At 36.0% G+C, this 72,089-nt stretch overlaps 1 protein-coding gene across 2 annotated transcripts; it reads right to left on the bottom strand.

Annotated features, from left to right (window-relative positions):
- Nucleotides 1–19,044: 19,044 nt before the first annotated feature.
- On the bottom strand, nucleotides 19,045–60,183 carry HNF4G (hepatocyte nuclear factor 4 gamma). Of its 2 annotated transcripts, none has more exons than XM_036264089.1 (10): nucleotides 60,061–60,183; nucleotides 37,749–37,920; nucleotides 34,112–34,206; nucleotides 30,749–30,855; nucleotides 29,361–29,516; nucleotides 26,161–26,248; nucleotides 24,474–24,626; nucleotides 24,110–24,346; nucleotides 23,049–23,171; nucleotides 19,045–19,376 (listed from the first exon to the last, which is right to left on the bottom strand). In XM_036264089.1, exons 2-10 carry the CDS (start codon nucleotides 37,892–37,894, stop codon nucleotides 19,255–19,257), a joined length of 1,227 nt encoding a protein of 408 aa, XP_036119982.1. In that variant the 5' UTR covers nucleotides 37,895–37,920; nucleotides 60,061–60,183; the 3' UTR covers nucleotides 19,045–19,254. The 2 variants fall into 2 exon arrangements, with proteins under 2 accessions (XP_036119982.1, XP_036119981.1); XM_036264088.1 differs by lacking the exon at nucleotides 60,061–60,183 and adding an exon at nucleotides 40,950–41,085 and having other exon boundaries at nucleotides 19,255–19,376.
- Between the last annotated feature and the right edge of the window lie 11,906 nt (nucleotides 60,184–72,089).

Below are 72,089 nucleotides of genomic sequence, written 5' to 3'. Positions count from 1 at the left end.
CCCCGCATGCACCTCTCCAACCACCACAACCACTACTCTGTCTTTGAACACCATTGATGACCTGAGATTGTTTCTATGTCTGAGTTCTTTTGCTCAGCATGACATTGTTGTGGTTAACTGTGATGTTGCATGTGGCTATTTCACCTTATTGTTGTAGAATATCCTAGTCCGTTTTACTGTGTACATACATCACAATCGGGCCATCTCTGCTTTGGAACTATCATAATAGTTCTGATGCTGCCATAACCATTCCTCAAGAGCTTGTTTCAAGAACACATCTAGGTATCAACCTAGAAATTAAATTGTTGGGTTATAAGGTATATGTTTATTTAACACAACTATACTGAAAAATTATTTCACAAAGCAAATTATTTACAAGTTCATTAAGTGTATACTACCTCCTCAAAAACATCCTCAAAATTGGATTTACATCCTCAAAAACACCAGGTATTTTCAGTCTGTTTTATTTTGCTACTTGTGTCAATGTGCACTGGTATTGAATGATGGTTTTAAATTCCACTTTCCTGATGACTTTTCAAGCTGAGCACCTTTGCACATGTTTCCTGACCATGTGGGTATCCCCTTTTGTTAGTACTTGTATAAGTCTTTTGCACATTTTATATTAGCTTGCTTCCTGTTTTTTAAAATTGATTTTTTGAAATGCCATATATATTCTGCTTTGAATCATTTTTCAGGTATATGAATGGCTCATATCTTATTCTATAGCTTGTTTTCTCACTATTTTAATGTTCTCGTGCTGCAAAAAATTTTTCATTTTAATTCAGCAAACGTTACTATTTTTTTTTCCTACTGGTTGGATTTTGTAGCTTTTTTAAAGCTTTGTTTAAACCAAGTCATTATCACTCTCATTTCTTTTTCCTAAAAAAAAAAAAAAAGAAAAAAAAAAATTGTTGCATCATCTTGAGCTTTCTGATTTTGATTTTTCATATGGGTGAATTAAGGCTCGTGATTCATTTCATTCACATGAATATCCAATTACACAACACAATTTATTGAAGACATCATCTTTTCCTCACCATCCTGAAGTGTTATCTTGTGGTACTATAATATATATATATTATGTGTGTTAGTCTGTTATCGAACTTCATTCTGTTCTATTGTTTTATTTTCTATCTTTCTGGCCATTTCTCCACTCTTAAATTTTGACCTTTTAAATGGGTTGCTATTATGGTGGTGGTATAATCCTCAAAAGAAAGAAGCTTAGTTCTACCAAGTTCAAACAAAGTAGACTTCAAGGCAACAGGCTTTGATGGAGGTAATTGAGATATTGGTCTAAAGGCAAAGAGCAGCGGAGAAGGTTATCTCATTTTGTGCTTTGAGTTTGTCTTGCTTGTTTGCATTTTTTGTATAAAATTTAGATTCATCTTCTCCATGGTCACAAAAAGATTGTGCAGGAACTTTGATTAGAATTGAATGAGTCTAAAAAATATTTGGGGGAAAAATGATTTCAATTATTTATAATACTGAATCTTCTAGTCAGTGAACTCAGTATATATTAGGTCTTTCATTTCTATCAACGTTTTATAGTTTCCTATATGTGAATACAAAGTAACTCGTGTGTGGGAAAGCACCTTGAAATCTTGAGTAATAACATAAGTGATATTATTTTTACAATCACTTGCTTCAGCAAATAAATTGTTAACTTCTGAAATGGATTGTAGATAGTAAGTTTCACCTTCCATGAACTTTGAGACAGTTTTAAGTTTTTAAATTTATATTACAATATGAAACTCCATTTACTCATTTGTGTGGTTTCAAGCTGACAGGCTTAACTTCTCACAACCCTTCCTTGAAGGCTGCAACATTACGAGCTCGTTGAAATCATTGTTCGGAGGCCAATAATAGGGCAGTATGTTACCATAGGAATGAAGAATCTCATGAAGTTGTGACAGTGAATTTTGATGTGTAAAAATAAAAAAAGGTTTTATCACACAGTGATGTGGAAAGTGTGATGAGTACGTGTTGTTTTTGCACTGTCTGCTTTCCGTCACCTTCCCCTTACATGACTCACGGGAGCAGACTTAGCAGAGTACTGGTACAAAGCTTAAAGATTAACTATGCGGCAGGATTGCTGTAAGTGGATCTAAATGGCCAATAGGGGTTATGGAAGAAAATGTTCAGAAAGTTGAATGTGATCAATCCAGGTCTCTATTTGGAGATCACTTCTATTCTTCCAACTCTTCCCCCTACTACACACTGGCCAAGACCCACCCTCAGTTCCCTGGCACTGTGTTTTTTGTGTCTAGGTATTGCCTCAATGTTTGAGTGCCATCCATGCATTTGTTAGGTAAACGATAATATATGGTTATAGAATTGTATTTATGAAATCATATAAATAAAATAATATAAATATATTGCTATGTATATAATCGTATATGGCTTAAGGATTGCTCTGATAGATATTCTGTGTCATAAATAAAACCTTAATTGAACTCTATAACCCCCAGGTTTCTGATTGCATGTTCCCAAGCCCAAAGTCCAATCTACAACCGAGTTACAACCTTCTACCAAGAAATATTGCTGGAAGATTCTATATAAACACATTAGTGCTCCTATTTTTATTCTAAAATAGCCTACTTATCCTAAAGTTGAATATGTTTATACATTAAATAAACTAAGAAAAGTATCTGATTAATAAAGGAAAAATGCTTTTCATTTATATGTGTAGATGTTTTCAACAAACTCAATTACAAGGTTGAATTGCCATGGTGATTATCTAGGTTTTCTAATTGGTTTATCTAGTTAGACACCCAGTTCCTTCTCTGGCTCTTCTCACGCATCTCAGGTCACTTCCCTTCCTGTTCTTGGTTCTTACTACACTTCTATTCTTACTCCTCAGATTGGGAAATCTCCTCTTAGGAATTAGATTCTAATAGTAAATTTTCAGCATAATGTAATATAAGAACAAAGGTTGACTATTCACCTGATCAGACTATTGCCATGAAAGGTTTCGCCTAAAACATAAATAAAGAGATGATTAAAAATGTATGTACCTTGGAGTCTTATGAAGGTCCCATTTGAGAGATTGGCAACTCACTGGCGCTACAGAAGACCTAGGTCACCAGGACCTCGTGTGGGTGGTCAGGATCCCAGAGTAAGACTCCGGACCTCACTCCTGATGAAAATACAGATGGATCTGGAAGTGGATGCTGGACTTCAATAAAGGAGAGAAAATCGTAGGTTTAAGAAACAGTCATGGAAAAACAAAAGAATAATGTTAAGCAAATTCTAAATTACCTGAAGAAAACTTCTAAACAATGACTTCAGGAATTGTATTTTAGAATACAGTTTTAAGAACAGATAGACTTTCTTTCTTTTGTTAAACTGTGAATAAATCTATTTTTATGAAAAAAAATATTCAAACAATCTTTTGATTTCTAATTTTCCTTTTTCTTCTTTTTACAATTTTAAATATAGTTGGTATATAACTGTATATTAGTTATATTAGTTTCCAGTGTACCATCCAGGATTTTGACATTTTTATACTTTACTATGTGATCACGCTACTAATTGTGGTAACTACCTGTTACTATGCAAACTGATCACAGTGTTATTGACTATATTCCCCTTCCTCTTTTTCATCCATCTTTCTACCTCCACCCCTCTGGCAACTATCACTTTGGTCTCTATTTCTGTAAGACTGTCCATGTTTTTAGTTTTGTTGGTTCATTTCCTTTGTTTTTTAGATTCCACATACAAGTGAAACCATATTTGCCTTTCTCTGCCTGACTTATTTCACTTAGCATAACACCCTCCAGATCTATCCAGGCTGTCACAAGTGGCAAGATTTCATTTTTTCTTTGCTGTGTAATATTCCATTATATATATATATAATCTTCTTTATTCAATCATCTATTGATGGAAACCTAAGTTGCTTTCATATCTGAGCTATTGTAAATAATGTTGAAATGAACATAGGGATGAATATACCTTTTTGAATTTGTGTTTTCATTTTCTTCAAAGAAGTACCCAGAATTGGAATTGCTTGGTCTTGTTATAGAACTATTTTTAGTTCTCTTGAGGAAACTTCAGACTATTTTCCACAGTGGCTACACCAATTTGCAATTCCAACCGTGCACAGATGTCACAGGAACAACATCCTTTCACTGGGAAAAATACTAGACAACTTGTGATTATGTTTTAAAATGATTCTACTTACTGCCATTTTAAACACACTGCATGTATTAAATAGATTTTTAGCATACTGCTTTTATATTTTCCAATAGAACAAGTTCGAGCCACACTTTCTAAGTTATAATCACATTTAATTTTTCTTTCACTAATATTATTACTTAAAATAAATAATAAAATGCACCCTGATTGTTGCACCATAATACATCATTTTAAGCGTTCTTTTTATTTTTATTTATTTATTTATTTATTTTGAATTTTATTTATTTATTTATTTTTTTGTTACAGATATTTTACCTTTTTACCCCATTGGCACCCCCCACCCCCCCCCACCCCCTCCACCCTGTCCCCGGTTTAGTTGTCCATGTCCATTGGTCATGCATACATGCATATAAGTTCTGTGGTTTATCTCTTCCCACCCCCCACCCCCCATCCCCTCTTCTGAGGGATATCAGTCTGTGCCCTACTTCCATGTGTCTGGGTCTACTGTATTCCTCAGACTGTTATGTTCATTATATTCCGTATATAAGTGAGATCATGTGGTATTTGTCTTTTTCTGCTTGGCTTGTTTCACTTAGGATAATACTTTCCAGGTCCCTCCATGTCGTCTCAAAGGATAAGAGATCTTTCTTTCTTACCGCTGCATAGTATTCCATTGTGTATATGTACCACAGCTTTTTGATCCATTCGTCTACTGGTGGACACTTGGGCTGTTTCCAGATCTTAGCTATTGTAAATAGTGCTGCTATGAACATGGGGGTACATATATTCTTCCTGATTGGTGTTTCAGTTAAGCGTTCTTTTTAAACAACAGCTTTATAATTATTTGAAGTTTTGTATATGTTTTGGGGGGACACTCTATATTTACATAGAAAAAATTCAGAGTAAGTGAATTTTTTTTCTTTTGTAGTTAGTAAGGATAACAGAAACTATTTCTATTTCTAGACAGCTATAAATATCCGCAGTCAAAATTTTATTGGCTTCATTTTTTAAAAATTGGCTTTATTGTTAAAAGTATTACAGATGTTTCCCCTTTTCCCAGCAGTGACCACTCCGTCCCTGCTCTCACCTTCTCCCCTACCTTGCCCACACTGTTGTCCGTGTCCTTTGGTGACACATAGATGCATGTAAGTTCTTTGGTTTATCTCTTGTAGCCCCATTCTCTTTCTCTTGTAATTTTTATGAATAATACACATCTTTGTCTTTACCACTCTGTGCTTCTCCTCTCCCTCCTCCTCCTCCTCTTTGCCTTTCTTTTTTTCTCATCCTTTTTCTTCTCTTCTTCTTCTTCTTTTTTGATTAATACTGTATAAAATTGACATAGCAGTATAGGGAGAATTAAATTTCTAACACTATTGGGTCTTCCAGTTTTCAACTTTGTGTATTTTTCACTCTACTTTTTCTCAGAAAATATTTTGTAGTACACATTATAGAGTTCTTGCATAACTTTTAATTTATGTTTATGTTTTAATGCTGTTGTCAATTGTATTTTTTTTATTTTCCAGCTATAACTTGATATTATATAAATGTAATTTTTTGTTTATATTTATTGTATACTTTAATTTTGTTAAATTCATTTATTAATTCTAGTAATTTTAGTGTTTCCTGTATATATAATTTAGATATATGTAAATAACAGCTGTTTTCTTTCTTTACAATCTTTATGTCATTTATTTCTTTATCTTACTTTAATGGATTTATCTTCCAATGCAATTTTGAATGAAGTGGTGAGTGGATATTTTTGACTAGCTACTTATTCAAGAGAAGAGTGACTAATATTTTATCATGGTTTTTCAGATTGAACAAGTTCCACTCTAGTTTTAATTTTCTGAGAGTTTTAATAATAAATTTTGTTAGTTTTCCTCTGCATCATTATCAGAGAATGCCTCTTTTATTTTGTTAACATGCTTAATTACATTTAATGAATGTTGAAACAACCTAGCATTCCTCAGATATAATTACTCTTCATCATATTATGCATATTGAATTTTACTTGACAATATTTTGTTAAGGATTTTTGTGTCTGTGTTCAAAAACACTATATATATATACCTGTCATATTTTTTACTTTAATTGTCTTCTCAAGATTGGGTCTCATAAGGAAGCTCGGAAGTATTTCTTCCTTAGCTATTTCCTCAAAGCTTTGTATAAAATCATTCAAATTTCTACTTTAAATGATTAATAGACTTGCCAGTAAAGCATCTTTAGCTGGTAGAAGGATTTACATTAAAAAATTCAGTCGATATGATAAATTAATGTTTAAACTTTACAGTTTTTTTTAATGACAATTACAGAAAATTATTTTTAAGAATTTATTTTGTATATTTTTATATATAGTTCTGTCAGTTTATACTCTACTTCTATGTCTGTTAATAATATACTTTGGTGTATGGAGAGTATACATGGAGGTCTATTCATCTTTCTCCTTTATGTTGGTAATTTGGGTTTCCCTTCTTTTTCTCTTAATGAATTTTCTTTTTTTAAATCCTCACCTGAGGATATTTTTCCATATACCTTCAGATAGAGTGGGAGAAAGGGAGAAAGAGAGATAAACATCTATGTGAGAGAGACACATCAATTGGTTGCCTCCTGCATGACCCCAACCAGGACCGAGGACGGAACCACAACCACGTTACATGCCCTTGATCAGAACTGAACCCACAGATCTTTGGTCTGTGGACCAATGCTCTAGTCACTGAGCAAAACTGACCAAGGCTCTCTTGATAGATTTTTTTTTTATTATTATTAATTTATTTTTGTTACAGTTGTTTCTCCTTTTCCCTCCATTGACACTCTCCTCCCAGTTCTGCCCACCCACCAGCATTGTTATCTACATTCATTGGTTATGCATACATACACATAAGTTCTGTGGTTTATTGTCCCCTCGCCCCCTTCTTCTGAGGTCTGTCAGTTTATACTCTACTTCTATGTCTCTGGGTCTATTTTGTTCATCAGCTTTTATTGTTCATTATATTCCACAGATAAGTGAAATCATGCAATATTTGTCTTTCTCTGATTGGCTTATTTCACTTAGCATAATACTCTCCAGGTCCCTCTATGTCATCTCCAAGGATAAAAGATCTTTCTTTCTTACAGCTGCATAGTAGTCCATAGTGTACACATACCACAGCTTTTTTGTCCACTCATTTATTGATGGACACCTTGGGCTGTTTCCAGATCTTAGCTATTGTAAATAGTGTTGCTATGAACATAGGGGTATATATATTCTTTCTGATTGGTGTTTCAGGCTTCTTAGGATATATTCCTAGAAGTGTGATCACTGGGTCAAATGGCAGCTTAATTTCTAATATTTTGAGGAAACACCACATTGTTTTTCATAGCGGCTGCACCAGTCTGCATTCCCACCAGCAGTGTATTAGAGTCCCCTTTTCTCCATACACTTGCCAGCACTTGTTTGATGATTTGTTGATGTCCATTCTGATATGTGTGAGGCGGTACCTCAGAGTTGTTTTAATTTGCATCTTTCTGGTGATTAGTAATGTTGGGCATTTTTTCATATGTCTCGTGGCCATTTATATGTCCTGTTTGAAGAGGTGTCTATTTATATCCTTTGGCCATTTTTTAATTGAATTCTTTGTCTTCCTTTTAAGGTGTCTATTTATATCCTTTGGCCATTTTTTAATTGGATTCTTTGTCTTCCTTTTATTGAGTTGTATGAGTACTCTATATATTTTGGAAATTAACTCTTTATGTGATGTATCATTGGCAATTATGCTCTCCCATATAGTTCCCTTTCCATTTTGATGCTTACTTCTTTTGCTGTGCAGAAGGTTTTTAGTTTGATGTAGTCCCATTTATTATTTTTTTCTTTGTTTCTTTTGCCTTAGGTGATGTATCAGTGAAAATTTTTCTGGGTGTGATGTCTGAAATTTTGTTGCCTACGTTTTCTTGTATGATTTTTATGGATTCATGAGTCACATTTAAGTCTTTTATCCATTTTTAGTTTATTCTTGTGTATGGTGTAAGTTGGTGGTCTAACTTCATTTTTTTGCGTGTAGCTGTCCAATTTTCCCAACACCGTTTACTAAAGAGGCTGTCTTTGCTCCATTGTATGCTCTTGCCACCTTTGTCAAATATTAATTGAGCATAATGACTTGGGTCAGTTTCTGGATTCTCTGTTCTGTTTCACTGACCTATATGCCCGTGCTTGTGCCAGTCCCAGGCTGTTTTGATCACAATGGCTTTGCAGTTATAACCTAATTTCCGGTATCGTGATCCCTCCTACTTTGTTCATTTTCAAGATTACTGTGGCTATTTGGGGCCATTTTGGGTTCTATATAAAATTTTGGAGTATTTGGTCTAGTGTCATGAAATATGTCATTGGTAATTTAATGAGGATGGCACTTAATCTATAGATTGCTTTGTGTAATATGGACATTTTAATGATGTTAATTCTTCCAATTCATGAACAAGGTATTCATAAATACCTTTTTTATTTCTTCCCCCTTTTTTTTAATGTCTTTTAGTTTTTTGAGAATAGATCCTTTACTTTTTTGGTTAAGTTTATTTCTAGATATCTTAGTTTTTTTGCTGCAATGGTAAATGGGAATTTTTTTTTTTTTTTTTTTTTTTTAGTTTCTTTTTCTGTGAGTTCATTATTGGTGCATAAGAATGCTGTTGATTTCTTGATGTTAATTTTGTATCCTGCTACATTGCCAAATTCATTTATTAGCTCTAATAGATTTTTAATGGAATCTTTAGGGTATTCTATGTACTATATTATGTCATCTGCAAATAATGACAGTTTCACGTCTTCCTTTTCTATTTGGATCCCTTTTATTTTTCCTTCTTGTCTAATTGCTGTGTTTAAGACTTCCGGTACTATGTTAAATAAGAATGGTGAAAGTGGGCATCCCTGTCTTGTTCCTGTTCTTAAGGGAAATGCTTTTAGTTTTTGCCCATTGAGTATGATGTTGGCTGTAGGTTTTTCATATATGGCCTTTATTATGTCAAGATATGATCCCTTTATCCCAACATTGCTGAGCATTTTTATCAGAAATTGGTGCTGGATTTTGTTGAATGCTTTTTCAACATCTATTCATATAATCACATAGTTTTTATCTTTCATTTTGTTTATGTGGCATATCACATTTATTAAGTTGTGAATATTGTACCAGCCTTGCATCCCTGGGATGAATTCCACTTGGTCATGCTGAATAATTTTTTTGATGCATTATTGAATCCAATTTGCTAATATTTTGTTAAGGATTTTGGCATCAGTGTTCATCAGGGATATTGGCCTGTAGTTTTCTTTCTTTGTAATGTCTTTGTCTGGTTTTGGAATTAGAATTATGTTGGCCTCATAAAATGAGTTGGGAAGTCTTCCTTCTTATTGGATTTTTTGGAATAGTTTCAGGAGAACGGGTGGTAGGTCTTCTCTGAATGTTCAGTAAAACCCCTGTGAAGCCATCTGGGCCTGGGCTTTTGTTTGCTGGGAGAGTTTGATTACATCTTCAATTTCCTTAGTTGTTATTGGTCTGTTCAAGTTTTCTGTTTCTTCCTGGTTCAGTTTTGGGAGACGATGTGATTCTAGAAATTTGTCCATTTCACCTAGATTGTCTAATTTGTTGGCATATAATTTTTCATAGTATTTTGTAATGATCCTTTGTATTTCTGTGTTGTTAGTTGTTACTTCTCCTCTTTTGTTTCTGATTATTTTTATGTGGGTCCTCTCTTTGTTTCTTGGTGAGTCTAGCTAAGGGTCCATCAATCTTGTTTATATTTTCAAAGAAGCTGCTCTTTGTTTCATTGATCTTTTGAATTGTATTTTAGTTTTTATATCATTTATTTCTGCTCTGACCTTTACTATTTCTTTCCTTCCACTTGCTCTGGGTTTTTTGTTTATTTGTTTTGTTTACTTTCTAGTTTTTTAAGTTGTAGGGTTAGAAAGTTAATTATAAATGTTTCTTGTTTCTTGAGGTAGGCCTGTAGTGCTATGAAATTCCCTCTTGGGACTACTACTGCTGTGTCCCATAGATTCTGTTTTGTTGTGTGTTCATTTTAATTGGATTCCAGAAAGTTTTAAATTTTTTCCTTGATCTCCTTGGTAACCCATTTGTTGTTTAATAACATGCTATTTAGCCTTCATATGTTTGAGTGTTTTTGCTGCAATTGATTTCTAGTTTTATGCCTTTGTGATCTGAGAAGATGCTTGATATGATTTCAATCTTCTTGAACTTGTAGAGTCTTAGTTTGTGTCCTAACATGTGGTCTATCTTTCAGAATAGACCACAAGTACCCATGTGCACTTGAGAAGAATGTGAATTCTTGTTTTGGGGTGTAATTTTCTGTAGATATCTATTAAATCCACTTGATCTAGTGTATCATTTAGAGTCTCTATTTCCTTGTTAATTTTTTGTCTAGAGGGTTTATCCAGTGACGTTAGTTGGGTGTTAAAGTCCCTAATATGATTGTATTGGTGTTGATTTCTCCTTTGAAGTCCTTCAGAGTGTTTTAATGTATTTTGGTCCTCCTACGTTGGGTGCATATATGTTAACCAAGGTTATATCCTCCTGTTGGATAGATCTTTTCAATATTATGTAGTGGCCTTCTTTATCTCTAGTTATGGCTTTCACTTTGAAGTATATTTTGTTGGATATGAGTATTGCTACCCCAGCTCTTTTTTCCTTTCTGTTTGCTTGGAAGATTTTTTCCATCTCTTCACTTTCAACCTACGTGAGTCTTTTGTTGTGAGGTGAGTCTCTTGTAAACAGAGAGACCCCTGTTCAGTTCCCACCAAGGGCACGTACCTCGTTTGCAGTTTGTCCCCAGCCCTAGTTGGGTCATGCGGATGGCAACCACTAGATGTGTCCCTTTCACGTCGATGTTTCTCTCTCTCTCTCTCCCTCCCACTCTATCTGAACATAATATGGAAAAATGTCCTCAGCTAAGGATAAAAAAAAAAAACTAATTAATTAAATAAATATGTTTATGTAAGCCACATTTTATGTAACTCTACTAGGATTACAATAGTTAATGAATTGGACATGATTTCTTGGCTCAGAGAGCTTAAATTCTAAACAGCGTGAAAGGGAGGGGAAAAAGAAAGGGTAGGCAAATGAACAAATAAAATACTAAAATAATTGTTTTTAAGATACATTTTACTTTATTTATTTATTTATTTATTTATTTATTTATTTATTTATTTATTTTTACCCTCACCCGAGGACATTTTTTCCATTTTTTTGTTCAGGTAGAGTGGAAGGGAGAGAGAGGAAGAGAGAGAGAGAGAGAGAAACATCGATGTGAAAGGGACACATCGAGTGGCTGCCACCCGCACGACCAACCAGGGCCGGGGACAAACTGCAACCGAGGTACATGCCCTTAGCGGGAACCGAACCCAGGTCTCTTGGGACCGCAGGCTGATGCTCTAACCGCTTAGCCACACTGGCCAGGGCACATTTTACATTTTTTAAAGGCACTTATTATGGTGATGAGAGAAAAAATAACTCAAGGAAAGCCTGGCATAAGAGCTGAGAGTGAACCTGTTAACAACATGTTAACAAGAAAAGTATTCTGAATAGAGAAAACAGCATGGTCAAAGTCCTAAGTTCTACAAACCAAAATGATGATGATGATGATGGTGATGCTGCTGCTGCTGCTGCTGCTAGTCTACCATAGTGAGTTAAGAGGGTCAAATGGTAAATGATTAGGTTGGAGAGACGATGTATATATTTTATAGGGCCTGGTGGGGCATGGCATGGAATTAAATATTACTCAAAGGGTAATGGAAAGCCATTAAAGAGCTTTGAAAGCAGGGGGTGGAGAATGATCATTTTTGTTAGGTATGACATGCAAATCTAAATTTCCAAAAGAATCCATTTTCTTATTCTACCTTAACATCTTAATTCAGTTTTACAGTTTACCAAAGCATCTTTTGGAGCCAAATAATTTAAAAAATGACAAACTCTTTCAAGAGAGATTTTAAACAAACCAAAGTATTTTCATTAGCATAAACTGTCACTTTATTTATTAAAATATAAATTTAAGTAAATATCTGCCTTTTTATACTTATTACTACTAAAATTTCATAATTTTTTAGCTGGTAAAAGGCAGAAGTTGAAGAATCATTTTGCAGTGTTTTCAATAGTTTCCTAGGAAAGGCTACGCCGTATGTCTGATTTCATCTGAATCCACCTAGGAGTCAGGAGACAGTCATGGCCCCAGAGTGAATTGCAGTAAATACTTGGCCAGATCTCAAAAGCCATGTGTGACAAGCACTTTGAGCTTGCTGTAATTACAGAGAATTCTTAACCTTTAGGAATTAACTTGGAGTGACCCTCATTTATAGCACTCTTGCAATTCCTCCTGGGTGATTATTTACGGGACATAGAGCAGCAAGAGCACAGACTATGTCACTCAGACTGTCTGGATCTTAAGTATTGCCACATAAAACCTGAACCCCCGAGCTCTGTCCTCGGGGTCATTCCAGCTACCTGTTCAGGTGCATCATTATTCCAGAATGAGAGTTAAGTATTTCTTTGCATATCTACCATTCCCTTTTCAGCCAAGTATTTCTTAAATAGTCATAAAAGTATGTTTTAAAATAGGTTTTATCTATCTCTTTAAAACTATTATTTATTAATTTAAAGAGCCTTTTGGTATATAATATACAAATATCTGCTTGTCATTTTATAGTTCAATGATTATAATGTTTCTAGTCATATTGATAAAATGTTGGTCAATAGGTCCTTGGGTAGTATATGTAGCTCACTAACTGCAATGCTTTACCAAAAATATAAAAATAGCATTGTTATTTTAGAGTACCATAGAAAGAAGCAATATGCAATATGTTTAAAAATTCCTGTATATATTCAAGTTATGGTCAATACCAGATTACATAGATCACTTTTTAAAGGAGAAATATAACCTGAGAATTTATTTAACTGCTTAAAAATATAGATTTATTCATTTAAGCTCTTAAAATTCACCTGACAGCATTAAGATGATTTATTATAACTAGCCTGAAAAAGCATCTCATTATTTTTCAAAATGATATTTTAAAGAGAAATTTCTTCAAAATATGTTCCAAGTAACTAAGGGACAGGATACATATGTGTTAAAATAGACTTAAGACAATGATTTAATATCTGCATTAGATCATGACTTTGAACTACACATCATAAAAATTATAATAAAAAATCACTGATTTTTTTTTATTGATTGATTGATTAGAGAGGAAGGAAGAGAGAAATAGAAGCATGGGTTTATTGTTCCACTTATCTATGCATTCATTGGTTGGCTCCTGCATGGGCCTGACCGGGATCAAACCTGAAACCTCGGCATATCAGGACAGCATCCCAACCAGCTGAGCCCCAGCCATGGCAGAAATTAATTGATTTTCATATCTGAGCTCTCAGGCCTCGTTGTTCCTACCTTTAATAATAGTTGTTACTTTTTTTTTTATAGTGTTCACTAAGTCCCAGATTCCATTATAAGTACATTTGATAAACTTTCTTAATTCACTCTTATAATAGCCTACTGATTTTAGTACTATAATTATTCTTTTGTTTGTTTGTTTGTTTAAAGACAGAGAAGTTGATGCTCAGGAAGAACTTGCAAATAATTGTACAGTTATTATAAATATGCTTGTATTAAAATTCCCCTTAACTTTATTTTTATTCTGGAATTACCAAGGTATTTTTATTGTAAAAATATTTTCTGTATATTGGTAAAGAGATGATGAGGCAATTCTATAGCATAATAGTTTAATTATGCTGCTAGAATACTGTCAACTTATATGTCTTGTGATACCATTAGAATTCATTTCAGATTTTTCTTTAGATAAGGCAGTCCAACTCAATACTGAGGGCACTGCATTTCTCAACCAACACCACTACATGTTTTAATCTGTGTTTCTGATCTTATTCATCACCAGATAACTGCTCATTAGATCTTTAAATTATATTTAAACTGAATTATTATACAGTACAAGGGCACCGATGACTTATAAATAATCAATAATATAACATACTTTTATTTCTGTATTTTACTGTCATTATCTCAGAGGGAATGGGCTTTACTATTCTTTCTAAATTATCAGTGTATTAAATCCACATTATTTCATAGCTTAAAAGATAACAAACAGGCAATATTGTAATTATATCTGCTAACCTGACTCTGACTTATTGTCAAATATGAGAATGACTGGAGGGAATCACATTCAAATTAAATGAACACAAAGGCCTAATATAAAAACCCTTTATGTGTTTATGTTGCTTATGCCATAAAATATATAATACGATTTGTGCTGCAAAGTATATTTTTAACAAAGTTTATGCTTCAAAATATGAAAAATAAGCCATCTTAAAAACATCTATGAGAAAAAGTTAATAATGTAGGTAGGGATTAAATAATAATATTTTCCTTACTAAAAATAATTGTCTTACTATTTTTATTTTTTAAATACAACAAACGGTCTTGTTAAAATAGTTATCATTATCTAAAAATAATCCATCAAATAAGTAAATATATTTTAATCTTCAGCACATTACCTTCCTTCTTGAGCTTCAATAACAAAAACATAATTCATCGTTATGTCTAATATCTTGCCTAATTGAGAAATCACTATTGATCACCTGTTAATTGCTAGAATTTGTTGAATCTTGGCAATTCAAAAATGTACCAATGTGGTACCTGCTCTCCTGGGGTTCCCTCTAATTGGCAATAAGCAATAATAAATAAGTAAATTCTGTACAAAGCACATACAACCAACAGTGAGACATATGAGGAAGTCCTTAGTGTTACCTGAGAAGGTTGTAAAAGTGCCCATGGACGGGTGAAGGTGGTACGTTAACTCAAGTAGGAGCTCGCTAGGAGCTCGCAGAAAACGCCCACCGAAAGAAATAGCCTGTGGAAAAGGGGAAGCTAGAAATTTGTCAACTGGTCTCTTCCATTACAAAATCCCTAACTACAATAACACTTTCTAACTAAAAATCAGATCTGGCCAGCTTTTTTATGTAGTCACTTATTTCCATAGGTCCGCAATTCAACTCCATCAACACATTCAATGCCTCCTTTTTCTCCTAACCCTTCAGTCTTCAATGCCTTGATTTATCTGAAAATAAACTCTCAGAAATGTTTTCTATCTTCAGCATTTCAAATATTTTCATTAGATCATTTTATACATTTGACTTCTGATGTCATTGTGGTCTATGCTTCATAAATCTGATTTTTACATATTTAATATTTCTTGATATTGTAATCTATATGGTTGATTAATTTGTTTATAATTGCCTATGATAGTATATAAATATAAATAAATTTTACGGGTTGTTTCAGGTTAGGCTCCCTAAGTAATCAGACTCTGAGATTATCGTGTGGGACATTCAGGCAAACTTTGGTGGAGAAAGAAGTTAAGCTGTGATGCAGACTCAACAGAGGCCTCAGCCAGTCCCACACTGAGCTCTGAAGGTGGGATGGCTCTTCTGCCTGTCCTGAGTTGGGGGAAGACGGCCAAGCCTCTATGCTACTGCATCAACCAATCCTTGGATGTAGGCTACATCCAGAAAGCGGCTTGCCGATGGGTGAGGTAGGTGGCTTTCAAATGAGGGCAATTCCCTGATATGTCTGCCAGCTGCGTTCTAGCAATGGGTAGAGTAAGTCCTGTGATCTGGAGCATTGACTACAATACAAGTCTTGTGCCTCCCCCTCAGATGCTTATCTTCCTAATAATTTAGGTAGCAATTTCTCCCTGACTCTGGTGAGCTGCTTTTCTGGGGGAAAATGAAAAGAAAGGTAAGTGGCACAGACTGGATGGCTCACCCATGAAACTGGACTTGAGGCCATAACAAATAATTATTTCATTCTCCTAGAATCTACCCTAGAGTTTCCTCGCATCAGCAGGACCTCTGCCGTCTCGGTGGCAGGCATGGTGGCAAGGGCCAGCTTTCATCCTGGGCTCGAGCCACCAAGCGGCAAACTCTTCAATTATTTAAATAGCAACTTCTAAGTAAGTAAAAATATTGATTTATTAAGGAATTGTGAGGATGTGGTGGGAGTTGAGTATACAGATAAGGACAAAAACTAAAAAAAAAAAAATGTTGAAAAATGAGATATAAACATATATTTTCAAACTATGGAGAAAAATACCATACAGAGCAGCTGCACTATTTGAGTGTTGTCGCTGACGGGCAGCCGTGGGGAGGAAGGGAATGGAGGGTGCAGGACCTCAGCTCTCCACTATATACTTCAAGCACAATTGTGCTTTTAAATAATGTACACATATGATCCTGATAAAAGAAATAAAAAAAAATTAGTAAAATTTTATAAAAATGACTGGTCCTCATAATTTAAGAAACTTTACAAGGAAGCTTTAAAGATGAACAGAGAATAACAGAAGTGAAAATATCCATATGCGAAGTACACCTATACTATGTTGAAGCCAGCCAGGGTCATATATTTTCCTTACTGTGACAAAATTATAAAGCGAGTAGAACTACATAAGTAACACACAAATGGGAGGATTGTCCCCTCAATCAGTGTCTAATTCTACGATTATTTGGAAATGTGCTAATTAATTTGGCTCTGTCCTCTAAACACCAGTATTATCAAACTCTATGTACATTTAACTAAATGTCTACACAAAAGATATTAGCATTATCTCTACAATTATAAAGTCATTTTTGAACAATAATGAAGCACGCCACTTCAGTTTTTCATCTCAACTTTTATTTAGAAAGCTCAGTGAAACATGGTATCACAGTTTAGAAATATTTTAATCTCACTATAATTTAACATTATTTAAAAAAATCTAGTCATTTTTGATTCTCAGCAATAAAATTTATAAAAATAATCTTACATTTATAAAATGAATCATTATTTCACAATAAATTATTCAGTTTTATTACATGAAAAAAGTTTTGTGCTATATAAAAGCAATAACTTTATCAATATTTTGAAAACAGTTCCTCTTATTCAGCATTGTTGGCAGTTAAGTATACAAAAATATATTACAAATTCCCTGACCACAGTTACTAAAACAAAATTGTTGGTAATAATTTGTAAAACATAACTGTTTAGTAAATATATGCAGATAAGTTAAGGAGCTTACTGATATGAATTTGTTTTACATTTTAAAGTGTTTATATCTTCTAAGAGAACAAGTCAAAAAAGTAAGCAGAAACCTACAAACAATATTTGTATTTATAAAAACTAAAGACATTCTTTTCATGACATAGAGGCACTAAAGTATATTTTCAAAAAATGTAAGTTAAATAACTTTCCTTCTTTCTTTCTCAAAGATTTCACAGTTACACAAAGGTACCAGCTCTTAAAAGAATTTACTGATTCTATTTAATCAATGATAGCTTTTAAGTAATTATTCTTTATTTCAAGAGTTCAATTTCACTTTAAGAGCCAATAAGTTAGTTACATTTACTGAACCTTTTTTTATTTGTAGGGTAAGGAGGGGTTATTAGATCATAAGCTTAGAAATTTTGAAAAGTCCTGAAAGTATCATGCAAATTAGTCTCCTACAGCATTGGATACTTCTTCATATCATTGACAAATACTCAAATAGCTCTTCCCTGCTTCAGCAAGAGAGAGACAGAGGGAGACAGTGGGAGAGGGGTCACAGGATCACTGGGTCACAAGACAACATATCATTGATTTTAAATAAGCTCCAGCTTTAGATACTATGAAATAATTTAGGGCTCCAATAAACTACTCCTCAGTCTAGAATCAGGCATTCAGTATGTCCCTCGGTTGCTGGATTTCTGACCACCTGATAAATTAGGGAATTTGTTTTTGTTTTCAGGATAACCTATCTGTTATCTATCTGTTGTATCTTCTATTTCTTTTGATTTGTTTAAAAGATTATTTTAGGGGTAGGATTCTTAGTCAAAGTACAAAAGTGGTTTCTTACCCTCCTGCAACAACTTGACACACACTGTTTTCACGTAAATATGTGTTCTAGGTGACATGACGGAGGGTGTTCAATCAGCAGTCAACTGCATGTATTTAAAAACCACAGCGAGAAGCTCACATGCTTCGTCCCACACAGAAGATACATGTTGAGTCTCGTGAAAGGCAACCAGACCTGGGCTTAGGTGTGGCTCTCGGACTCTTTAACTCGATGAACTTGGTTACATTACTTACATCCTCTAGGCTAAAGGTTTCTTTATTTATAATAGAAAGATAATAATAACTCTCTTACAGGGATGTTGTGCAGATTAAATGAGGTAACCCATGTGTGATAGACGAATGGCTATATTAGCCTCCCAGAGTTATAGTTTTGGTTGGACACGGCTGTCTTTCTACTATCCCAGCCTCCATGGGAATTAGACGTGGGCATGTGCCAAGTTCTAGGCAACGGATGGTGACTTCCTGATAGTTTTAGGATAGAGAAATAAACACCTCTGTTGGTTGATCCATTGATTTAGGAACTTTTTTAAAGTTTAGCCTGTAACATACCTGCTAAACTTAACACCTTTTATCTCAACATACATCTTCAAATACAGTTAGATTTGAAAGAATATACAGTCATCCGTGGAATGGCTACTTTTATTTTTCTAAACTTTAAATAGGCATATTTAACTGTGGGCCAAAAAGACACTTCTTAGCCACAGGGTACGTGTAAGGGATTGTTCTTCAAAGATCGACACCCTATTCTACAGCAACTGCTTTATATTTTTGCTAATTTGCAACTTTGACATTTATTACAAACTTGGTTCATTGTATATTAATCTGGGATTTCTGATCTAATATTCTCAGTCAAAAAAGAACACTGAGTTCTGCATAACATCACACTGAAGCAATTATTTACAGATTTAAATTAATATTAAGGCAACAGATGGAAGTAGTACATACGATTCAACTGCTCAAGGCACGGTGCAGGGGGAGCTGGAAAAACCATGTGGTACAAACATATCGAAATTCAGATATACAGTGGTTTCAACTGAACATTTCAGACAACAGCAACAACAAATAAAATGAATATAAAAACAAGAAAACAGGTTACCGTCTTACAACAGCACCATGAAGGAGCCTTGGCTAAGAGTTTGCCAAGCGCATTATCCTGAGATATTTCAAGACCAGTAATTTTTCACATTTATGCAGTGCTGTTCAGGAGTGAATGCATCCTCACAATTGCTTTTGTTTGGAGAGAGACTGGTGTGAAATGACTGAAGCTTGATTTGCAGCCATTTTGTATTGTTCTTGTCCAGAGCCTTGTGGTGGGGAAGGGAGTGGGGTTTCAGGAGTTGCTAAAAAAGAATCAGAGAGTTGTATGTGATGGCGACAGTCACCCTGACCCGTCATCCCATTACATCCTGCATGATACCAAAACACATTATTTTACTTTGGATTCACTTTTCACATATCATATATAAAGTAGTAGTTTATATAACACATTATCAGCTCACTGACATACCACTGGAGATGCACCCCTACTTTACCTTGCCAAATAGATTTATACTGGACTAGATCATTCTTGAAAACCTTAACAGTCCTTTTAAAGTGTTGTCTTTCTTTCTTAATAGCATTTGCAAGCATTTGATTCTCTCACATACCCAGCAGAAAAGAGTTAATGAAAAGAATGAACAGAATGGTAGTTATAAATCTTAGATCACAAGTTTTATATATTTTGCAACAAAATATGCACAAAAAAATAAAATACATTTGGTTTGGATTCCACTAACTCAAGCATATTAGATGAAATTTTTAAAATGAAGGTAAGGTACTTTTCAAAGGCTTTGAAATATTTGTTATAGTTAAAGGCATCTGAAAAACCCTGGCTTCATCATGTCAAAATGATTCTCTTATAACTGTGCTCGTCTGTCACTTCCCTGTCAATGCAAAGAGCAAACCTCTTCATTGGGAAAAAGTTACTGTTTGAATATTTCACTGTTTAGAATCGTGTTTTCTCCTACCGCAAATTTTTTACCATGTTATAAAATCCTGTAAGAGCTAGTCTATAATTTTTAAAAACTTCATTTATTCTGGTACTCCCATTTATTATTATTTCATATATTTACAGAGTAGAAAATATTTGGTGATCAGGCTTAAACATTGCAAACTTTATAGTTATTTTTATATCTCCAGTGGTTTTGTTTTTTTTTTAATTCTAGAAAATATTCTATAAAAAAATTAGGACAGTCCCTTTTTTCTTGATTTTCTTCACTATAATAACTTGTAGATTAGCAGTGACATAGGAACAACAGTTTGAGATCATTTAATTGACAAAATAACGAACACATTGCTTTAAAAAATTATTTCAGGATATCTAGGATCTGAAAATGCAGAGGCCTGCTCTAGAAGACCAAGAAAAGATGCACAAACTTAAATTTTTTTGTGTGTGCATGTGTTTTTTGCTTTGTTTTGGAGAAATAAAATAAGCTATTGTAAATGAGCGAAATTGCAAAGCTTTCCTTTACAAATGCCTCTTATAAATACTATGTTGAAAGAGAGAAAAAAATGAAAAAGCATGATGATGAAATTAGAAAAGCTCAGGGTCAGCAAACATGCTTTTAAAGTACCAGAAACCTGGCATTTAACAAGTAAAGGGTTTAACCGCCAGCAGAATTGTTCCTGCCAGCTGATGCCTGTAACATGGAATGTGTGGTCAATGTTTTTTGTCCCCTGAGTTTATGAATAACTGAGCTGGAAGAGACAACTCCACAGTAGTATGGTGTGATATTAGGCTCGCCCCTGCTCTTCACAACTATTGCATGAAAACGGTGACATCTGCTTTGCCAGAATGGTTCCCAAATAATGTATTTCAAGTAGACTGAGACCCACTAGTTCAACGTGCCACACTGTCTCTGAGATTTGAATTTTGTTCTGTCATTTCCACCCCTGTCATACACTCAGAAACTTTGTGTTTCAGACACACTGACACATAGGTCTACCCATGCCGGTGACCAAAGGGGAGACGTGACCACATGCATTTCTGTGGCCTCTGCTTTCCTGCACTAGCAGTCAGGTGGTCCTCACCATCATTACATTACATTGAACGTTTAGGTGAAACAACACTGCAGCTAGTTATCCATGGCTGTCAGGGCAGCAGGTGATACAGGTATGCACAATAGTTACATCACTGTCACTCAGTGAGGTAGCCCGCTTAGTGTTCAGAGGCGATAGGTCAAAGGTAAATCTGGGATTAATTAGTACCAATTCAGTGGTAATTAATTCTTGACATTTGGTCCAATAGAGATTATTATCTCCAGGATATCTTACAGAAATAGAATTTGTGCTAAATCTACAATCACATCAGATTAACTTTGCCACTCACAATCCCTAGTATTTATACAATCATTTTAGTTTCAAAGAGTTTTCCCAGGCAGCCCGCACTGTGGACAATTCTGATATGCATGCATCTCAGTCATCACAGTTAACGACAGCATGGTCACTCGAACATAACTGTGAGTACTGCACAAACAGAACTGCACTGCTAACGCTTCAGTCTCAAACAATTGCCTAAGTAACAGATGTCTTATGATCAGTGACCTTTCGCATCACATCTTTCATTCTGTCCGTATTTCATAAATATTGGAACATATTTTATTCAATTCACACACTGACAACAAAGTGTGTACTTGAGCTGCCTCCTTGTCTCCCAGTGCTAAATCCACATGACATTTTGCAAAAACAGACAACTGAAAGAGAATTGGATGGAAACAATTAAAGTGCAGCAAAGAAACAAAAAGTGATGATCCTGGAATCAAAACTCAAGTCGAGCATGGGTGGAGTTCCAGAAGATAGCTGAGCGGGGGAATGGGGACAATGACTGCTGTTTGACAACCTCAGTATGCTGCCGGGACCGTAGTGAAGGACACCTGTCAGTGTTCAGCACAAGTGAGGTGACTGGTTGCGTTGTAAAGGACAAAGGGGCCCCAGAGGAAATGAAACTGGCAAAAACCTTCACATTCAATGGATTCTCAGAGATATTTTGGGACATTGAAAATTCAAAGGATACAGCATAGGCAAGACAGTCAATAGCATTGTAATAACTATGTGTGGTACCAGGTGATTACTGGAAATATTAGGGGGAACACTTCATAAAGCATTATTGTCTAACCTCCATGCTGTACACCTGAAACTAATACAAAATGATATTAAATGCAAACTGTAATTAAAAAATAAAGAAAATGAGAAATAAAGCAAATGCAAAGGATAAAATGTTGGAAGCTGATCCAAACTTCCAAAGAGTAACATTCATCAAAGCAAAGCAAAGATCCTCACTTCCTCTTAACAGTGAAGAGGAGAAAGCAAAAACACTGTTCAAACTATGCTTCTTAATTTTTTGTTGTTGTTGTTTTACAAAGACATAAAGCATCTGACTTCTAGGTGTTTCTAATGTTTTAAGTTATGGTGCGCAAAATCAAGATGAGGATTATATTTTTCAATTTCCCTGTATTTTTTTCTAATTTATTTTATGTAGTTTTTCAAAATTCCCTATATTTCTAGAACATTTTAGTTAAGAGGCTTCTTAATGTCTTGACAAGTATTTCCTCTTTTTTAGTGAGGCATAATTGACATATACCATGATATGACAAACATTTTTAAAGGTCAGATGCAACCATAATTTTCCAGTGATTATTCAGTTTTCTCGGCATGGATCCAGCCTGCACAGTCATTTCTATGAGCCTGCAGACCAGCAAAGCTAGGGTCTGCCTGTACCTTCTTTTCTACTTTCAAATCTACGAAGTGGAAAGACTTAGGCACTCATATCTCCATCTCAGGGAGCAAACTCATGCCTACAGAGAGTAAGTGACTTGCTACATGTCACAGCCTCCCACAGGGGAGCCCTGGAGAGAAGATTACACCCAAATCTTGCAATTTCTGGGTATTAGCAGATTCTTTCCCCAGATTCACTCTTTTTCTCAGGTAATTAAGTTTCAGACATAATATGGTTGACAAGTTGCCCAGATACTTACAGATTTGGTCTGTATGAACCAGAGTTGACATGGGGCCCAAAAGTATGGTTTGTCCAGTTAATGGATCCTGAGACAAATGTGGGTGCATTGGATGATGGAGATGGCTGACATCACTGGAAGCACCTACGGAAGATAAAAAGATGGTTGCATTAGTGATATTTAATCAGAAATGGTGAATTTACCTTGGAACAAATGTTCTGATTGACAGCTTGGATATTGCTATTTTTGCAAAGTGCTTTTTGGGAGTTCAAAAATAAATTAATAGAACCACTGCCATATTAAGGACAATGTCAGCTTTCGCTGTGCAGTGGCTAGATGAATGCTGTATCGTATTATGTTGTATATTAATAATGGAGCTTGTGTGCTGCTTCCTGGAATCATTAGGGTGGCTGCCTGTTGTTAAGGCAATTCCAAGAATCACTTACCTCAAGTTTATAGTATTTGGGGTCACCCTAATAGCATAAACAACTTTTATTTCAGGAAGATATCATTAGGAACACATTAAGCACCAGAAAACTAAAAATAAAATAAAGTGATTTTATCAGGAAATTGAATCTAGATCAGAACACAGAATAAATGCTTTCCGAACTTATTTCTGACATTACTGCACTAATGACATCTCATTTTTCCTTCTCATTGTGTTGTGTCAATTAATTATTTCAAGAGCAAAGTGTTCATTTTTATGATATTTAATATATATTTTTTTTGGGGGGAGGGGGTTAGTTGCAATTCTGATATCCTTGAGCTTTTAAAGGAGTAAAGGCATAGAACAATAGAATTATACTTCAAGGAGTATTAAAAATAGGACATATATTTCTATTTACCACATTTGAAGGATCTGGAAACCGAGGGGCTGTGTGGGGCTAGATGGCTGAGGCTAGGAAGACTAGGGATTTGAACATGGTCAAGTATTTTGTCCCCATGCCATGGGTACTGCAGACTTTCTAAATGTAAAAAATTAAGTTCATTCTGTCACGGACAGAGAAAAAAATTGTCAAACCTACGCTAAAGTACATAGTGGGGTGCTGACAAATAAAACAGAGATTCTCAAATGGACTCACCACCCAGTAACATCTCCTGGAGCAGGTTGTCGATTTTTACCATCCCGAAGAGCTTGACGAACTGAATCTGCTCGATCATCTGCCAGGTGATGCTCTGCAGCGTGGGTAGCAGCAGGAGCAGCTCTCCGAAGCGGCCGCGGGAGTCGTACTGCCGGTCGTTGATGTAGTCCTCCAGGCTCAGCTGCACTTGGAACCGCATGTTCTTAATCTTCACCGGGTTGCTCAGCCCTTTTGCGTCTGATAAAGGAACGAAGAGGGCAGCCAAAGATCGGATCTTAGCAGCGTGCGACAGTACAGATTCCAATATTAAAAAGTAGTTTTATTTTCATTTTAATTATTTTTTTGTGGGTCTCTAGAAACTAACCTGGATCAAAGAATACAATTGCCTTCAAACAAGCGTATTCGTTGTCATCAATCTGGATTTCCTGAAACGGCCGGACCAGCTCATCTAGAACCCGGTTGGCCACTCGGCTGATCTCCACCTCACAGCTGTTGCGCTGAATAATGTAGTTGTTTCCTAGGGGGGGAAAATAATGGTCATCCTTCCCCTCATATTGTCAGATATTGTTTAAATTTTTACAAACCAAGGTTTTAAATGGCCTTCCCTTACAGAAATAATAATAGTACTTCCTTTCTCAGAAGTGTTAAGTTAGAAAAACTTAAGAACACTTAAAGGATCAATAACATTGATAATATGATCACATGCATTTTAACAGCCTCCGTGATAACGTTCAAGTACAGGCTAATAAACAAGCTAATAATTGACAAGGGAGAAGCAAAGTATAATGATTAGCTTTCCACTATGTCAGTTTTCTACTAGTATCTTACTCATTAATGAGCTTAATTAAAAACCTAAAGGATCTTTCTGGTTTACAGTGGATTAAAAACACCATCCTTTAGTGGTGTAGGTACATGCAGGTGTAACGATGATTGAGACACATTTTAACAAGCCTAAGAAGATATATTGTATCCACATCTATAATGAGAATGGTACTGTAGGGACTTCTAAATGCAACAGAATATTTAATAGAATTTGAGAGCATGGTCTCAGCTGTCATATTTTGTGGTTTAGAATCCTGGCTCCATCCCTCAGTAACCTTGTGACCTCAGGTAAACTTTCTCGGCCTCCATTTTATCACTTGAAAAATGGGCTGCAAATAATAATACCTACCCCATAGGATTACTGTGATGATTAATTGAGATGGTGTTGATATACATATAAAAAAGTACTCAGAGCAATGCATGTTATATAGTAAGTGCTCGATAAATGTTAGATATCATTACATTACGTTCAATTTATTCATGTTTTGGGACAAAATATCTATCACATAAATAGAATAAACAATTCAGTCATCATTTCACACAAGCCAGAGAGACGTGAAGTTAATAAACATTACAGGGATCTTAATTCTTTCTATAGGAAACCTAATTTTATAAATTAATTGGGGGGAGAAATTGGAGCCTTAATGAGGACAAAAGCTTTTCCTTTATATCCTATCTTTCCCACCCCCCTTCTCTTCCACCCAAGACCTTGCTTCTGCCTCTTCTGGCTCCACTACTGAATTAGAATTTTTCAGACACTGTCACCAAATTTTTTTTTAACTTTGGATTTTGTAGCCTATTATGGGTGATGACATCACAGGAAATACATGTGCTCATTAAAAATGTATCCAATGACACATATTATAATTATTAGGTAGAGACAGAGGAGAGTGACACAGGGCTGACACCCCCTAAGACAGTCACACAAATCATGAATTCTTCATCCTGATGGTTTAAATAGACCTCAAGATTCTGTTCATTGAGCAACATCTTTTTTTTTATTTTTAAACCATAATATACCCTGAACATCTCAACACAGTCTGAACTTCCCTGTAATCAAAGCAAATAAACAATAGGACCCCAGTAAAGATATAATCGATTAAATCCAATCTGTGAGGTGAGAGCACAATTTGTCCATGTCTAGGAATGCTGGATACATACAGAATGGATCCTGTGTAAGAATGAAGCATGCATAATTTCTTCTTAAATTAAAAAAAAAAAAAACTTACCCAAAAGCAAAATATCTTTATACACCATGGATCTCTTCGTAGCTCCAAGCAGTAAATGTTCCCCTGCATGGGCTCTCAGCAAGGCCACCTTCATGAAAAAGTCCAAGTCGAACAATTAATTATAAATTATGATGATTAAAAGATGGTATCATATGAGTCTGATTAACTCAGTGTTCTTTAAGCCTAAGACATTTTTTCTTTGTTTTAACAAACTATAATATTCATAGATAGTTACCATCATTAAACCTTCTATTTTTCTCTTTTAGAATGTCATAGAGTTTTACTTGTCAAAATCTCTAAAACTAACAAGTCAAAACAATGTCAGCAAACAAACAAAAAGACCCAACAGAGCAATTAAGTGTTCTGGAATGAAATAAACTCACACAAATCAGAGTTCAAATTCTGGCGTGGCCACTTCCTACCCTCTTGACCTTGAATAAACCGACCATTTATGTTTGGGACTCATTTGTTTTCATCTACCTCGTGGAGACAGTGATTAAAATTTCAAACTGTGAATGTGAGGACTAAATGAGAAAATATGTGTAAAACACAAGCTCTTACACACAGTAAACAAGAGCACAAGAGGACCTGTGACATGGTGAAATGAGAATGGGGAATCCGGCTTCTAACACACTCAAGACTGAACCCATAAGTTCTTGCGCTCAGCTCTGAACTGAGCTCCGAGTGTGCACCCCACTGCTTGCTGAAAATCACTGCTTCTCCAACATCTTTATCATCACCCAACATGCTTGTGTATGACAAAAACAGGACTCCAGTTTGATTCCTCTCTAAAGGCCCAACGAATCCTACACCACCCCAGCCCAAGTCTTTGCCTTTCTTCCCCCAGCCGCCACAATATACGCCAAGGGCCGAGCAGGTATTCCTCCTTTCTGCCTGGGTCCTCATCCTGCGTCCTTCTTGCAGAGCTTCCGAGGTGGTATTTGTAAAACGATAATCACTTAATATCAGTCCTCTGCTGACAACTCTTCACTGGTTTCTTACTGTCCTTAAAATGACATGCAAACTGCTGAACCAAGACCTCGCAACTTTCCTGGTTGGCTTTTCTCTGGGCCCATTATTCCTGCATGTCTCCGGGTCCTTGGACATGCTGTTCCTGTACCCAGAATGCTTTCTTTCTCCTTGACCTTGGTACAGCTAGCCTTTTATCATTCAGGTCTCAGGAAAAATCTTCTCTGATCCCCAATTTAAAATATCTGTTACCACTTCACCCCTAGTCATTGTCCAAGAATTCATCCTGCCTCATTTTATAGAATGTGTCCCCACCTAGAATCAACTTGCTCATAATCTGTATATCTTTTATTGTCTGTCCTTTCACAAATAGAATGGAACCTTTATGAGAAAAGTGACCCAACCTGAACTTTTACTGCCGGATGCTCTCAGTTGCTAAAACTGAGTAGTAGCCCTAATAAATATTTTTGGATGAATTTACTGAGTGAATTTAACTAACTTAGTGTTCAGTTTTAAAAACTGTTAAGTGGGGATTATAGAATTTATGACACAGAGCTCCTGAGAGCATTAAGTAAAATAATCTAATGTACAGTGTAACTGAAAGCTAACTCCCCATTGCTGTATCTATAATAGACATTCCGCGAGCCATGGCTGTTGATGTGATGTTGCTAATATTAAAGTCTGAGCTGGTAAATAAAATCTGTTTTTGACAGGTTACTGGAATTTAATTTCCCAGTTGTTGTTGTTGTTAATTCTCACCCAAGGATATTTTTCAATTGATTTTTAGATAGAGTGGAAAGGAGGTAGAGAGAGAAACATCGATGTGAGAGAGACATTGATTGGTTGCCTCCTGCATGACCCTGAAAGGGGCCAGAGATCAAACCTGCAACCCAGGTACGTGCCCTTGACTGGGATCTAACCCAAGACCCTTCAGTCTGTGTGCTGCCGCTCTAACCACTGAGCCAAACTGGGCAATTTCCCAATTTTTAAATCACTATCTTCATATTTAAGTCAGCAACTTTTAAAGAGGAGTGATAGTAAAAATATAAAACTGATAAATAACATAACCCTACTTATATGGCTCAGGGTGAGACAAGTAGGTTTTAGCAATTTAGCATTATTCACTCTGAAATAACCTTCTGAGCCAAGCTATCTTTATGATATGTCAATCACCATGACTCATAACAGGAAGGCAGTTACAGAATATTTTGAGAATGATTTCAGATTTTACAAGAATATTTTTTTTTGTCCCAAGTAAAATGCTTTCCTAGAAATATAACTCAACTTCCTTTGATCCCTTTTATTTTTCTGATTGTATAAATATTTTGTCCTTCTTTGGATTTTAGATAGTTGCACCTTTCCCTTTTATTGTTTCCTTGTTTTTCTGCATCCATGATAAAAAACCGCTGCTCAGAGAATGTAAGATATTCATTCTGGGTATAATACAGATCATGGTGTATTCAATGTGCAAGAACTGGAAATTTTCAAATTATTTGAATCTACAAGATATTATACACTACTTAGATGGAAGAGTTCAAAATGAATCTGAAACTAATAATCTAATCTTCCTATACTAATTAAGAAATTAAAGTTCTTAATTATTAATTAAAATGTCTTCATGTATGTATGACAAAGGACAGCAATATATGTATTAGGAAAAGATCATTATATCTGAATTTTCTTGGTTTTTCTGGAGATTTCAGAGCACAAGTCTACAGACGTTTTTGCCAGACTTATCATTTTTATACAGTAATTCTAGAATAAAATTGACAATATTCATGGCAAAATTTTATGTTAACTGCACAAAGTGCCCACAAAGACATCAACACACCTGTCTGGGGGTGGCCTGGCATTTCTGAGAAATCTTACAGGCTCCCCCAAGAAACACCCAGACAATCTCGTGCCATTTGCCTCCCAGACATTTGTCCTGCCAACCCATTGTTTTTTTTAACAGTGGCAGTTACTCACTTAAGCTTTTTAAACTCCTAGAAGTGTCTTGCTTAACTTTATTCAATCAATAAATACCCAAGACCTAAATAGAAGTTAAACAGCTAGGCCTCTTGATAAAGAAAAGGAGGTGAATGAACAAGGAAACCTATCTTTTTCTCATGAGATAATTTCACCTTTGTCAAATATGGTAAATCTAATAAATATAAGTAGAAGAACACAAAAACTGGGCAAAGTTCAGAAAACACATTTTTTAAAGCATTGAGAATTTCGGTAACTTCTACCTGATCATCCAGCGGTAACTCGCAGAAGGCAGGAATATATTTTGCCCATTCCACCAAGACCAAGAGCTGCTGTTTCATAGATTCACAGACATCACCAATGCTTGCAATTTTCTTAACATTGATGTCCGTGCTCACACCAGGGCTTGAGGCAGAAATCTAGCATGAACGAGGACATTATATTAATCTCTCATTTAAAATAATACAAAACCAATACTCTTCTTTTTTCGATGACTGCAATAAGTGAACACCATTGAAGTGGCACTATCATTATCACAGTGTCTTGAAATACACTAAATATTTTTTAATTGAGAAATGAAATATTTTCCAGTATAAAATTAAGAAACCAACCTTTGACTCAGCAACATTGAAAAGCTTAATCTACAATGACATTTTTTAAGACTATATATAGTTTTGAACTAGATAAAATATAAGTGGTGTTAAAATGTTCTGCTACTGAAGAAATCACTTTCTGAAAGTTCTTAGAAACTTCTGTGAAATTTTCGAACATGGGTACGTGCCTTTCGTAGTGTGTGTGGGCCTCACGCCTCCCCTTGAAGCCATTCTCTAAACGCTTTATAGGACCATCAAGCAATCTGCAAGTAATGATGATGATAATGGTGGAGTCGACCTCATCCTATTACCCTTGTGTTATCAAAAATGAAAGTAGCTTCACTGACTCATTCTGGGACTGGATTAATAGTTAGCTATTTCATCATTTGCTTTAGGATAGAAAAATATCACTAACATTTCTAATAGGAGCAATGCTAAAATAAATGGTCTGCCAAGGGTTTCTTTATTTGATTCTTAAGTCATTTATATTTATGTATATAATGACCTGCATTTTTAAACTTTAGAACTGATCCTCTCATTCTAGAAACTTAAACTCTCTCCTCTGTCTTTTTTTGTTTGATTTTTTTTTTTTTTTTTTTTTAATTTTGGCTCTTCCCTTAAATACCTGTTTCCAAAGCAGGTGCCAAGGTGAGTCCAAAAGTCATTTTGAGGAAGGAAGCTCTAATTATCAGTCTCAGTCAAACTCCCCAAATGTTGTGATAATTGATTTTATACATCCAGTCAATAAAATGAGATACTGCCCCAGAGCACTGTGCCACACATGAAGTATTTAAACTGAACCTTGTAAACAAATGCTTTCTTTATCTTCCACTGAAATGCAATTTCATCGTCCCATGTCATAAACAAGAACTTGCCCAGGAAAAGTCAGCATGAAGTCAACAGTCCAACTATTATTTTCAAAGTAAAACTCTCGAATGTGCATACGCGCGATTTCTCTTAGCCACGAGCACATCGGAAAGAACTTGGATTATTGTCGCATCCCGCCGAAACAGCCCCTGGGTTCGAGCGGAGCAGGGGGGCACCGGGGCGGGCGGTACCTGGCGAGACCGAAGCTCTGCCTGCGCCAGCGTGTTAATGGAGGGGATGTTGCTGCCGTCAAAGGTGCTTCTTCTGGTGCTGATTCGATCGCGCTCATTTTGCACAGCTGGGGGAGAAAAATCAGGGATTACTGGCCGGTTCTCTTCACGATGTGTCACAAAATAAAGTATGAAAAGGGATGTTTCGAAGGACCTGGGGTTGGGGAGGAGTGTGGCTGAATATACGGTTCATGATGCATCTCTTTTCAATGATAAACAGCCCGGCCAGTGTGGCTCGGTGGCTGAGCGTGGACCCATGAACCAAGAGGTCGCCAGTTCGATTCCCGATGAGGGCACATGCCCAGGTTGTGGGCCAAATCCCCAGTGCCGGGCATGCAGGGGGCAGCCAATCGACGTTCTCTCTCATTGATGTTTCTATCTCTCTCTCCTTCTCCTTCCTCTTTCTCTAAAATAAATAAATAAATTTAAAAAAAACAATACAACTCTTTAAAAAATAATATTAATAAATAAATAAATGATAAACAGCCAGGCTTGTCACCTGAGCTAAAAAAAAAAAAAAATAGTGTCTTTTTTGGACTATGATGGCCTGCATTTTAGAAGGGGGGGGGGGGGCAGCCAGCGCAGCCTTGCTGTATTGCAGTGAGATGGCTTCCAGTCTCTTAAGGTTACTGAAACCATAAGTAACTGGAGGAAGAGTATCATCTGTGGGGCTGGCCAGGTCAAAATTAAGAGTGGACACTGTCAGAGCTATGAGTCATAGAGTTTGAAACCTCTATTTTCTTATTCTTCTAAGCCATGAGCAAAAATGGAAAATAAATTTATTTTAGCTATGGTGATTGTGAGATTGCAATCTTATAACCTCTTAGGAAACAGTGTTCTTAGGAACGTTTACAAACATGAATCAAGCCAAAGGCCCACCCTGAGAAGTCTGAGGTCAGAAATTCGACATTCAGGAGAGGTGGAGAAACCCCCGCAGGGCAGGAAAGGCTTCTAAGAGAAGAGCAGAAAACGTAATGTGTATCCCCAAATTCATTGCCGAAAACTAAATTTTAAATATAAGGGAGAGTAGTAAGAAGGGGTTAACTTGTGTATTTGTCACATGAAGAATTACTAAGTCAGATGTCAAAATTGGATTTCAGAATTTAGGAGGTAAAATGATCTCTGTGAACCAAAAAGACTGAAAACAAGTTCTGTAGCCCCTAAATTATTGCTCTACCCTGTTCTTCTTGACATAAAACACTAAACTAGCAGAATTTTTTAATACAGTTATTCTTTTATTTAAAATAGTCACTAATTTTTATCCCGAAATCTATCTACCCAAAACATACTATTAACTATCAACTCATTAATTTGGAAGAGAAAATATTGAACATTTTGCCTTTAAGGGTGAGTAGTTTTTAAATACATCATTAATATTTTATTTTAAAATCATAATCACATTTACTGGTAGCTTACTGTCTCCCTCTTTTCTTTTCTTTTTTTTTAAACAGAAATTGTCATTGATTTTCAGCCTAAACTAATAAAATACATCTGCAGAGATAAAAATTAAAACATAAGCTATGCTTTTATGAATTGAACTTACATGATCAATCTCTAGAAAAATGCTAAAAGATATTGTGAACATTTGTAACCTTCCCACTGCTATCATTTTCAACATAAAACCATGTTTATATACATTTCCACCTTAAACTTGATATGTTACTATTACTGTAAATAAGGGAAATGTAACCACTTTAAACCCCAAAAGTTACTTCCTCATCTATTTAGAAAATACTAATGTATTACTCTATGAATAGTAGATGATAAAATGTCACTATTTTTGAAAATAAGTCATATAAAAAAGGTTAAAACTCTTTAAGGAAATAAAGGTTGGTGATCTGCAAGTAGAAATAGATGAAAATGATTAGCAAAGTATGTAATCAATCCCATAAACTACCTAATATGCCATTAGGCATAGTCATTTTTTAAATAGTTCATTGATTTTTAGAGAGAGAGGAAGAGGAGACATCAGGCTGCCTCCTGCACACTCCCTGCAGGGGATGGAGCCTGCAACCCGGGCATGTGCCCTGACTGGGAATCCAACCAAAAACATTTTGGTACAGGGGACATTGCCCAAACAACACAGCCACATTGGCTCTGTTAAAAATGAATCATTTTTAAACAGGGAAGTGCCTCTCCTTTAACTTTGTGAACTTTCATTTGCCTTCTTTTTTAAGACTAGCAACCTGCATAAAACTAATGGAACTTCTGTCTCTTTAAAATATTGAGTGACAAGGGGAAAAAAAAACTAGCTATACTCAAGATAGGTTTGATATATCTTACATTTCTGAACAATAGAGATTTGATTCAATTAATTTCTTTATAGTTCATGAAATAGTTCAGAAAAATATCTCTTTGCATAAAACGGCACAAGAATGTGGAAAAACTGATAAGCATAAATCTTGTAGTAACTATTCCCTGCCGAACATTTAAACATGTTCAACTCTTTTCTAAATATTCTACATTCATGTTTAGAATGTAGGATAATATAATCAGATTATTTAATATGTTCAAAATGAAACTGTTCACACTAAAGTATCTCATCTATGTCTCTGTCCCTTAATAGACTTTAAGCACCCCAAGTAGGAGGAATATTCTATTACATTAACTACTAAAACCTCAGTACCCAGAACTGTATTTAGAAAGTAGCAGTACTCAATAAATATTTGTTAAATAAATAAATGAATGCATGTAAAGTCAATGTTCAGTTAATTTTTATGAAATAAAGACAGTCAATCTTATTGACATTAAAAATGTGTTTAAAATACAGTTATAATGTCAACCTATTAATAGATTTTGTCATCTACCTTTGGAACAGGATGTTGGAATGTTATTTAGACAATTTTGTTGCCAGGTATAACAGAGTAGTAAAGAGGATGATGTCTGGAATCAGACAGTCGTCAGATAGTGGGCTACATGCCCGGCTGGTGTGGCTCAGTAGATTGAGCATCATCCCATGGACTGAGAGGTCCCAGTTCGATTCTCAGTCAGAGCACATGCCCAGGTTTTGGGCTCAATCCCCAGTAGGGGGCATACAGGAGGCAGCCAATCGATGATGTTTCGCTCTCACATCAATGTTTCTCTTTCTACCTTCCTCTCTCTCTCAAAAATCAATGAAAATATTTTTTTTAAAAAAAGAGTAGGTTACACTGTTTACTGGCTGGGTGTCAGTGTCCTTGGATAAATTCTTAAACTCAAGGAACCATAAATTCTTCACTAAGAAAATTCAGAACTCATGTGAAAAGGTTATGATGAAGTGAGAATGTGTGTATAACACCTTTCATCAATAATGTTAAAACTCATTAGTATGTTATATGTTATTACCTTCTTTTTTCATTCCTGCTCTAAAACACTTTCTTAATCGACAATATCTACATTGATTCCTTTTGTCCTTGTCAACAACACATTGTCGACTGAACCTGTAATATTAAAAAAAAAAAAGATACATTAGTTTTACAGAAAATTATTTATGAAAAGAGCAAAGAAATAGACAAGTAGACTTTAAATAAGTGTGGCCAAATTTGGCCCAATAGAAAGAATGTATAAGAACAATTAACTGATTTTCCCAGCCACTGTAAACATTTGTAACTTTTCTCCTGCTATCGTTTTCAACACAAAACCATCCGTGGTCAGCACATATATGGTAATATAAGCCTCACCTTTCATGAAGTCTTTACAATAAAACAAAACTGAATGACATCTCATTTTTGGCCAGTGTGTATGGCCATTCTATCATGAGTCATGAAAGCCAAACTTAGTTTAAAAATCTTTGGAAAACAATTTTATTTGCTTGTTGCTAAATTATTTTGGTGTAATAGAGACTATATCAGAACTTCATTCCTCATTCCTCTGAACTTCAATGTTTTTCTCATAAATATTATTTGATTTATTTTAAATGTGTCTCACATCCTATTACAGTGTATTCTAAATAGATGCAAATTACATGTCAAGAATAGCTTTGAGTCATCTCTGCACAATTAGGTGCCACCTCCTAGCCACCAAAATGGCTCTAATTAGGGAAAAACAAAACAGACAACACAAGTGTTGATGAGGATGCAGAAAAAGTGGAACCCTCACACATAGCTGGTCATACTATAAAATGCTGCAGCTGCTTAGGAAGAGAGTTTGGCAGTTTTTTAAGAATTTAAACATAGAGTTGCCATAGGATCTGGCAATTCCACCCCTAGAATCTACTCAAAAGAAAGAAACCACCTGTGCACACAAACACTTGTACACAAGTGTCCATAGCAGCATTATTCATAATAGCCAAAAGGTGAGGACGACCCAAATGCTAATCAGTTGATGAATAGACATGTAAAATTTGGTTCCCCCACACAATGGCTGTTATAAATAACAATGAACAGGAATGGAATACTGATACATGCTACAACTTGGATGAACCTTGAACACACTATTTGAAATGGAAGAAGTCAGCCCAGCCGTCGTGGCTCACTGGTTGAGTGTCGACCCATGCACTAAATGGAAGAAATCAGACACGAAAGGCCACATATTATATAATTTCACTTATATCAAATGTCCAAAAGAGGAACATCTATAGACACAGAAAGTAGATGAGTGGTTGCCTCACGTTGGTGGGAAGAAGTTTGGGAAAGGGTAGTGACTACTAAAGGATGTGAGGTTGCTTCATAGGATGATGAAAATGTTCTAACTGACTGCCATGATGGTTGCAACTCTGTGGACACACTAAAAAACCAAGGTGTACACTTAAAAAAAAAAAAAAAAAAGAGGACAGTCTGTGGAATTAGACCTGAGTTTGATTCCCAGGGCTACCATTCACTCTTGATGGGACTAAGAAATGCTATCGAATAACCTCCACCCCTAGTTAATTTACAGTTGTATGGTGGGGAGGACTTGCTGTGAAAGGCTGTTGTGTAAAAGTACTTTAGACTTGGGGCAAAATTAAACATATAGTAAGCAATAACATTTCTTCAAAATTCTGGCCTAAAATTACCCATCTTTATATCCCTGATAACTTGTGATTGATTATTAATGATGAGAATCAAATAATATCTTTTGTGATCTATATAAAAAGATATTTCTTCTAAAAAATATAAATGTCCACTTAAAATGGAATGAACATAATGCTTACTATAGCTGGATTGAGGTGGAAGAGAGAGACATACTTTCTGAGTGAGGATAAAGCATTGTTCATTTGAGAATAAATGACAGGGGAGAATCAGGAGAGAGAACTAGATTACCAATAATCACAACAGGAGAACACATTAAATTTCCATTAGGTTAATGCAAAAATTGAATAAACATTTATTAAGCACCTACTATGTATAAGATCCTGGTGGCAGGATTAAACAGAGGAATATTATCTATCTCCTCCATTCAAAGAAACTATAACCTAATAGGGTACGCATACAAGTTTACCAATAACCTTAGTAAATGACATAATTTGAGAAGTATTAAGACAGTAATCTAAGATGCTTTGAAAGGGAAAGTCCAACTTCAGAGTGATGGAATAGTTAGAGTGGAAATAAAATTAGTAAGTCTAAGAAAATAGAAAACTTTGAGCAAAATGTGAGTTTCAAAAACCCTTTATAATCCTAAACTTGCATCAAAATAACAGTTTTCAAAATGGAAAATTGTAGCCTTTGCTTAAGAGTAAAATAGGCAAAGGAGGACAAGGTGGTAGCAGTATTCATGATGGGAGGTTTGATTCGACTCTGCATGTTGATGGACTGGTTTTTAAATTTCCAAAAGTTGACTACTCCTTTCCCACTTTTCCGAGACAGGGAGGGTTGAAGTCTTGAAAGCCCTTTGTACTGAATGTCTCCAGTTCTTCAATGTTTTTGATGGATTTAGTTGTTTGGATTGTTATTTTTCACATCTATGTATTTCACCTTTAATAGAACACATGACTCAAAAACATTGTTTACTGGTTATTTTGTATTTATTTTTGTTGATAATTTTGGAAATCTACTTGGTCTACATTTTATCTATGTAGTTTTGATGTATAAAAAGCAAGACCCATCAAATTTTAGTTTTTGTTTACAAAAAAAAAAGTGTTAAAATGAATTATTTATATTTTTTGACCTACTAAGCTCTCCTGGAAAAATTACTAAAGAATACTAGTTAAATATTTGGAGAGTTATATATTAACTTCCACACTCCTAGAAATCAAATGGCATCACACTAAGAAAGAATTAACTTCTTCCTAGAAATAATCTGCATTCAAGAACTGTCATTCGGAACACTCACTGTGAAATATCTAACCCTCATTTGTGCTATGATGTTGACTAGATATAAAAGTCAAAAGTATAAAAGAAAATCCATCCTAATAGAAATGTAGAACACATACAATATAGTTAAATATGTTTTTAGATAAAACATTAAATTCAATGGCAAAATCGTGGCATAAGAAATACATTTACAATTTTAGGACTCAAAATTTAAGTTCATTCGTTAACTTCAAAAAGCTATACAAAAACATCAGCACTTCTATAGTTTTGTTTTAAAAGACTCAAGAGGTAATGATGCTAAAAAGAAAATCAATATTCCGAAAAGAACATAAATTGTGAAACTATTTAAATACACATTTAAGTATGTCTATTGGTATATGAACATGTGGTAAAACAATAAAGAGACACCAGGAAAAGACAGTAAATTTCAGACAGCAGCCACCTCCGGGACAGAGGGGAGAGAGAGAGCCATAAAGGATGTGTCTACTGGGCTCCAACTATATTGGTCTAAGTCGAATGATAAATATGGGGATTTTTTTATTTACGTTGTATAAATCTGAATGTTTCATGAAAGAGAACCCTCTCTGTGAATGCAATCTGCATATACACCCACACATCCTTAGTCTTAATGTAGGTTACAGACTGTGTTCTCAGAGTTACAGAAATAGCAAAGCTCGGAATGTTATTCCCTTCTTGCATGCCATTTGAAACACCTCTAAAGGTATCTTTCGTAAAAAGAGCGCGTCAGGTACCTGCATGAATACACATGACTCTTGCGTATGCTGCGTCTGAAGAAGCCCTTGCACCCGTCACAGCTGGACGCTCCATAGTGTTTCCCTGTGGCTCTGTCCCCACAGATGGCACACAGACAGTTGACACCGTTGTCTGTGGTATTCATACTTGTCGTCTCTGGGGCAGAACTATCTGTTGAAATAGAGGGGAGAGAGTACAGTTTGAGTTAGTATTGAGTCTTTCTAGTTGAATCGCTCTACTAAGTATTCAGGCTCTTAACAATCCATTCCTTGACGGTCCCACAACACTGCTTCCTTAACACTGGCTGCCTCTGCCCGTCTCCATTCCAATCTCCCCTCTCAGATTTTTGACAATTAAACTTTGGGACACTACAGGGCTCCGTCCCCCAACTACACTCTTTCTCAAGAGAAGCTTATCCAGTCCCATGACATTAAACATTATCTGTATGATTAAAATCCCCAAATGGTACCTCTAGCCCTAATGTCTTGCATTGGGATCAGTCCAAAATGCCCAAATATCCACTGAACAACTTCACTTTGCAGTTTAAAAGAAACTGTAAATTAATGTATAAAAGCAGAACTGCTTGATTTTTCCCCAAGAACGTGTTCTTCCTTCAGCCTTCGGAATCAGTCAATAGTTTGTCCAGTACCCAGGGCCAGTAACCTGAGAGTCTCCCCTGGATTCTCTCTTTCGTCACTCATATCAATCCCATAGTAAAGTTTATATTTAAAATACACAGAGAATCCACCCCTTTTGTCCCTTTCACTATGGCCCCTCTTACTCAATCGACCATACTCTTTCCTCTGGATCACTCCAACAGTCTCCTGGCTAACTTCTCTCCATTCACCCTCGTTCCCTACTCTATTATTCCAAAGCCCCACAGTGCTCTTGGTGGAAGAAACTACATCTTAGGAGCCTTCTGCAGCCGATCCTTAGATCCAGGTCACACCCACCGTGGCCTGTGAAGCGCCGTGGATAGAGCCCACCTCCCACCTCTCCATCCCATTATCCAGCACTAGTTTTTATCCTGTTCGCTGTCCACGAGCAAGTGGCCTCGTTTTCCCCTTAAGTCTGTTTCTATCTCAGAGCCGTTACACTTGCTATTCCTTCTGCCTGGAAGGTAAGTTCTCCATCAAAAAGGTCTTCTAGCTGGTTATCCAATTTCTGCTCCAATCTCTCATTTTCTGTGAAACATTCTCTGAACATACCTCCCAAAGAGTCACTTCCCACCTGCCCTTCAAGTACAACCTAGAACTTTGCTTAGTTTTTTTTTAATTGCTGCTTCATTGTCTAAACTTGTATTTTGTACTAGTCTGCCCATTTTTTTTATTCATTTATTTTTTTTTCTTTATTGATGTTAGAGACAGAGAGCAAGGGAGAGGGAGAGAGAGAGAGAAACATCGATGAGAGCGAACATTGACTGCCACCTCCTGCATGTCCCCCCACCCTGGGATTTGGCCCACTACTGGGCCTGTGTCCTGACTGGGGATCAAACTAGCGACCTCTTGGTGTAGATGTTGATGCCCAACCACTGAGCCACATCAGCCGGACTGGTCTACCCATTTATTATCCATCTGTTTGTAGAATATAAACCTCGTGATGTCAGAGAATGTATGTACTCAAAAAATACTGAATATATAAGGTAGTAATTTTAAATTTTAATTTATAAAATTATGTAACATAATAACAATTCATTGTTATATCTCTAATATAACCAAAGATAATATCAATGGTTGTTATGTCCTAAATATATTCTGTGACAACACATATATTCTACTTACTAATACTTCTGAGTAGACAGATACTATTATGTATAATTTCATCAAGTTAAAAAAATAATGTGAATATGCTTAAGGTTAACCATGTAATATTACAGAACTTAAATGTAGAATTTTTCTTTTGGTAACAAACAAAATAGATATTAGAAATATGGCAGTTAGAAGTATTTGGAATTGACTGCATTCTGGAAGATTATATGAAAATACAAAAAACCACCAACTTTGCTTTAAGTTTGATGTCATATATATTATTAATGACATTATTAGAAAAAAACAAGTTAGACAATGTTTAGGAAAGTCAGTTGTTTTAGTAAATATTTATGGTATGCCTGTCTCTACTATTTAGCAATCTATAGTCTTTTTAAAATTTTATCTTTATTGTTGCAAGTATTACAGATGTTATTCCCCTTCCCCCTACTCACCCCCTTCCTCCCCATTCTAGCTCATAAATAATACTCCATTAAATATCTCTAATCAAATCTAAAGATAAGGAATCAACATAGTGACATCCTAAGATTTTCACTATAGGTTCATTTTAACTCTTTGTGCTAAAATTTCAGAATTCATCTTCTGACAGTTTTTAAAAATTGTTCTACTGCTAATACAACATAGAACATTAAAATATCACAAGTGTACATTCTCAATACTGAACTAAACACACACACACACACACACACCACACATTCTTCAAACTATACATGATTACTAGATTTTAGAAGTTCTATCAATTATAACTTACCTTGGACAATATTTTTACTTAAAAAATAAATTTAAAGTCAATAGTAAACTGTGTTATAAAAAGACCTGAGTCTTAAACAACTCATGCCTTATTTAAAGTTAAAATGTTACAGTAGATGAATACCAAGAGCTTCTAAGGCTAAACATTAGCCTATAAAGTAGGGTTATAATACAAACCTGTATTTCCTTTCATATTTGTGTTCCATGCAAAACCTCGGTAGTAGTTTTCAATGCAATTTCTCATCAGCAGCGATTGAGAACTGGAATAATGAAGCAAGGGCAACCAGAAAAACTCCCCGGCGCCCCATAGAAACTCCGTCCCATATGTCATTTTAAATATTGCATAGAAAATATACTTTATAGCCAACCAATCAGCCAACGTTACTTATTACTGTGATTTACAGTAAACAAAGTAACTCTTTTTACCTAACTGGCCCAGGACAGAATTCTGAGGTTACTTCATTCCACATAACTAGGCTTTTTCTATCTCAAACGTAAAATGGGCATCGCATTATTAATTTAAATTTGGGGATGAACTGCAAAAGTTCAGATTTGTGGCTTTCAGAAGCAAGCCCCGAATTCTCCAGCATTAAAACCTAGAGCTACCACCTGGGAAGCTCTCTGCTTTACTTCTCCCACTGCACTTATTTTTAAAAGAGTATTTACAAGCGGATGAGAACTCACCATTTGAATTATACAGAATCTGCATAGTTTCAAACTCCAAAGTTGTATACGTTGGGTCCAAAACTTCACTGTAATTTGCCATGTCCATGTCCAGTACGGGTTCCGATACCCTCATCATTGACTGAGAGACACACATCCAGTGTCAGCACAAGCCCAGGGTGTGTGACGGCTGCGAGGCTCTCAGTGTGGGAGTGATAACCTGAGTTCACTGTAACTGTGACTTATGTGCTGCAGTGGGAGGAGCTGTACGACTGTGAACTCCTCAGCAGGCCACACTCTGCTTCTTTCTGCTTCTTTTATGGCATACGAAAGCAATTCCCTGCGATAATCTTGGAATGTTTCATGAAATCACCTTATCTGAAGTGCTTAGTGGACTAACATGATTTCCTAAATCAATTTCCAGTAGACAATAAATGATGTCATTAAGAGGATTAAAAATAGAAAAGAGAATCGCTCAGGTTTTAAATTGTAATTGTACCAAGATTTATCCTATTTACCACAGGTAAATACCACAGGTTCTATACCACAGGTTCTATAAGACGGGACTTGACTGTATATATATTTGATAAGTCATGACTGTAAGTTAACCCTTAACACTTAACACGAGCCCTTAACAACTTTAGGTTTTCTTACCCAAACAGTAAAACTAATTTTGTTTATGTTAGAATAAAACAAATTTGTAATTTTAAATTATAGGAATTTATGATACATTTCAGTAGCAGCCTGGGCATAATCCTAATAAGGCTTTTATTGTATTCTCTTTAACTGTCAGTGTGTAAGTCTGTGTCCCTTGGATGTTTATAAACGTCCCAAGGGCAGAAGCAGTGTAGTAGCTAGTATATTGTAAGCATTCAATAAATAGTTGTGACATGAATCTAGTTCCACTTCTTTGGACTTCTGATGCCTATTACTCTCTAGGCATTGACCCGAACTAAAGTTTCCCTAACAAGTGTGGATTTACACAATCTCATTACCAATCTTCTGTATCTAACTTCCGTATAGAACACAATATCTTTTTTCTCTTTTTAATCCTCACCAGAGGATATTTTTCCATTTTTCTTCAGATAGAGTGGGAGGGCGAGAGAGAGAGAGAGAGAGACAGAGAGAGAGAGAGAGAGAGAGAGAGACAAACATCAATGTAAGAGAGATACATCAATTGGTTGCCTCTGGCAAAGAAGGTACATGCCCTTGACTGGAATCAAACCCACAACTCTGGTCTGTGGGGTGACACTCTAACCACTGAGCTAACCAGCCAAGGCAGCACACAATATCTCTTCCTCCCTTCCTTCCTTCCTCTTCCTTCCTCCCTTCCTTCCTTCCTCCCTCCCTCCCTCCCTCCCCACCTCTTTCTTTCTTTCTTTCTTTCTTTCTTTCTTTCATTTTTTGGTACGTGCCCCTAGCGGAAACTGAACCTGGGACTCTCTGGTCCTCAGGCCGATGCTCCAACCGCTGAGCCAAACCGACCATTTTTTATGTGTACATAGATGATACTGTGACAAAGAGCATTTAGAAGATACTATTCAATGATTTTGTATCTCTCTCTCTGTCTCTCTCTCTCTCTCTCTAATATATATATATTATATATATTAGAGAGAGAGAGAGAGAGAAAGTGAAAGGAGAGAGATAGAAACACCGATGAGAGAGAACATCGATTGGCCGCCTCCTGCATGCCCCTCACTGGGGATCAGGCCCACAGCCTGGGCATGTGCCCTGACTGGGAATTAAATCAGCGGCCTCTTGGCGCATGGGTCGACGCCCAACCACTGAGCCACACAGGCCAGACTCAATGATTACATTTTACTTCTGAGAATATGTTTATTGATTTTACCTTCTAAGAAAAGATCCCACCCACAGTTACACTATCAAGTCAGAATTTCGTTTCCCACATTTGTTCAACATTACTACGAGCACTATTTCTTATTCAATTTCTTAAAACTATAAAACTTGTAAATAAAGTAGTAAAGACATTATTGTATTTTTTACCTGGGAAGGCTGGGCTGGCCTCTTAAACTCAAAACTATGTAAGGGTTGTGAAGACAACGGCAGAGTTACGTTAGCAGCCAGTCCCCAAACCAAACAGCAATCACTGGTAGAGCCCTTTTGCCTCCATGTTCTATAGACTCTTAATTGTGAGAATAGCATTTGGGGGATATGTTTTAGGGACTGATTTTCTTTAGTGAAGGCTAGCAGTAGATACTTCATTTTTGGAGAAGAAGAAAGCAAGCAAACATGTGGTTTTCATTTGCATGAAGTGGTGCTCATTTATGGTCCATGCATACTGCCTTGTCTGCTGTGTGGACCAAAGGATTGAATTGTACACAGTCTTTTCTCATCCACGTCACAGCTAACTAGTGCTGAGGGATGTCACCAGTGGGAGTGTTCCAACGGAAGGAAAAGAAAAAATATCTAAGGCAGAGAACCATTCATTTATTTTTTCCCTTTTTATTGACTTTATTGGGGTGACACTGGTTAACAAAATTATATAGATCTGGTTGTGTGTTCACCACCCCAAGTCAAGTCTCCTTTGGGAACCATTCATTTATAAAACTGCAAAACACTAAGGAAAATGTGGATACACCAGTCCCTCCTTATCTATGGGTCATATGTTCCAAGACCCCCAGTGGATGCCTGAAACTGTATAGTATCAAACCCTATATTATATTATGGTTTTTTATATACATCCATACCTATGATAAAGTTTAATTAATAGATCTGACCCAGTAAGAGATTAACAACAATAACTGATAATAAAATAGACAATTACAATAATATACTGTAGTCAAATTATGTGAATGGCACAGGGTGCATTAAGTAAACAAAGTGTCAAAAACAAGAACTGTGGCCCTGGCCAGTTTGGCTCAGCAGGTAGAGCATCGGCCTGTGGACCAAGAGGTCGCATGTTTGATTCTCAGTCAAGGTCAGTACCTAGGTTGCAGGTTCGGTGTTGTGTGGGAGGCAACCAATCTAGGTGTCTCTCCCACACTGATGTTTCTCTCTCTCTCTTCCTCCCTTCCATTCTATCTAGAAATCACTGGAAAAATACCCTTGGGTGAGATCTAAAAAATAAAAAAAGATAAGCACTGTGATATTATGACAGTCAATCTGATCATCAAGACAGTTACTACTCCACTGAGATGCTGGGCAAAGGAACAGAGTAAGAAGGCAGGATCAAAACAGCCTGATTTAAAACATGAGTGTTTTTACTTCTTGAATTTTCCTTTTCATGTTTTTGGATCGCGAGTAACTGAAACTGTGGAAAGCAAAACCTCGGATTGGTTGGGGGATGGCTGCTGTGAAGCTCAGGGGAACAGGGCTGTCACAGTGTGATCGCTCTACTCCATCCTGGGGCTGTGGGTCGCATCACTGTGGGATAATGGAACTCCATTCATGGTTCATCTCAGCACAAGTCCAAATGGAGCCACTAGCAATTAATCAGAGCTGCCTGTCAAGGTGAAACCTACTTGCCATCCATGCTATTGGAATTATTTTCCTCATTTTATAGAGTAAAAACTTGAGAATTTCCAGAAAATAGAATAGATCCAAATAACAGGCATATCTCTGCAAGTGGGCAGTGTGTGTTTCTACTGGTATTTGGGTATGGAAACACATACGAAATGAATGCAGTCAGCCTTAGTCTAGCAAAGGAAAGATTATCTTAGGCTTTCTTCTTTTCTCACATCATTTACAAAGCACAGAAGCCCTCCCTTCTTAAATTCTAGGATTTGTAAATTTACTTAGCTGATCAAGCAAATATAATAATTAAAAATAGAGAATCACAAAAATGGTCTAATTCATGTTTAACAGTGTATTTGGCTTAAATATGTATAATTACTACCTTTTGTTTGAGTAAGAATGCACTATTTGGAATTCTTTATTAATTTTTAAAAATAAATCTCACTCACTACCTTTGATATCTAGTCTGTTTTCTTTGTTGAAGAACAAAGTCAAAAATATTTGTAAAGCAACATGAATGTAGACACCTAGTAGAATTTTATGCTTTTTTCAAACTATTTTATATATTTTAATCAACTTGCTTTTATCCACTTCCAATGTGTTTCTCTTGTTTTTTATAGGGGGGAAATCTCTCTTCACACTCCTTTCACTGGAGTATGCCATATCTAATTAAATTATGAAATGAACAGGAGCAAACGGCATTAACAAGTTAGGTAGTAATTACGACTGTCCCTCAATAACCACGTGATGTTTCTGAGACGGTTGGGGGCACTACGGCCTTATTCACAACAGCCAAGTGGGAAACAATACAAATATCCACCAGTGAATGAATGGATCAGAACTGTTGTGTCAGCCTTAAAAAGGATACACAATATGAATGAATCTTAAAAACATAATGCTAAGTAAAATAAGCCAGTCACAGAAAGACCAAAAGTACATAAATCCACTAATATGAGTAGTCAATTCATAGATTCAAAAAGAACAGTGGCTGCCAGGAGCCGAGGATAGGGAGAAATGGCGGGTTACCAATCAAAGGGTAGAAATTTTCAGTTAAGCAAGATGAATAAACTATGGAGGTCTGCTTTATAACACTGTAACAATCAACAATAATGTGTTGTACACTTAAAAATGTGTTAAAAGAGCAGATCTCATGTTAAATGTTCTCACTAAAAGAAAATTAAATAAAAAGGATTTGTGAAGAAATAAACTGCATCATGGGGAAGTGTTCAGCCTTTTCAGTAATTGGAGAAATGTAAAATAAAACAATTAATGCTCTTAAGAAAAGAAAAAAAAAAATTGTGCCTGCTACTTAAGGAAGTTAGCCTTCCTTGAAAAGTAATTAGTGTGCTCCACCAAAGAAGTGGAGAGTCTGAGTTAAGCCAAGAAGTTGGCTATGTGGAGATTGTCAGTTTCTCTTGTATTGTTTGTTTGTTTGTTTGTTTTGGGGGGGGGTGTTAATCCTCATTGGAGGATATTTTTTCCATTGATTTTTAGAGTGAGTGAAAGGGAGGGGGAGAGAGAGAGAGAAACATCAGTGTGAGAGAGACAGATCAATTGTTTGCCTCCTAAACCTGCCCCAACAGTGGCTGGGGCTCGAACCTACAACCCAGGTATATTCCCTTGACTGAGAATCAAACCCAAGCCCTTTGGTGCACAGGCTGATACTCTACCACTGAGCACCACTGGCCAAGGCCTCTTGTATTGATTTTTAACATGAGATAACTTGTCTTTATAAATTAGTTTATATCCCTAATGCCCCAAACTTTCTTCTCTACTTCTAAAATTAATTGGGCTAAATTCAGAATAGTTTTATTTGCTTAAACAAGAGTAAGGAAGGACAATAAGGTTAATGAGAAAGAAAAAAAAAAGAGAGATGGAGAAAAAGAAGAAAATGTCACAGAGAAACTATTTTAGTCATGGTTACATTCTGAATTATGCATCATAATCAAAGCAAGTATCACACTCTTTAGTACTTTTTGGTGTTTTCCATTCAACAGTAATTGTGGAATTTTCATAATTTAGTAACTTTGATTTTTGGAAGCATGTCTTTGATGCAATTGAAGAAAATAAAATTATACACTTTAATTGTATAAACCATAGATACATGAAACAGTTATGTGTTTACATATTTTCACATTAAAGTTCAGTTGTTTTCAGGAAAAGATCAGATTGATCCCACCCAGGGAGCTTTTCATTATTGCTTCATCAAGACTTCTTATGTGTAAATTCATTAAGACCACATTAGATTAAAAGCTTAACTAGTTATAAGAGAAACTATATTAATTTTATGCCTAGATGATATAGAACTAACTACCCTTCCATAAATGGGACTTATGCTACTAAATCTTATATTTAACATAAAGTTATGAGTACTTTTAAGTTTATTTCTAAAGGTTTAATTGGGAAAAAAGCATCAAATGTTCATGCTAATTCTTAAGACAGTAATTTATAATAAGTAGCATACATATTCTAAAGTGAAATAAATATAAATTTAATCTGTGCCCCAAAATATAAATCTATATGATAAATGATGATATATCAAAATTTTTATTAACAGAGCGGTCTGTGTAGTAAGCTGAGCAGAATATTACTGTTCTTTGGCCTGAGCTCCTAGTTTCTGATCTACGATGGATCTTCTTAGTTCTATTCAAGTCACATACCTTGGAAACAAAGACAATATTCCTTGTAGATAAAAGTTTGATTTTAAATAGCACAACTAATATTCTTGAAATATGTTTCTCTCAGAAAAATGGTTCTCGAAACTGGCATGAGTAATACAATATTTAAATTTCTGTAGAGCAACATCACAAAAGACAAAACCAACAAGTGTTTTAAAAACAACAACTGAACTCACTATTGACTATGCAAGATAATAGCAGAAACATTTCTATCTTATCTGCAAGACTATTAAGCCTGTTAAACTGTTCTATATTTTATATTTGATTTAATCATTCCTTCACAACGTGATTTAAAATAGAAAACAGGCTAATAAAAATCAAGGTTATTTTCATAAAAATCATTTGGAAGGTCGATATCAATATTAAAACATTCTATTTTTAAGTTATAGTTAATACATATTTTTCTGTAAACTTATACCTTTGAGATTACTTCTTGTTAACAAAAATAAATTCTAATTCCAAAAGCACATGAGTAGTTTCTCTATTTCTCTTTTTCAAGTATGAAGGTTACACAAATGTGATCACTAAAAGTTAGATGAAAAAGAATGACAATCCGAATCCAAGTGTATGTTTCAGCGTTAGCAGGGAATCATTAACTGGAGAACTGTACTCAATAAAATAGTTTATTAATTCAAAGCAATGCCTCCTTTCATTTCTCAAAACAAACAAACAAACAAAAACTCAATTAAAATAAAATCATCATTTTCCTTACTGCCACTGTCTTAACCTAATCATCATTCCTCATTTGAAGTAGAAATCTCAGCTCTTATCCATTCTACTTTTGATGAGGGAAAATAAGCATATTAAAAATTTTAAACAAACAAAAATAGGTATTTCAATCTTCAAAGCAAGTTGCCATTACTGAGATGGAAAAAAAAAGATGTTTGAAATTGGCTCTAATACTTGGATTCTATTTTCAAAGAGCATCAGAGATCCTTTCTTAAAGCCCAGATCAGATGTCATTTTTAGATAAACAGAAGCAATTTTTCCTTGTCTTTCTTTTGCCTTCTTCTGGCTGATGATCATGCAGTGGCCAGCCGAAACACACAACTCATCGTGTCTTTTCAACCAGAGTCATTCTCAACATTTAAAGTGTCATTATTTTTGAAACATACTCCTATCCTAGAATTGCTGATCATTCTTAAATTAAATTGAACACGCATAGATTCGTTTGCATATGTTTATAATTCCCCTCAAATGCTTATAATTATTCCAAAGTTTATCGTCATTCATATTCTTTTAATTCATGATGATAGCCCAAGAAAACAATTTTAAAGTATTATTTTAGACCTTTCTTTAATCTGATCAATGCAAACAACTCACATCACTACTAAAAAATGCCATTTTACAGTAAAATCTAAGTAAATTGGACAGGGATGCACAGCATCTTGTCAAATAGTGGAATTGGCTGAAATATATGTTACTATTCTTTATAATATTTATTATTTGTCTCAACTCCATATTTGTTTATTTGCTCATAAAACATCAGATTGTTATTGAAACTAGTTATGCCAATACATGTAAAATGCAAAGCCAAAGAAGATTTGAAACTGTGTTGTAACTAAGTCAGTTGCTGTTTGGATAGACAAAAGGAGGATTGCACAGCTGAAACCCAAACGTAATCAAGAAAATACTCTGAATAAAGCTAAGAGGCAATACGAGAAATCTGCATATATTAAATGTACCTTCAGGGTCAGTTGCCTTGTGATTCTAAACAGACTCTCCTTTTCAGAAGATAAGGAGCTGATTAGCATTAAATTATTAACTGGAATATAGATATCCTGGTAGGGAAAAAAAAAAGTCTGGATATACGGAACACGTTGGGATTCCATGGTCACTATTTCTGCATTTACAAGGAGTATTATCTTTGCAGCCGCTGCAAGCTCAGCAGAAGTTAGTCTGAATATTTAAGATTGTGGTGGCATTCTGATACCAAAGTTGCTGCATTACGAAAAATGCAGGGAAGGAAGTTCTCAGTTTGGGCCAGTACCTATATCAACTGTGTTCTGAAGAGGTATAATGTTTAATTGAAAAGCAGTGTGGCTGTGCTGAGGGCACAGACTTGAACATTTGAACAAATGTATCATAACTGTTCAACTTTACTCTGGGAGCCAATAAATATATACATACTACATGCATACATACATGCATGCTTACATACACAGAGTTACTATTTCTTCATTTTAAAAATGTAGTAATAGATCATATAGACAGTGATACACTCAAGAACTACTCGACATCCCTCCTTAAAGCTTTTTTATATATACATAGGGAGAACAATATATTAATGTGATATTTGATTTAGATAAAACTGAATATTTGTACTCCATTAATAAAGGTAGGTATATGATGGCCTCAAATAAAATAATAAACATGTCACCTCCTTTTAGATAAATTTGTTTTTGAAAAAGCATATTGATTGATTTTTCAAAAATACCATAATAAAGTGTTACTATAATTTTATATCCCCAATTTTTTTTATTAATCCTTTTGCCCCTAGAATGTTTTTCTGTCACATATAGTAAAACCTTTCCATAATAATATAAGTGGGGACCAAAAAATTCAATCTCATTATGATAAAATTAATAAAATGACCCAAGTGAGCCTATGGAACTAGTTGGCTTAGAGGTGAATGTCAGGGGACTTAATTCATGTTCCCAAGTTTTATATATAAAGTATAATTCATTTACCCACAGCAAACCAAAAAGCTTTCTTTTATGATTTTCCTAATTTTATCTTGGTATAATTATTCTTTATATATATTAAAATCTTGACAATGTGGCCAATTCAGTCTACTTTGATCTTACCAATTCAATAACCAGATCATATTGATTCATCTTAAGTACCACATTTCTTATTTATCCCTACCTGGCTATCCCCACAGTTTTCCCAATTCAAGATGAAATATTTCCTGCAGGGGCTACTGCCTCAGCCTCCCAGTCTTTCCACTTCCTGCTTCCTCTTGCCCACAAATATCCTCATGTGCACTCTACTCTCGATGCAGGCTACTGCTCCCAAAATGCTTATTTTCTAGTGCTATCATTCTGACATAATGATTCTGAAGACATAAAAAGCATATAGCTTGTGGACATAAATATATAAGGAAGGTTTTCAAAACTACTCATGATACAAAATGATCAAACATTTCCCATGACAACCACTTTAACCAGATAGACTTATCTTGTCATTTCTGGAGTCTTTGCTCCCACGGAGGAGAAAGAGGTTGGGCGTGTAATTAGAGATCCTTTAAACTGGTGACTTGAGTTTCCTTTTACTGCGTCTGCCAAATTCACAGCAGTTCCTTTCAGAGTTATAATCTTACCTAGTTATTCATATTTCTCCCTGTATCTAGTTTCTTATGAGGTATACACTGTGTATATATGTACACCATGAATTTTTCTTTAATAACCATATTAAAAGAACGTCAACCCATGGAAATGTGTGTCCACCATAGGTATTTAAAAGGTACTCAGATCTCTGTGTTCAAATTCTAATCTGTGGATACATGGGAGTGTATAGTTGTGAAACTTTATCAAGCTATACACTTAAGATATGTGTACTTTTCTTTATCTATATTATACTTCAATAAAGAGTCTAAAAAATTAATGTGTTATAAGATTATATCTTAAGGAAATACCACTATTTCTAAGAATTCAAGGTAGCCCATATAAGTGTCTTTCATTAAATGTGTCATTATACAATACACATCAGTACACTAAGAATATTTTTAGAGAAGTGATAATTATTGATATTACTATTAAAAATATAGAAAAGCAAACACACAGAATTTTTTTTTTCTGGTCAGTTACAATCAATGGAAGTGTTAATGTAAGGTCTTGGTAACTTTTTACTAAACTTAATGCTCTCTTTAGTATTATGGGCATTGGGCGGTTTTAAGAAATCCACTGACTCTCTTTACCTTTAAAGTGTCCCAAGGCTCAGTTGTTCTATCTGCTTACATAGCTGTGCTGAAAGCAGAAGCTTCTTCATACATTCAGCCACTCTGGGAAGTACCACACAGATACCTCCTCACGTCTGCATTTATTGTTCATCATTAGGGTCCAAAATATTGAAATAATTAGTTCAGTACATGCCAAGCAGTAGGATCAATGTGAAAGAAGAAAGTGAAACAAATGATTTAATTTTTTTTTCTATAAGGAATAGCCATCTCAGCAATGGGACTTAGAGAGCCTATCAGATAATGATAGAAATAGAATGTACTGATTTTTTTATTCTAGAGGGCAGAATTAGCATCTGAGAAAAGTATGAGGAAGAAGACTGATCATCCTGTGAGTTCAAGGAGGTTACTATTTCTTTGCATCGTTTGCAGAGAGCTGAGATTCAACACAGTTTTTGTTTTTTGTTTTTTCTTTATTGACTATTAGAGAGAGAGGAAAAGAGAGGGAGAGAGGTATAGAAACATTGATGAGAGAGAACATTGATTGGCCACCTCCTGCATGCCACCCACTGAGGATCGGGCCCACAACCTGGGCAGGTGTCCTGACTGGAAATCGAACCGCAACCTCTTGGTGCATTGGTGGATGCTCAACCACTGAGCCACACTGGCTGGACTCAACACAGTTTTTTTTTTTTCTGGTTCCAAAGCTTTGCTTTTCCTTTTATGCCATCTGCTTTGTGGTATGCTTCAATTCACTTTTGTCTAGCCATTTAAAGACAAGTAACCAAACTCCAGTGAAAGTGTTTCCATTCTATATTTCCAGCTTTATATTAACTAATATGACATACAACTCTTGAAATATCACTTAACCAAAATTAGGTGGCATATTAGGAAAACCTTTAACTATAGTGGTAGTTTTCCATGAGGGGTGATTTTCCCCTCCAGGGGGCATTTAAAAATACCTGGAGACATTTTTTTATTGTAACAGCTGAGAGAGGGGGGTGATACTGGAAATTGTGGGTGCAGGTCAGGGATGCTGCAGACATCTTCCAATGACAGAACACCCACTCACAGCAAAGAGTTATTCAGGCCAAATGTCAATGATGCTGAGGTGGAGAAACCTCGATCTACAATAAAGGAAACTTAGGCCAAGCGTCCCCACTTAAAATTCAACATATTTTAAATGAGACTCAGTCGTGGCTATGTATTTAAGCATTTTGAAAATTATAAGGATTAATTCTGATAACAGGCTTGCTTGAGCTTTTTGGCAATTATATAGAAGTGTTTAATCACTATGTGTTTATTTACTCTCTCCTGAATGGGACAGTAATATGCACATAACAAGTTTGTTTAATTGATGAACTAATATAGAAGCAGAAGAATTGTAATTCTTTTACATAGAAGTCTAACAAACATAGCTTTTATAGCCTTCAAAGTTAATTAATTACTAAATATTGGCAAGGGAGATATACAATAGCATGAGATATGGAGTAAACTATAGCTTTAAAATAGATAGGAAACAGAGATTTTTAAAAGACAGTTTCATCCAAAAGGTAATGACTGTATTTTTTAATTGAAAATAGACTCCTAATACAGTCTTTGAATTTTCTATTTGCGTATCTTCACAACCATACTTTCAACCTTATAGTCACTTCTACTCAGTTCTTTTTGTGAGATTTTTGCTTATTCAGCTGTCAATTCTTATGCTCTTAAGTTTGGCAATATCATCTTCTCTCATGGTTACAATTATGTACATAGGAAGAAAATTTATATATATGCACACATATAAACATACAGACATATATAGAGATAGCTAGGAATAGGGATAGAGATAGAGAGAGATGGTGACCAAGAGAAAGAGATCTGTATGTTGAAAACTACAAGACATTTATGAAAAAAACTGAAGACACAAATATATGAAAAAATATTCTATGCCCATTGATTAGAAGAATTAATAGGCTTAAAATAGTCATATTATCCATAGCAATATATAGATTCAATGCAATCCCTATAGAAATGCCAATGGTATTTTTCACAGAATAGAACAAACAATTCTAAAATTTCTATGGAACCATAAAAGACACCAAAGAGCCAAAGCAATCCTGAGAAAGTAGAACAAAGCTGGAGACATCGTACTCCCTGATTTCAAAGTATATTACAAAGTTATAGTAATCAAACAGTGTAGTATTGGCATAAAAATAGACATATAGATCCATGGAATAGAATAGAGAGCACAGAAATGAACACACACACACACACACACACACACACACACACACACATATGGTCGATTGATTTAGGACAAAGTAGTCAAGAACATACAATGGGAATGGATAGTCTCTTAGTAAGCAGGTTCAATCATAAAATCTAAGCTTTGAATTAGAAAGCAGGTCAAAGGGAATGATAATCCAGTAATCAAGATATATGCTACCTTGCAGGAATTAAGGGATATGAAAATGAGGTGGCTTGTTAATTATTTTCACTGATTAAGTTACCTATTTCTACCCATGTTCATTTAAATATTAATCAGATTCACTTACAGTTCAGTAATATTGAAAAGGATAAAATGAGAGGGGTTCAATATAAACAGCCACTTCAAATGGAAGATAAGAGTTCCTTGCTTACTAAAGTTAGTATTTAATAATTACCAAAGCTGCTTGTAAATTTTATGATAGATTTTATTCTTGCTAACTTGTAAACTAAACTTTTGTGTTTATGGAATTTGTTTAGTATTTGTTTGAACTTTCAAACTCAGATTCTTTTTTTAATTTTAATCCTCACCCAAGGATATTTTCCTACTGATTTTGCAGAGAGTGGAGTTGGGGGACGGGGGGTGGGGAGAGAGAGAGAGAGATCTACAAACATCGATGCAAGAGAGGCCTATCGATTGATTGCCTCCCACTAGGGTCAGGAATTTAACCTGCAAACCAGGTACGTGGCCTTGACTGGGAATGAAAATCACAACACTTGGTCTGCAGGCCTACACTCTAACTGCTGAACCAATCTGGCCAGGGCTCAAACTCAGATTCTTATAAAAAAATCACTAACTCCTCTTTTTTCAGATTTATTATTATTTAACTTTTAGACAGGCTATACAATTGCTAATAGGCCAGAAGAATTGTATGCTGTGGTAGAAAGAAAACATACAATTGTCTATAATGTAGGCCTGATCTTACATTATTTACATAAACATTTTTAGAAGCATGCTCAGATCTTTAAAATGCAAAAATTTTAATTTTCACTAGGTGAGAAAAACTAGTAAAACTAACCAATTTTAAAAGTGCAATTTTACCTCCAAGAATGTTAAACTCTGGGGATGTCTTGTCCTAATTTAAAAAAAATAATTAAAATACACTGTGTTAGTTATTACAAACAGACTGTCAAGGGTCATTCCACTTAAATCATTGAGTAATAAGCAGAGTTAATTATTCAAAGTCCATGTATCTACAAAATATTTAAAATGTAACTGAGAGTTAAATGGATTGAACGCATTCTCCCTCAGACAATTCTTAAACTACATGAGAAAGTGGCAGGAGTCTGCAAATGTGCATATTTGCAAGACTTGTGTTATTACTTCGTGCAATTCCTATTCTGGAGCTTGCAACAGAATGCTCTCTAGCATAAGGTACATTTGCATGTTTCGGAGTGACAAGACAGTGAAGCTGACTTGCAAGGTAAAGACTGCAAGGTAAAACAATGTTTCTGCATATTTTGCTTCAACTTTGCCCATATTTGGGTGACTGAATATAATTTCAAAACACTGTGGTTTGGGGGTTCCAATCTTTTGAAACCTTTGCACTGTTTATCTGGTTCTGGGGGGGGGGGGTGGTTATAGAATGAGATAGAGAAGCCAACTTATGGTTGAACACGGACAATCTCAAATTCCTCTGGGAATTCCAAAGGTATATTTGGAAGCAACAGATGCAGAGTGTGAGTCAGAAAGGTGTAGCTGGCACAAAGCTTGGAGACATCTCAGGCTAATGCTTCATTTGCGGTTGAGGAAACAAAGAGGTTACAGTGACTTGTCAAAAGTTCACCAACAAGTTAGCAGAAGAATCAGGTTTAGAAATCAGTAACTACATCAAATTTAACGAGTAAAAGCAGTACCTGCACTCCAAAGCTAACCTATTTTCAGAGAATGTCAGCATAGAAAAACAGACAGACCTTCTCTCTAAACCCTAATCAACTACCAATAAAATCCTCTGAAAAGAAAATTTCCCAGTGATGGCCATAGGAAGTGTTAAGGGTTGAGTATATCCCAGATTCTAGTAGAAATTTCTAAAATCACCTACATTAGTGAGTGGAACTATGAAATGTCTACCGTCCTTCCCACTCGTGAACCACCAAATATAATAGGTATAATTCACAACATGATAGAAGTTAATAGAGTGTCAAACTAGCTTCCATAGTTCATAATTCATTTAGATCCCAGGGTTACTTGCAGATAAGCAATGAGCCATTTGAATATGTAACAAAAAACATCAACAATCTGATAAACAAATTGTCATCAGCAGAATATAAATATATAATTTAGACAAAGGGAAATATAAATGGAAAACTAACATAAGGGAAATGTCCAAATTTCATAATAATCAAAGAATATTAATCTCAAAATATAATTTTACACCTAGAAAGTTAGCTTATTTTGTAAATAACATTATTTGCTGGTGATAACCAATATCATTCATATGAAGTTGATAACAATGCAAATTGCACTCCCCAAAATGTATGTGTATATGCATATAAATATGCATATACCAAGAGCTATTAAAATGCTTACAAGTTTTGGCCTAGTAATACCAATTCTAAAAATATGCCCTTCTTGAGATCTAATAACCAGAGCTGCACCTGGCATTTTAAAAGCAGAAAGACTACTGTTTAATATAAAGAGAGGGTAAGGTTATATTTTGTTTTCTTTCCTGATCATGCCCAGAATTTTATTGGCTTTTAGGATTATGGAGGCAATTTAGGTCTGTGTAGTCTGAAAACAGTCCACAATGATTTTTATGTTCTCAGATCATCTCCAACTTCAGTTTTACTGACTTTAAAGTCGTTTCTGTCCCAAGCCAAGGGTCACGATGGTGTGATTTTCCTAGACGCGGCTCCCTCCCACTGGCACACCCAGGGTTGTCCGCAATTCTCTGCACGGGGGTTGGGACTCCACCCCTTCTGACCCATTCAAAAAATCAGTTCTTAATTCAAGAGTGTATAAGAGTTTTTATAGGCATAGCACTGATTCAGTTCTAACAAAAAACAAACAGCCCTCAAACTGAGGTGGAGTATTATAAGAAACATATTAGTCACAATACACACAATGACTGTAACACATCAACTTATCATAGCGCCATGGGTAGGAAGCTCTTGTCAAAAGCAGCAGCCATGGCCCTGGCAGGTGGCCCAGTTGGCTGGAGCATCAGCTGTACACCGAAAGGCTGTGGGTTTGACTCCCAGTCAAGGCACAACCTAGGTTGCGGGTTTGGTCTCTGGCTGGGGTGCATAGGGGAGGCAACCAATCGATGTTTCTTTCTCATATCAATGTCTCTCCCCCCCTCCCCCTTTCTCTCTTTATAAAAATCAAGAAAAACACATCCTCAAGGATTAAAAACAAAAACAAAACGCTGACTTTGTGTTAAAACAGTTCTTCTATGTACCTAAGGACCATTGGATGTCTCAATATAGATTCAAATACAAAGGTACAGCACTGGTGCTCAGTCATTAAACCCTTCTCAGCCACACAGCACGTATATACCCTGTCAAACCTAGTAGGAAACAAGCAGAACGATGTGAGCCCTACCTATCCAAGCTATTCCCATAGATTACTGGAGAAAGGGTGTGTACTTTTTACAACAACCAATCACTAACAGCCTACTGGGCTTGAAGCTATAGCCAAACAAACAAGTTCCTTTGTCTGCCCCTGCACCTCTGTCTTCCCCAGCTCTGCTCCTGCGGCGTGATCTCCCAAACCTTCCATTTAGGCACTTCCAATTGAAACTGATTTTTGCTCAAAGAAACTCTTAAATTTTTTAATATGCATCAGTTTAACTGTTTAACAATATCAAGAGAGATTGATATATATGTCTTCACACATTTTAAAATTTTAGAATTCATATATATGAATATACATGTGCATAGGTGTAGGTATCTATATATACATTATTACGTTCCAATCTGCAAACTGTCCTCTCATGCATCTCTGGCAGGCAGGGGTCTGCAGACGACCACCTGTTCCTCGTGTCAAACCAGTCCTGTTCAGAGAAGCACCCTCCTCCTGCCTCCAAAGGGGAGCCGCAGAAACCCACTACAATGGGTGACTCTTCTCTCCGTTTTTCTCAAGACATATCAGCCTCTTTGCTTATAAATCCAAGCTAAAAGTACCTTCCTGGCCTTTCTCCTGTGGTTCCTGTGAGGAGGTGAACCCCTGGGACGGACAGGAAAGTAAGAGACTTCAGGGCACTTGGGGCGGATCACCTAACCGGTCCGGGGCTGTGGTTCTTCTCCACAAAATGAGGATATCATCACTCATCTCATAAGATTGTGTCAAGGAATAATGAGGTGATTCATGGGAAGGCTTTATGTAATCTATGAAGTACTGCAGTAAAAGTTGGTTTCCACTAGGTGAGAGGGGGACATAGACATAAAATGTTGCAGAAACGTGGAGAGTTACTCGAACGCTCCCATTTTGGGCTAGAACATGCATTTTTAATGTCTTTTTTTTTTTTTTACAGAGAAACATCGATGTGAGCGAGAAAATTCCATCAGCTGCCTCCTGCACACACCCTCTACTGGGGATGGAGCCCACAACCAAGGCAAGTGCCCTGACCCAGAACTTAACCAGGACCTCTCAGTCCATGGGATGACGCTCAATCCACTGAGCCACACGGGCTGGGTTAGAACATGATTTCATCAGAAAATGTTCTCTGTTTTAACCAGCTTTTCAGTTTTCCTTCTAACTTTTCATTATGGACAGTTACACAGATAAAGAGTTTTATAGAAAACAACCATTTGCCCAGATAGGATGGTGTCTATGCTGAGATGTTAGTGAGTAGGAGTGATTCAGACACTCACTGCTGAAAGAATTTACAAAGGAAGAAACAAGTAAGTGGGGACAACTGGGAGAGGGGTAGGGAGCGTGGCACTCCAGCTAGGCTTCGGAACATTGGTTTGATGTTAAGAAACGAGCATCCCAAGCCAGAAGAGTATAAAAATGGGTATAGAAAACTCATTTTAAAGATGAATGCCTTCACACTCTGGCCGGTTTTGCTCAGTGGTTAGAGCATCAGCCTGCGGACCAGAGAGGCCCAGGTTCAGTTCCCACTAAGGGCACGTACCTCGGTTGCAGTTCGTCCCCGGCCCCAATTGGGGTCGTGTGGGTGGCAGTCACTTGATGTGTCTCTCTTGCACTGATGTTTCTCTCTCTTTCTTTCTCCCTCTCTCCCTCCTGCTCTATCTAAAGATTAATGCAAAAAAAAAAAAATTTTTTTTTAAATGAATGCCTTCAGTAGGGAGGGAAAAATGAAATGAGGTCATAACAATATAAGTTTGCACAAAGCAGTGGACAGGAAAATCCACCCTCCCCAGGAGCAAACCTTGCCTGGAGAGGATGGCATCGGAAAGGGCTTGAAGCTCCAGGCCATAGCGGCCTCATTGTCCACAGCAGCTCATTGGTCCTGAGCCAGCTCTTGGCACACTCGGCAGAGCATTCTGTGTGGATGGATATAGCTGGCTTCCTCCGCTTATAAATCTTCATAATGCATCTGAAGCTTTGTCTCCTAATGGATTTGTGTTTCCCATTTCACTGAAAATTACAGTGATCTTAGAAATATGTTTTCATGCTCTTCAGACTTCTCTAATCAGAAACGATTGTCCACATGCTTCTACGGTTCTAATGTACAATTATTAACTGTCTATTTTCTTCATTCTCCACATGTATCTATTGGTATTATATAAAATATAATCATAAAACTAAATTCTTTAACAAAAACTATATATCAGTAATGTCATAACCATTATAAACATCTAATATGTGCATTTATTCTTCCAATAACCCTTTGGGTAGATGATATCACTATTTTAATATTAGTATTAATTTCTATAGTAGGAAAATTCTGTTATTTTCAAAGACTTGGTAACTTTCCTCAAGTCACAGAGCTCATAAATGGTAGAGATAGGATTGAAAATTCCATACCCTTAAAACATAATCAAATGGATTTTAAAGAACAGAGGAGACGAGCAGCTCCTTGGATTTCCAGATGATGAGGGGCACTGAATGAGTCCAGCCCTCATGCACAGTGCCTTACATCCGTCTGTTCATGTCTCCCTTCCTGTTCACAAAGTATGCACTGGTCTGGAGCCGATCAGTGTCGAAAGGCGGGGAGATGGGGAGGGAGAAACTCCTGTCATTAAGCACAGACCTCTTTCTGTGGAATATGTTTATATATGTGTGTATTTTCAGTCAGCTGAAAGTAGGCAGTCACAATTTCAAAGTGCTCTGTTCACTGGACAGAGCGCATTCTTATTATCTAAATTATGATCATTAAAAATCGCATGGCTCACGAAATAAAAGAAAATCTAAGAGATGAGAATAATTCAGAAAAGAAAGTATTTGCAATTTTTTGCCGCACAATGACTCCACTACGTCAGTAGGACTGAACTAAATATGTACATCTGCTCTGGTAAACAATATGTTAATAGAAACTGTGTCTTCCATCATTAAATACATGTCCTTCAAATACTCTAAACTTTTTAGTTTGAAAATGTGCTAATTAACTGTGTATAGTGCTCAGTCTGAAATGTATGTAGATAAACATTTATGATATTTTGCATGAATATATCACAAATAAGAATGACAGAAAGCATAATCATAATATGGGTAGAGCAGATCATGTTTGAAAAAAAAAAAAAACAGGAAGAAAAAATGTTCCATAAGAAGGCTGTGGTCAGTAAACACATTGAGACTTTCCAACATATATGAGACCTTAGAAATCACAAACACGTCAGACAAGAAGAAAAGAAGTCTTTACAAGGTGTCCAAGCAATAAATAATTTACAAAGCAATTTAGAAACCTCAGCAGTTACCACTTACAAGGCTGTGGTGGGGAACGAAGTCTATATTTGCAGAGAAGAGTAGAATCAATACAAGGAGTAAGCTGTCAGTTTTTCCTATAGTGTCAATATCTCAGGCTGGCTGCGTCCACTGGTGCTTCTGTGGAAACAATTTCCAAAAGTATACTACTGAGTGACATGTAGCATGGATTAAATGATTTACTTTAATCCCCTAACTGCATGTTGGAAGACCAATAGCCCAAAAGGAATACTAGAGAGCCTGGGGACAAAGCAACCTGTAATAACAGTGTGATTTGGGAATGGTTTATACTTAAGAAAACCCCAGTGCCACGGCAAGCTCCGTCCAGAATAACAAGTAAAAATGAGAAGGGGCCACGACAGAGTTATACTGTCTGGCTACCGGGAGGACCATTCACAATGCTGAGAGATCTGATTAAAAGAGATTTACTGGTCAACCTCCCGTTTGTAAGTCATCAGATAAAATGGTGATTGCATCTTGGAACAGCAATGAGCAGGTTTCATTCTCTTTTCGTTTGGAACTATGTGATAAAGACCTGGTAAAAAAAAAAATTTGAAAGTGTGTCTTATGAAACTCAAACATAGATTTAGCACTAAATGACTGGGCATCCTTTATCTCATTAAATCAGAAGGTGATAAGATTAAATTGGCTGCAAGCATAGGGGGATGGCAGGTTCAGAGAAAGGGTAGCTAAAGAGCATTCCATCTCTAGCCATGGAGGAAGCTTCCACCCAGTGGGCTCTCCAACCTCATCGCCATGTGACTTTGATCATTTAAATGAGAAGATGGGTTCAATGGAGCTTTACTCCCTTCCAGCAATAACAGTTCTGTCATTATTAAAAACATCAATCAATGTTCAGGCCTTACAGAAGATTGAGTGTTTGTGAGATATTAAGGTGTATAGGGAAAATTTGTCTTTAAATTGGAAGATGCTGCACCTTTGGGATAAAGAACTAAGATATACATATAAAAATAAGACTCTTTTTCCAGTTCAGATTCTATCCACTTACTTGCTCAATAACTTTGGACAATTTTCTCTCTCTAGGATTAGTTTCCTTATCCATAAAATATAATAAACCTGGCCCTCACTTCTTGAGTTTTTGTGGGGTCTCGATGAGATTACATGAAAGGTTCTCAGTACAGTGCCTTGCATCTGTTCATTCATTTCTTCAACAAATGTTCACTGCGTTCAATCTCTGTCCCGGTTCCTGGGACAGGCATTGAGCGAACAAGTTTGACACAGTTGCTGCTCAGTGAAGCTTCTAGTCTATTAAGGGAGACAGACATTCAAAAAATACCCCAAGGTGATGCAGTGTAATCATTATAAGTATTATGAAGGAAAATTAGAGTGTTATGAGAATGTATAACTGGGGGACATACCTGGAGTGAAGTGACCCTGAGGATTAGCAAATGCTTTCTTGAGAAAGTAACATTTAGTCTGCAACCTGAAGGAGGAGCACCAGGGCAAAGAGGGGACGAGAGCATCCCAGAGAGGGCCCAGAGATGGGTTAGAGCTCTGTGCATTGGAGTATTCAGGCTCCGGACTCACAGACAGGATTCCGTAAGTATGATCAAATACATTATATATTTGTATGTTCGTTCTTTTCACTTACCATTAACCAGTGAGCATTCTCCCATGTTATTAAAAAAAAAAAAAAAACTTTTATGGCTGCTTAATGCTCATAATAAAAATAATAATATATATAACATTCTCTTATTTAATCATTTGATATATTTCTAATTATTTCTATTTTAAGAAGTGCTGATAAAAATTCTTAAATACTTGAGACTAGTTTCTTATAATGATATATTGTCTAAGAGAAAACATATTGTCAATTTTGCAAAATTTCATTTCATAAAAGAGTTAACAATTTATATTCTGAAAAGTGGCCATCCACTTGGCTTCATTCATTCAAAACATTCTTTATTTTTGAATCTTTAGTAATTAATATGAAAATATCATCTGTATAAAAAATTGTACTAAGAGGGTAGTAATTTGTCAGTGCTGCTAATTATTCCTGACCAAGTATATTAACACAGGGAGCATAGTTCTAAGGAACTATAACCAATAATACTTATGAAGCTCTTATGATTAGACTGTTTAATCCTACAATGGATATTGTAATAAATTTTTAAGGGAAATATCTGATACATACCTAGCTTTAAAAATATTACCTACTTTCTACTTAAATGCTATCATTTTCCTAAAAGAGACTAGACCCATCATTAAATAAGAGCAATTTTACTTTTCTCCCCCTCCACACACACATAAATAAGAGCACTTTAGATCAATAATACAGAACTTCAATGTAAAGTTACACAGACTGTGTACTTTCTGGGGAGAAAGTAAAAGGAATCAACTGAGCAGTTGGACTGTGAGCTACTCAGTGAGAAGCAGGGGGCAGTGTAACAAAGGCTGAGGAAACAGGCAGATCTGCGGAGGCCCTGTGGGCAGGAGTCAGAAGCTTCCCTGGGCACAGCAGGTGGCGGGTTCTCTGTCAAGGAGAGAACATCTCCACCAACGGTGAAGAGATAAGGTGCGGAGTGGTACCCAAAACTCTAAGCCGTCCAAGCCACTTATGTAATTCCCTCTGTGTTAGAAAGAAAAAGTGAACTTCTCTTGGCTGACTTAAGATAAAATTAGGAAAATTTTTATCTGATCCATTTGAAATCAATGAACAAATACTATATATGTTGTTTTCTTTTTTGATTTGAGAGAGAGAGAGAGATAGAAACATCGATGAGAGAGAACATCAATTGGCTGCCTTCTGCATGCCCCTCACTGGGGATCAGGCCTACAACCTGGGCATGTGGTCGACGCTCAACCTCTGAGCCACACCAGCTGGGCATCAATGAATAAATACTTTAAATCAACACTATTTTTAGAAATATGATCAACTTTTTAATTTATTTTAGTAAAATACATGATAAATAGTTTATTTTCTCTTAAAAGAAAAGCTATAATTGTATCCATCATTTCAAACGTTATTTTATGATGCTATAATTGTATCCATCATTTCAAACATTATTTTATGACGCCTGCACATGTTCAGTCCACGTCATTGAGTTCAGAAGCGTTCAATCATTACTCCTGAACTCCCACTCACTACTAAATACTATTATTTAGTCATAAGCAGAATAAAGGATTAGATTAAAATTTGAACTTGAATATGAAAAGTTAATTGGGAATTACTTCAATGAGGAAACAATAATAAAATGATGGTGTAAATCTATTATAAACACTATCACTGTTACATAAAGAATCAAAATATGAGCGCTTCAACTTGTCTTTGTATGGGTTAAAATTCAAACATGGTTTACATGGGAATAAGGATAGCATGATCACCAGAAGAGTAATATTTAAAAGAATATAAAACTATCAGTATTCTAGTGTGTTTAGTGGGCACTAGAGCTGCTCACAAATAGCAAATAATAATAATAATAATAATAAAAAACAGACTCAAGTCCAAAGATCTTTTTCAAGATTAGCGCAGGAAGATCACATTATAACCCACCCAAATTTCCACATGAGACTTTTGATTTTCTTCTAGGCAACTGGCTAGTTGTCTGCCTCTTACATAACTACAGTGAGACAGTGAAATGTCCCTGAATCTCCCTCTTGTTCAAGAAGACGTTTGTATTATGCTGTGAAACATCACGTGGGAGACACGGGGTAAGAACAAAAGCTTCCACCTTTGAAGATGATCCGCATACAATGTGACCATCTCCGGGCAATGTCAACACTGCTCCCGATAGTGAAGTTTGCATTACTTTTTAGCAATACTTATTCAAATTTATATAAAAAGGCTGTCTGGACATTTCCAATAAGAGTCACTAGGTTTTGGTGAACGAAGGTGCAAGTCAGTAGACGGTGCTCGTGTTAGGGGCCGAAGAGGCAAGGGAATGTGCAGTCGAGAAGCACAGGTGACATCACACATTTTTATTGTTGTTTGGGCATTATTCTCTCTCTCTTTTTTTTAATGTTTTCAAAAGCTGAAAATTTCCCACCAAAAAGTTGGATGGTACAATTTTTATTTAAATAGAATTTGGTTGTAAACTTCCCTGTGGACAGTCTGCAGAAACCCCATTGAGGCTGTGTCCCCTACTGATGGCCCATGGCCTCTCCAGGGAGTGCCCTGTGGTCACTGGACCGGCAGGAATTAGACATGGCAACTCTTCACATACCGGTAACCACGACAGAATGAAGAACAGGTAACATACTAACATACTTTTACTGAAATTCCAAGGAAGGGGAGTTTTTTCCTGGCTTAAGAAGTCTATTATTCATCAAAGGGATGGCCATAGAATTGGACCTTGAAAAACAAGTAAAATTGGGATTGGTAAAACTGGGCAGGTGAGTATTCCATGAAAAATCTGGAGTGCAAGGCAGTGGTATTTTGTGAGCCTGATTCTAGCCTAGGAATTAGGAAAGAACAAATGGATAATAAAATGTTCAGAGGGAAGGAGTTCTGGATGTAATCTAGTCACCACGTAATCTTTACCTTATGGAAGTATTTTCCAGACAAATCTCAAGCATGCTACCAACAAGCCAAATGCAAAGTCAGAACGGCAGGGAGATTAAAGCACTCCCAATCGGCAGGACTTGGTACAGCACTGACTGAAAACCAGAGACCCAATCTCGTCGTCCTCTGATGAGACAGTGAGCCTCAGAGAAATGAAGTTACTGATGCAAGGTCATTACTAGGATTGGAGACCTAGTTCTTTACTTACTTGCAGTAACACATGTAACACTACAAATTACTTCAGCTGTGTTTTCTGGCAAGGTTCAGGAGAAATAAGGCAAAATATTACTCAGATGTCAAACTTAAATATGAAGACGTTAATTATGGTGGCTGAATTTTGTTTTATTTTAAACGTTGTCTTTATCATTCACCCTTTGCTTCAACAATAAACATTATTTTAAATGTAAAACTTAAAATCGAATCAAAGACATGTGGTTGGTTAGTAAAGTGCAATCAGGCTTCGGGATTTGACACTTTCAACATTAAATATACGAGGTTTGATCATGACCACACACGTGTACAATCAAGTTGTTGTGTCCTGCTCAGAGAAGTGAAGATCATTTTCCCCAAATTTGGATTTCATTTCACTGCACATATTAGATACTTTCCAGTTTACCCATTAGAGCTTTGCTTTATAATTAACTCTTGATAAACTTTATTGTTGAGATTAATAAACTAAAAGTGCCCTTATATATCACATATATAAGCAAAATATTCTCTATTAGGCAATCAAGCATGCACTCAATTCAAATTACATTATTTTTAAATTGCAGAGGATTTTTCCAAAAAAAAAGGCTTATCTAAACACCAAAAGATCTAAAATTTAGAAATTGAAAAGAATATTACTGTCATTTTTTTTTCAGTTTACTGTAAAATATTCATTCAAATCCATGCTAGTTATATATAGAACATAGGTCATAGTCCCTCTTATCTATTTTCTAATAAAAAAAAAAGTTTATTCAACAAATAAGTAGTCATCAGTAGCTTATTTCTTTATACAAAACACACACACACACACATGCACACACGTGACAGACCCTCAATGCCGTAGCCCTGGTATTATTTTGTAAGCTGGATTCATCTCTGATTATTTTTGTGCCTGAATAAGTGGACAGCTCTGAAGATAGTCTCCCCACGTTCAAATCCTGGCTCCATCACTTAGTAGTTATGGGACTTCGGAAAAATGTACCTAAATTCTTTTTGCTTCAATTTCCCTGTATTTAAAAATGGAATAATATCTCTACATCACTGAGGAGTAACTATGTTAATACATGTGACCTGCTTAGTGTAGTGACTAGCATTTGTAAATTACTTCATAAAGTGAGTCATTATGATTAATCTGCATTTATAAAGAAATAAAGGATTCACGTTTTTTCAAAGGTAGAAGAAAATCTAGACATTCCACGTAGATTATAAACTAAACAGAAATACAAATTTTTTAACAATCTTAAAGAACTGCTTAAATCATCATATACAATGTTCCCCCTGCCCACTCTTGCTTTCTCAGAAGGGCAAAACCTGCTGAATTTCTGACGCCTTGTGAAATTCTATCCTCAGGTTATTGCATAAGTGCATCTCCAGAAGGACAGTGAAAGTATCAGAAGCTGCTGAACCATCTCCACAGAGGCGCCGTCTAAAACAGTTCTTCCCTAAGACACAGCACTGATTCAGAGTCTAACCAGCCACTTTTTAAAGTGTTTAGAGTAGAACTGTAGCTCCTGTGTTCTCAGACTCAACATCTAGGTCTTACTTTACTATAAATTTTACTATCTTCTCGGTTAGAAAATTATTTGTTCATAAGAAAGTCCACCATGCAGCACCTGGATTTCGGAATCCATACAATGACAAGTTTTAGGGATTTAGAATGCCTGTGAAGGTATTATTGGAGCTTTCCCATCCACAAGGTCCCTTAAAAAGGTGTTCTGTCCCAGAATCACTGGAATCTCAAAATGTACACAAGTAAGCTCATGAATCATTAGAACTTGTTTTAATAATTTGTATGATGGTGCAAATAGTAATACTAAGACATGTAAAGTCCTGCCCTGGCCAGGTAGTTAGAGCATCATCCCCATATGTCAAGTTTATGGATTCAGTCCCCAGTAAGGGCATATACAGGAGTCAACCAATGAATACATGAATAAGTGGAAAAACAAATCGATGTTTCTCTCTCTCTCTCTCTCTCTCTTTCTCTCTCTCTAATCAGTAAATATATTGTTTTAAAAAGAAAAAAATGCAAGGTCTGGCAGGATAATGAACCCTCAATTTTTATTTCATTCCACTTGGACATAGATTCTATTTAGAATATTCACATACTCAGAAAATAGGTGTGTCTCTCTTGCTTGAATGTCCATTGAATGCCTTTCTGCTCCCTGTATGCAAATTTCCTAACGTTGTCTAGAAATAAACTGTTCTTCAACCTCTGTACATAGAAAGAGACTTGTAGGACTTGATTCTAAATATATAGAATCCAACAGACAATAATATTTCTTTCTCCATAGTGTGATTTTAAGAAATATTTTAGCACTGATAATACATGGTTAAAAAAATTAACCGAAGAATCCTTTCAATATTTAATGGTAGGTCTGGCTGGTGTGGCTCAGTGGATTGAGCATCATCTCATGGACTGAGAGGTTCTGGTTCGATTCCTGGTCAGGGCACATGCCCAGGTTGCAGGCTCAGTCCCCAGTAGGGGGTGTGCAGGAAGCAGCTGATTGGTGTTTCTGTCTCTCACTCCCTTCCTCTCTCTCTAAAACATCAATAGAAACATATATATATATATATATTTAATGTAATGGTAGGCTTTGACCTCAGGGAACACATGCATGAATCAAGTCAAATGGTTTCCTTTTCAATTGTAGGATAATCTATAAAAATAAAATATTTAAGATACTTGAAGCGACACTGGCAAATGTTTCTAGCTCATTCTACAAACTCCAGTACAGGTGCTCTCAGTTAAATTGACAAGATGTCGATTAAAAAAGTAGAATGAGGGGGTCTAATGAATTCTAAAGCTAAATCCTGTCTTTCATTTTATTTTGAAATATATAAGTAAGCCAAATTATCGACCACTACATTAAATGAAACTTATATGATAACACAAAACAATATTGAATGTAAACTGTAATTGAAAAATAAAAATTACGAAAAAATTCGATGCTTAATTTTCAAACTAAATCTATTCATGAATATTAGAAATGGGAATGCTTGGGTGGTGGCACCTGCCCCTCGTTTCTGATGTGTCTTTCTCCCGAGCTCATGTCACCAGTTCCCACCCAGCCCCAGAGGAGGGAAGTTCTCTGGAGGGCACATTTGGGAACACTAAACTGGACCATCGGGGCCCTCTGTCCTTGGGGAACGAGTTGCCAGAAAGTTCCCACGGAAGGTTAGCAAAAATGAAATTCCTATTTCCTGAATTCTCAATAAAATATGACATGAATAAAATTACAGTATAGTAAAAACACCTTTTCAAAACTGTGCTTTATTATGGTGTCGCCTCACAAATGCAACACCATATAACCATGTGAGACTTGCCAATAAGTCCCACCTAACAAGTGTAAAAAGAGACATAAGCCTGACATTGACGTTCATACTAAGACATACACTCAAATTCAGAAGTTCGACAGTTTGCACTAGAAATTGAAAGTAAATTAGAAAGTCACATGCAAATTGCCAGTTACATACACTTTATATATATATATATATATATATATATATATATATATATAGTTCCTTCTCTATAATAAAAGTTGTATTTCTATGGTTTATTGAAAATGGAAAAATGAGACTGGAAACTGGGCGTTTTCTTCTTGGCACTTTAAAATAAAAACAATAAATGAATAAATTAACAAAACCTTGCTGTGTTTCCAGTGCTCATCAATATAACTGACCCATGAGCCATTAGTGCATCATAAAGTAAGAAAGCTCAATAAAATAATTATAACCTCACATGTTTACTTAGTTCTGATGCTTAAATGATGGACCTTTGTACCTTACCATGCCTAGAGATAGCTTTATTACACACACACACACACACACACACACACAAACACACACACACAACACGGTTAGCTCATGTTCTCTCTTAATTATGTAAACTCACACACATGTTCATGGGACATTATAATGCCATCATAGCTCTCCTTTAATAAATAACAAAGGGCATTATTTACTTTACTTTTCTAAATAAACAACTTAAGCAATGGTTTTACATCCAAACCAAAAAAAAAAGGCTCAACTTATGTGAACATACCTCAACCCTTTTTAGTTATTTTTCTACCTAGCTTCTGAACTTGTTTTATCATTATCAAATTCCTTTTAACTAGCATTAAGAATATTTGGATTTTGGACAAATCCCAAATATTCATTCAATACTCATCTTTCTAGCTTTCTAATTTAAACAAAATATGGAAAATGCTCAAAGTTATATAAATTCTCAAGTGATATTAGTATAGTAGACAAATGTACCCTTCTAAGGTCATTTCTTAGAAGTTTGCTGTTTTTTACTTTCATTTCTAGTCTATGTCCAGGGGCCTTTTCTTATGAGTCTCCCTTAATTAACCACAGAGATTCCCACCTCCTCCATGTCATTTCAAAACACTTGTCCTAACTCAATTATCCTACTTTTTAAATTTTTCCCTCAGACAGCAGTTCTAAAAAATTGTTCACTGTATGGGCTCCATTTCATCACCCACTCGCTTGTTTTTTAACCTCAGTCTGCCCAGGTCCTACCGAGGATCTTTTTCTTCCCATTGCCACCAGTCAAGAAGTCAAGACCACATCTTCCTGAGCCTGTGTGGCCTCTTCGCATAGTCCTCTTTCTGGATCCCTAGTTCCAATCCAACTTCTCCTCTCCTGACAGACTAATCTTTCTGAAGTGTTGTTTGGTTAAATCCTTTTAGAGTGGAGGGCATAGACAGCAGAAGGTAAAAAGGATTCCCAACGATGCAGCAATAGCTGAAGAACCCAACGGAGTCCTCTTCCTCTGGATAAACTTCATCGTGATTTTTCTATTCTTTTCACCTCTGATTTAGCAACACTGTTAAAGTCACTATTCTTCCACAAAGCATTCGTATACCTCCCTCAAACTTTAGTATTCCCTTGTAAACCTTTTAGTAAACCTATGGTGAGACATAGATTTTTAATTGTGACCAAGTACACACACAGAAGTGTAATTGTGCATGTGTGTTTTATGTTGATGTTACCTGTAAACCTGTAAACCTAAACTATTTTCATGCCATAATGACATTGTCACTTTTAATATGTAAATCACGATCCACTAAAGGTATTTCATCACCCAATAAGAAAGAGCAATCCTTAAACACTTTGATTATCTAAATCCTTGCCCTTCTTCTAAATGTGATTCATTACATACTCCATTAAGCCATTCACTCATTCATTCTTTTATTCAAAAAAGCAAGTAATAGTCCCCTGTTGGAAGTCAGGCATTTCTATATGTACCAGGGATAAAATGACAATGAGCAAACAAGACTCCCTCATGGAGTCTTCAGTGTTCATCTCCAAAAAGACCATGATCCTCTGTGTCCTCTCTTCTAGCAGTGTGCCTACTACAACCATTTCAGAGCTGTATCATGCTACTTCACATTTCCTCATCTTTTACATCAGAATTCCATCTCCACAAATAGACTGCAAAATTCTTCCAGAGAGAAATCTTGACCGACATATGTGCACTATGCACCCCCACTTAGGAAGGGGAGCAATAGGCTGATGGCAGTAAACAGCTGAATTCCAGCCTTAGCTCACCACTTACCAGCTGGGCAAGTTCAGGTCAATCACTCAGCGTCTCCCAAATTCAGTTTCCTCATCTGTAAAAGGAGAGGGTGGGGCTGCATCAGTGGTTTATAAATTCTACCACACCAACATTGCGGGATTCATTAGAGGTTCCAGAGCATGACAGTAAGTGGTCTTCACTCAAAAGATGGGGGCAGGGGCTTGGATCCCCATCTCCTGACTTATTGAAGCTTATAATCTTGTTCAAAAGAAGGTGTCTAGGTGCTAAAAAATTTTTTAAATTATTAAATCTCAAGATTTTGCAATCATGTGTCCCATCTTCTTTGCCTTAAAAGGTTGAGGTGGATGGTCAGGAAGAAGGAAGAGAAGAAGAGAAAATACTTGTGGTAGAGTATACACTAGTATACACTGCTGTTTCAGGAACTGTGCTCAGATAAGTACAGGTGTTACCTTACTTTTTCTACTCGACACTTTCACAGAATATGAATTAATTAGGCCATTTACACATGAGGAAAATTAAGTTCAGAAAGGTTAGGTACCTTGATCCAAGTGCTCAATTAAAAGGCTGAGGCCAAAATCTGTTCTCTTTTCAGTACACGCTTCCCTTCAGAGAAGCACCATGGACATGACATTTGTTGTCCCCCTGTGTTTGCATTTGCCCCATATTTCACGTGACGTAATCGAACAACTTTGAAGAGTGTATGTCAGCATCATTCTTATTTTGCCAATTAGGAAACCAAGGTTCAGAAGAACGCAAGTGACCTGCCCAAAGTCAAAGTAATTCAGTGGGACAAAGATACAATTAAATACCTGCATTCCCATTCTGTGCTCTTTCGAAACACCAAATTGCCTTCTTTGAAAGAAAGAACGAGAAGTAAGGGGAAAAAATAAGAGAGGAGGAGACAGAATGGGTGGGACAGGTGGAGAATTACAACAATCCCACTGCTCACTTCAGAAGGCCAGTGAGTCGAATGAGATCACTGAATGGAAATCACCTTGAAGAATCGGAAACACCCTGTCAGTGTATGTCATTTGTATTAACTATTCAAACAGTGTGCACTGAGGATGACATTTGATATTTTTGTAAAAGTCCATGTGTTGCCTGCAAACATAAAAGAGCTATATAAATGAATTAATTACTTAGACAGACTACAGAAATTCATACCAAAGAAGGACAACCTGCCACTCTTGAGATTATGATACAAGAGTCGGTGACGTGTGCCTGCTTTCTGTTCATGATGTACAATCCCTACTGGCAGTAGAATAATTCAAATTTTCCATTTTTCTTGGATTTCATCACAAACTCAATCAAAAGCATGAAAGTCAGTATTTCAATACCCTTGCACCATGTGAAAATAATAGCATGCTCTCCTACCTGAACTCTTAAAGCATTTTTTATTTTGATTGTCTTCCCATTATACTGAAAGATTGTCAGGACTTTATCAGGAAGAGCATCCAAACAAACTAGAACATTATTAAGGTTCCAACAGTGCAGTAACTCACCGAATGAATGAGTGATTAAAAGCCATACAGTTGTGACAAGGACCATAAGGAGATCAGACAAAGAAGTTGCACATCTTTAAAATAAGAAATTAAAAAAAGAGAGAGAGAGAAAACAAAAGAAAAAACTAGCACGATTTAACCCCTTGTGTCTTTTACCAGTATGAAAGCTGTTTCATGGTACGAAAGCTGTGGTATGATCAATATGTACAGCCTTAAGAGGCTAGATTCCTTATGGCAAATAACTTCCCAAGGTCAA

This window comes from Molossus molossus, unplaced genomic scaffold (genome assembly GCF_014108415.1).
Source record: "Molossus molossus isolate mMolMol1 unplaced genomic scaffold, mMolMol1.p scaffold_m16_p_16, whole genome shotgun sequence".
Taxonomy (NCBI): Eukaryota; Metazoa; Chordata; class Mammalia; order Chiroptera; family Molossidae; genus Molossus; species Molossus molossus.
Note: the sequence above shows the minus strand (reverse complement) of the source record. Positions and strands in the feature narration are given on the sequence as shown.

Bases quoted from the DNA above. Each gene is read 5' to 3' on its own strand.
- HNF4G (XM_036264088.1), bottom strand. From the start codon at position 41,085: ATGTGTGTCTCTCAGTCAATGATGAGGGTATCGGAACCCGTACTGGAC. The intron at 37,921-40,949 runs GTGAGTTCTCAT...CTATTTCAACAG, and splicing joins GATTCTGTATAATTCAAATG to ATAGTTCTGCCCCAGAGACG. The intron at 29,517-30,748 runs GTACCGCCCGCC...CGTTCATGCTAG, and splicing joins CAGAGCTTCGGTCTCGCCAG to ATTTCTGCCTCAAGCCCTGG.